The following is a 72,089-nucleotide window of genomic DNA, read 5'->3' on the forward strand; positions in this document are numbered from 1 at the left end:
TGTCACGCACTTAACACAACCACTTAGTGTAGCGCATCTAACGCAACCACTTAGTGTAACACACCTAACACAACCACTTACTGTGACACAACTAACACAACCACCTAGAGTAACACACCTAACACAACCACTTAGTGTAACACACCTAACACAACCACTTAGTGTAACACACCTAACACAACCACTTAGTGTAACACACCTAACACAACCACTTAGTGTAACACACCTAACACAACCACTTACTGTGACACAACTAACACAACCACCTAGAGTAACACACCTAACACAACCACTTAGTGTAACACACCTAACACAACCACTTAGTGTAACACACCTAACACAACCACTTAGTGTAACACACCTAACACAACCACTTAGTGTCGCGCATCTAGCACAACTACCTAGTGTAACACACCTAACGCAACCACTTACTCTAACGCACCTATGTTATGCATCTAACACAACCACTTAGCGTCACGCATTTAATACAACTACTTAGTGTTACGCATATAACACAACCACTTAGGTATATAGGACAAAGGTCAAGGACAAAGTGGGGCCTTTAAAGTCAGAGAGAGGGAAAGTGATCGACGACAGTGAGAAAATAAGCAAAGCATTTAACAGCTACTTCTTATCAGTTTTCACAGAAGAAATTCAAGAGGAAATCCCAGAGGTGAAACTGATATTTAGGTGAAATGAAGAAGAGAAATTAAAGAATATCACTATCAGAAAAGAGGATGTTCTTTAGAAGATAAATATATTAAAGAAGAAAAAACCCAGGGCCGGATGAAATTTTCCCTCGAGTTTTGAAAGAGTGTAAGGAACAGATTAGCGGACCCCTCGTAAATTTATTTACAAAATCATTAGACACGGGAGTTGTGCCAGACTTGTGGAAACAGGCAAATGTAGTACCCATATTCAAATAGGGAGACAGAGCAAATTAATCTACGATTCTCAACATGGGTTTACAAAGGGAAAATCTTGTCTAACAAATCTGCTGACGTTTTTTAGGAAAGTCTTCGAGGTAGTAGATAATGACGAAAATTACGATGTTATTTACTTAGACTTTAGCAAAGCGTTTGACAGAGTACCGCATCAGAGGCTTCTGAGAAAAGTTAAGGTTCATGGTATCGAGGGGAAAGTTTTAGATTGGATAAAATCATGGCTCACCGATAGAACACAGAGGGTCAGCGTAGATGGAGTTAAATCTGAGTGGGGCTGTGTAACCAGTGGGGTTCCCCAGGGGTCAGTACTGGGCCCACTCTTGTCCATAATCTACATAAACGATCTAGATACTGGGATCAGCAGTGGCATAAGCAAGTTTGCGGATGGCACCAAAATAGGGCGGCAGATTAATTCAGGGCAGGATGCAAATGCACTACAGGAGGATTTAAATAAACTGCAGGAGTGGTCAGAAAAATGGCACATTAAATTCAACACCAACAAGTGCAGCGTACTCAATATTGGAAGAACAAATATTGTCATTGTATACAGCCATAACAACATCAACCTAGAGAAGTCGACTTGTGAAAGAGACTTAGGGGTACTTGTAAGCCCAGACCTACGGCCTAGAAAACAGTGCGTTAATGTTCGAAATAAGGCAAACAGAGTATTAGGTTTTATATCTAGAAGTGTAAGTAATAAGAGGGCAGAGGTCTTATTGTAACTATACCTAGTGCTAGTCAGGCCGCACCTCGATTATGCGGTTCAGTTCTGGTGCCCTTATTATAATAAGGGCACCAGAACTGAACATTCTATAATTATAGAATGGATATCAATTCACAGGAGTCGGTGCAGCGAAGAATTACGAAAATGATTCCTTGGACTTAGAAACCTTCCATATCAAGATAGGTTAAAGAAACTAAACTTGCATTCCCTAGAAAGACGAAGAGTGCGGGGAGATGAGATAGAAGTATTTAAGTGGGTGAAAGGAATCAATAAAGGAGATACAGATAAAGTTCTTATAATATCCGAGCAGGATAGGACTCGCAGCAACGGATTTAAGTTGGATAAGTTTAGGTTTAGGAGGGAGATAGGAAGGAACTGGTTCATAAATAGGGTGGTGTACGAGTGGAACAAGCTTAGCAACTTTGTAGTAAGTGCTGGACCGCTGGAAAGTTTAAAAAGAGGCTAGATAGATTCATGGATGATAGAGAGTGGTAGTAACTCTCGAGAGGAGCTACCGTACAAAGGCCATCCGGCCGATTGCCGACTCATTATTTTCTTATGTTCTTATGCATCTAACACACCCACTTAGTGTAACACACCTAACACAACCACTTAGTGTCATACATCTAGCACGACCACTTAGTGTCACGCATCTAACACACCCACTTAGTGTCACGCATCTAACGCAACCACTTAGTGTCACGCACCTAACACAACCACCTACTGTCACGCACCTAACACTACCATTTAGTGTCTTGCTCCTATTACAACCATTTAGTGTAAGGGACCAAACACAACCAATAAGTGTCACGCACCTATCACAACCACTTAGTGTCAGGCACCTTACACAACCACTTAGTGTCACGCACGTAACAGAACCACTTAGTGTCACACACCTTACACAACCATTAATGTCACGCACTTTACTCAACCACTAATTCTCACGCACCTTACACAACCACTTAGCGTCACATACTTTACAAAACCACTTAGTGTCACACACCTAACGCCACAACACGACCAGTTAGTGTCACGTACTTTACTCAACCACTTATTCTCACGCACCTTACACAACTAGTTAGCGTTACATACTTTACACAACCACTCAGTGTCACGATCCTTACGCAGCCATTAGTGTCATGCACCTTACACAGCCACTTAGTGTCATGCACCTTACACAGCCACTTAGTGTCATGCACCTTACACAGCCACTTAGTGTCATGCACCTTACACAGCCACTTAGTGTCATGCACCTTACACAGCCACTTAGTGGTTCATACTTTACACATCCACCTTGTGTCAAGCACCTTACACACCCAACTTAGCGTCACGCACGTAACACAACTACTTACTGTAACACACCTAACACAACCACTTATTGCACGCATCCAACACAACCACTTAGTGTAACACACCTAGCACAACCTCTTAGCGTCGCACATCAAACACAACCACTTATTGTCATGGATCTAACACAACCATTTAGTGTAACACACTCTCCACTTTCCACCAGAACACATAATCGACACATCTTTAAAGCAAGCATATTCTGCACGTTACTATGAGCTAAATAGGTTAGGTAACGAGGATCACCTGAAGATTTGGCATCCTAAGTTATTTCACCTGATGATTGAACACCTTAAAATTAACCTTATTGCTAACCTTTCCTGACGCGACTTATTTCACTTGATCACTGCACATCTAAGCACTAACCCAATTTATTTTACTCGGATGGTTCAACATAACACTAACTAAACCTAAACTGACCTAACCCCAACTAATCAACAAAATATAATCTAACCTAACCCAATATATCTTAACCTAACCTAATCTAACTTAAATAACTGAATATACATACTGTAAGCGAACCCAATATATCTTAACTTAACCTAACCTAATTCCCCCATTCAGCGTCAGAGTGTTTAATCATCAGGTGAAATATGTCGGGGGGCCTAATCTAGTCTTGAAGTGATCTTAGTAAATCAATGCAAATAAGTGAACGGGATACTCAAGGTAGTATAGGTAGTAGGCAGATATCAAACAGGGAGGTACTACCGCCTGGGAAGATATTGGAAGCATAATGTGTTGTCTAATGGCAGACCCTGCTGCCATATGGCATCACAAAAATTGTGACCAATTCCTAGGTTGCTGATCTGATTTTCCCCCTCATTTACACACACATGCAGGGTCATAATTGTTTCTCTTATTATTGAAAACACAACATACGTATGTGCATATTTATTTTTATTAATTTTTATTATTATTATTATTATTATTATTATTATTATTATTATTATTATTATTATTATTATTATTATTATTATTATTATTATTATTATTATTATTATTATTATTATTATTATTATTATTATTATTATTATTATTATTATTATTATTATTATTATCATTATTATTATTATTATTATTATTATTATTATTATTATTATTATTATTATTATTATAATTATTATTATTATTATTATACTTTCGCCCCCTAACCTCTGAAGTGGGTCAGCGACCTGTGCCCAGGTGGGCTAATCCCCGTAAAAAAAAAAAATAAAAAGATGGCATATGATCCATCACAGGTGTATTAATATATAACCCAGCATGGCAGCTGATCCCTGGGATATGTGACTGCTGTAATTAGGGGCAAATATCGTTCACTGTCACTGAAATATTTACAAACCTGCTGTCCCCTAGGGACTTGATCTCACTCTCCTCTACTGTATATATTAGCCTTGTCAAGTATTACTCCTTAGTCTGTACTCACCCATGAAGGTGTGAATTACAGGAAAGCGCTTGGGAACTTCGTGTTTTCTTGTTTCCTTGTGGTTATCAGCCTACAGTATACTTGGATCACTCGCAGCTACAGTGATTTACTTGCATATATCTATATATATAAATATATATATATATATATATATATATATATATATATATATATATATATATATATATATATATATATATATATATATATATATATATATATATATATATATATATATATATATATATATATATATATATATATATATATATATATATATATATATATATATATATATATAGTTTTTCAAATACATTTGAAGGAATAACTAAAGGAGAATTTCATATCCTTACAAAAGTCAAAGGTCATCAACCAATTTGCAGCCTGGCAAGGTGACCGTGACTCAGCCTGGCACACCACAAGAGCCTCATATCTCCTTAAATCATCCTGAGTGAGTATACATCAATATTTCAGCACCTGTGACGGCTACGAGATCCTAGAAGGAATGCACTGTCACATTTATCTTCCTTAATGTTGAGGGAGGATGACTGCTTTGTAAACCGCAGTGAAAATTTAGTTCTTGTAAAATTCCTTCATTTCTCTCCATAAGTCAGTGAAACACCTGCCCAGCCTCTCCAGAGCAAGGTAAAAAGAAAAGATACTCGTAAGTATCTATCTATCTATCTATCTATCTATCTATCTATCTACCTATCTGTCTGTCTATCTATCTATCTGAAATGAGAATATCTTTTGTTTATTTTAATCACCAGATAATGGATAAAATATTTTAAATTTTTCAAAAAGAATTATGTGTCTGCCAGTGTGGACTTATACACAACTGATTCTTCTTGTCGACTAGAATAAGTTATGAATAACATTTAAGAAAAACTATGTATATGATAATTAGAAAACAACAAATATTAACTGTAGATTAATCACCTTTAACTCTACCTGGGAGTTTGGGTTACATTAGTTTGGCGTTAGGTAAAGTTAGCATAGCTTAGCTCAGCATTAGGTTAGGTTAGGTTAGGTCTCTTTCTATCTCTCTCTCTCTTTATGGTGTAATTTTTTTTATGTTCTATATTGATATGTTTATAAAAGTCGTTTATTTTGTAGATAAGGCGGATAGTGTGTGGTAGCTCGTGAAGGTTGTCAAGTAAGTTCGGTGTAGTGTTGATAAAATTACGATAACGAAACGATGGCCGAGAGAGAGAGAGAGAGAGAGAGAGAGAGATATGGAGAGAGTGAGTGAGGTAAAGAGAGAGCGAGAGATAACATATAAGAGAACAAGAAACAAAGAGAGAGAAAGAGAGAGAGAGAGAGAGAGAGAGAGAGTTGAATTAAATGCGACGTTTCCATCTGTTCACCAAAATTAATCCTTACAATATCCACTGGAAGCATAATGTAGTTGATCCAATATAACCCTACACACAAAAGCAATTATTTTTATGGCTTGATATGTAATTTTGATCATATACATATATTTTTTTTCTGGTACTCCACGGCAACTACATACAGTACATCATTGTGTAAAGTATTTAGTGTGAAAGTCGTGGTTTGGTAGTATAAGTGTTTGGGAAGGCGTGAGTATATTTTTTTTAAAGTGTCGTGGTTGTGGGGAGTATTGGAGGGAATGGTTGGCTATGATTTCATCCCCCCCTCCTCTCTCTCTCTCTCTCTCTCTCTCTCTCTCTCTCTCTCTCTCTCTCTCTCTCTTTCTCTCTCTCTCACACACACACACACTCTCTGGATTGGCTCCCATAAATGAATAAAAGGACCAGAAAAAGACTAAAATAGCTCGTTTATAGGTGTTTGATGGAGAAGAGAAAACAAACAGAAAGACATACGGACAGATACACAAAAGGAGAGTAAGACAGACAGACATTCAGACACAGAGAAATATAAACAGACAGGAACACAGACAAACGCATAGAAAAAATATAAACAGACAAAAAGACAGTTTGACATATAGACAGAGAGACAGGCAGATAGAAAGGAGACAGACACATAGACTGAAATACAAACTGATAGAAACACAGACAGACACATAGACAAAATTATAAACAGACGAAGAAACAGACAAAAAAACAACAACAATATAAACAGACAAACACCTAGACAGAACGACAAACAGACGGAGACATAAAATTACAGACAGAGATAAACAGACAAGACAGTCCGACACATAGACAGCAAGACAAACAAACAGGCACAAAGACAGACAGACATATAAACAAGAATATAGACAAAAAGACAGATAACTAGACAGAAGGACAGAGAGAAAGAAAAACAGACACATAGACTGAAATACAAACCTACAGAAAGACACATAGACGAGATTGTAAAGTGACAGAGAGACAGACACACACACACACACACACATACACACACACACACACACACACACACACACACACACACACAGACACACAGCACTGCTGCAGAAGTTTACTAACGCGCACCAAACTGAGGTAAAACGATCAATAATTCGGCTTTTTTACTCCTTTGGCATTTATATAATAGGAATTATACGCATGCAGTTGTAATCCAATCTAGGTAAGCCAAAAAGCAATAGTGAGTACGATTAGCTAAGCTTACCTCACATGATATATATTTATACTAATCATTTTTCTTATATGAGAACAAAAAATATAGTGTGGATATCTGATGTTTACTGGATGTTTAGTGTAGTGTTCAAGGTGAAGTGTTAGTGTGTTTTTTAGAAAGGGGAGGAGGATTTTATAGGGTGATAAATATAAGTACGGTAGGAACTCTCTCTCTCTCCTGTCTTTCTCTCTTTCTATCTCTCTCTTTCTCTCACTCTCACGCTCTACTGTCTTGTAGCAAATTCTCTCTCTCTCTCTCTCTCTCTCTCGTTCACACAATATTACCTTAATAGTTAAAGCCATCTCCTCGCTCTTATAATATTCATATCTTTTCTTCAGCCTGGGTTTAATGGCTACGTTTTCCTCTTCAATACCTTATCAGGGTCTTGTGTCCGTGTGATATGGGGTTTAAACTGCCACAGACCTCATTTGCAAATGTTCAATAACATCACTTAGCTGAATAGCACCTTGGCTGGAATTCCTCTGCCTTTTCTATTATCTAAAATGGTGGATAAATGTTGGATGAATGTTGGGTGAATGTTGGTAGTGGGCGAATTTTGGGTAAATATTGGGTGAATTATGGGTGAATGATGGTGAATGTTGGGTGAATGGTGGGTGAATGCTCGGCGAGTGTTGGGTGAATGCTGCGTGAATGTTGGTGAATTTGGGTGAATTGTGGCTGAATGTTGGGTGAGTGATGGGTGAATGGTGGGTGAATGGTGGGTGACTGGTGGGTCAATGATAAGTGAATTTGGGTCATTGGTGGGTGAATGTTGGGTGAATATTGGGTGAATGGTGGATGGATGTTGGGGAGTGATGAATTTTGGTGGGCAGCCAAAACGGCTGAGAATCAACCAGAAGGCTTCCCTATTGACCGAGTCGAAAGCCTTGCTTAGGTCGATGAAAGCCATGTACAGATCACAATGCTGTTCTCTGCACTTTTCCTGCATCTGACAGGCAGCAAAGATCATGTCAGTGGTGCCACGTGATAGTCTAAAGCCATATTGAGATTCTGGGAGGAAGTTTTCTGACTCAAGGAAGAAATTTGTTTAGGAGGACGCAGGCGATAATCTTGCCAACTATGGACAGCAGTGACATCCCGCGGTAGTTGCCACAGTCTGACCAGTCTCAAATGTTCTTATAAATATTGACGATGGAGGAGTCTTTAAGAGTTTTGAGGATTTCTTCTTTTTCCCATACATTCTCCAAGAGAGGGTGGACACGGTTGGTAAGCAGAGGTCTTCCTCCTTTACACACTTCGGCTGGGATTCCATCAGGCTCTGAGGCTTTGTTATTTTTCATCTGTTTGATGGCAGTTGCTACTTCATCCAGGGATGAAGGATAGTTGAGGTGGGTCAGCTCTGGATGCTGAGGGACCTACTAGATAGACAGGACATCCACATCGGTCTTTCAATTGAGCAGTAAATGATAGTGCTCTTTCCAGCACTGAAGGAGGCCTTCATCGTCTTTAATTATGGAGTTACCGTTGGATGAGCAGAGGGGGGCTGTGTCACGAGTAATTGCCCCATAAAATGTTTTAGTGGAATTTAAAAATTCGCACATCTCGTGCTGATCTGCATATTTTTATTTCACATGCTTTATTTTTAAAGCAGTCGTTCTTTACTTTTTGGCGTTCCCGCTTGGCTGCAGCTTTCTTTGTGCGGAAGGTAGCAGTTTTGGTCAGAGACTGAGGGTTGTTCTGCCAGTCAGTTAATGCAGCATGTTTAACATTGACGAGTACATTGATTGCCGGGTCATTTTCATCAAACCATTCCTGGTGTATTCTTTCGATCCGGCCGAGGGTCTCTCTGCAGGTTTTTGTCATGATACAGACGAGAATATCCCATTCGGCACTGAGATTTGGGTTGTTTGTTGTCGGGTTGCTTATCAGCCCATGTTCGAGCTGTTCTCTGAAAGCATGTGTCACCGCTGGATCCTCCAGACCTTTTGTGTTCAAATCCTCTTCTGAAGGCTTGCTGCCTTCGCTGTTTTGGGGCAACGTCAAGTGAGAGCTTGGCTCTGACGAGCTGATGATCATTGTTGCAGTGCTCTGAGCCACGCATGGTGCGGTTGATGATGACACCCCGGCGATCTCTTTCTCTGACAATGATGTAGTCAATGAGATGCCAGTGTTTGGATCGTGGGTGTTGCCACGATCCCTTGAACTTATTGGTCTGCCAAAACAAGGTATTGGTGATAGTGAGGCTGTGTACAGCTCACTTGTTGAAGAGGAGTAGGCCGTTGGGATTACACTTGTCTAGTCCATTTCTCCTTATGGTTCCCTGCCAAATGTCAGCATTTATGCGAACTGAAGTCACCAAGGAGCACAACCTTATCTTCTCTGGTTAGCACTTTGTCCAGGTCGGCGTAAAAGGCCTCCTTGATATCATCCTCTGCATCCAGCTTTGGGGCACATGCACTGATGAAGAAGTCATGACGTGAGTTATTCAGTGGGACTCGGAGTGATCCCATTCAGCATTTCAGCTAGCATGTGTAGGTTGCGTTGGCGGATGGCAAAGCAAACTCCACAAATGCGGTTTCTCTCCGCAGCAGGCATACCCTTCCAGAAGAACGTATAGCGAGACCCCTGCTCTGTGAGTTGACGCTCGTCTGGGAGCCGGGACTCACGATGGCTGCTTTGTCCATGTTATACTTAGCCAGCTCTTTTGCCACATGGGAGGTTCTTCCTTCAGGACGCTTATTTGTGGCAGTATCCAGAGGGTCCTGACATTCCATGCTGCGACTATAAGAGGTTGAATAGTTTGTTTTAGTTTGGATCTGTGTGTTTGATTGTGTTTTCGACCGCATAAGGATGACCTTACTGAGTGCGGTTGCCCAGTCATACACATGCGTTTGTGTGTGTGTGTGAGACGGTATCACGAATTTGACCTGTGACAATCATGTATGAACTTGTAGATGACGTGGAAAAAGAAATTTATAGTATTGCTTAAGCGCTTTAGGGTATTTAACATAAGTATCTTCAAGAGCGAATTACACAAAGATACAGAGTCAGAGATACATTTTCTTGGATATATGAGACAACATATAGCTCTCTCTGACAGCAGATTGGGGATAGGTAATGTGAATATTTGTCAACATTGCCGTTGAATAAGGACATGGAAACTTTGTTGTTGTCCGTATTCGTATGAACAGTCGCGGTCAAAAGTAATCATCCACCCCTCCTACTACCATACCCGCAAGCTCAAGACTTTTCTATAGGACAGGTCACAAAAGGGTGGTGGAGGTGATGATGGAGGGAGAGCTAGGGTAAGGTAGGAGAGTCAAGTCAGGGACCAAATACTAAACTGTACGTTAATGGTGGCAAAGAGCTGTTGGCTTAAAAGTAATGCCAAAAAAAGTAATCAATGATAAAAACTTCCATAACGACAAATGTTGTAAAACCAAAAACAATATTGAAGAACGATACCAGAATATGAATAATAACACGAAGAGAATAAAGCAGAAAATAATGAAAATGTACAATTGAACTTTAATGAGGGGGGGGGGAGACAGAAAGGGAAGGAAAGAGGGGGAGAATATTATTATCGGATGGAATAAAGATTCAATAGACATAGGGGAAAGAGATGTTTTGTGATGAAGAGGGAGACTGAGAAGAAGGAACATAAAATGATCTGTGTGAAAGGGGAGAGAGAGACCGTGTTTATATATGCTGTGGGACTCCTATAACCCACTGTATATATGGATGGAAATATGAGTTTGGGATAAATGGAATGGTAAACAAAATAGCCGACGGTGTAGAAGTTATGACATGAGCTGATGGAATGGTCAACAGAATGCAATATGAGAGATATCTTGAGTATGGAAGAGAGAGAATTCTGGTCATGAAAAAGTGAAGAAAATATATGAAAAGTGTAAACACAAAACTTAATAAATTGGTGAGAACCATAAATACACAGAACGACGAAATAATTATTTTATGTGAGAATATTCAATGGATGATTATACAGAGTGCAAATTGCATATGAATAAGGAAAAATAAGGAAGAAAGTAATAACCCAAAAAGCGAGAATAATTTAGATCTTGGAAATATTTATATTTGAATAAGTATAGATATTCCATTTTCTGTGTTCATAGTATCTTTTTTCTCTATCCATATGATTTATTTTCTTTGTCCATTTCATCCACTTTCCATGTCATTAGCCAACTAATTCTTATATAATAACCATCAATTTGCAAATTCCATCTCCTCCATTTTCTGTGGTCTGACCATTAATTCTCTATGTCCACTTATGAAATGTAAACTAGGCATACTATTCCAAAATAATACAAAAGAAACAAAAATATAGATAAAAACGAATTACACTAAGAAGATAAAGGCCTATATTTTTAAAACAAACGACGATGAATAGAAAAGATAAAAAATAATAAACGAAAAGAAGACTAACACGCTACAGAAAATAAACTGATAAACCTGTTATATAAACAAATAAACAGGGAAGTGCTAAGAAAAGCGACAAGATTTTAATGTATATAGGAAGAGAGAAAATAGGAAATACAGACAAGGTAAATGTTGACGCTTCGCCAGCCGTTGACTTTATCGCCAGCGCCCGCCATTACTTGAGGCTGTTTATGAGACTTCAAACATTTAATACTGAAGGTGTCTCAAAGGTCTTCCTAGTTGTATATTTATGTTTCTTGGTAGATTAATAGATAGGTTTACATGTATCTCACGTTAAAGATGGTTTAGACTTTAGAAGTAAATAATGGGTTGCCAATATATGAATTTAATGAAAGAAGAGAAGTGTTAGTCTTTTAAGTGGATAAACCAGGACGAAAATAACGTTTTCGTTATTACATACATACATACATACATACATCCATACATACATACATACATACATACATACATACATACATGCATACAGACACACAGACATATATACATACATACATACATACATACATACATACATACATACATACATGAAATTAAACAAAAATATGGCAAGTCTAATTATATTCTCGTAAGGTGTAATGTTCCCCACCTAAAGAAACTTAATAATCCCCACCTGATAAAGCTTAGTAATCGCTACCTGATGAAGCTTAATAATTCTTATTTGCTGAAGCTTAATAATTCTTATTTGCTGAAGCTTAATAATTCTTATTTGCTGAAGCTTAATAATTCTTATTTGCTGAAGCTTAATAATCCCTACCTCGATAAACCTAAATAATCCCTATTTGATGAAGCTTAATAATCCCTACCCGATAAAGCTTAATAATCCCTACCCGATAAACCTTAACAATCCCTACCCGATAAACCTTAATAATGCCAACTTGATAAAGCTTAATAATCCCCACCTTATGAAATTGGTCAACCATACTTGATAACGCAACTCATAACTATGAGTCTCTTGACCGTGTCCCTCATGGTACGACTCTGACACGTACTTAGGTAAAGTCGTCCTTGTCCTGCTCATAATAAAACTCAACTTTAACTTTCACCTGCATACGACTGACTCTTCATTATTCACAACAATAAAATCATCGGGACCTAAAGCTTTAAGCTGAGTTAAGCTAAATTGAACTGAATTTCAGTTGAATTGTTCTTGATTTCTTAAATGTTCGTGTTTTTTTTTCTCGGAAAGACGAGTACTTAATGGTAAATCTTGTCCTTTGTAGTTTGATTTGGCTGGCACTCTTTACTGGAAATGGGTTGTCTGTTCCTGTTGTCTAACACCGTTGAAAGACACTGTTAATATCTGGTATTTTTGGCTAGCACTGTTATCTGGTACTGTTGGTTAGCACTGTTGTCTGTTGCTGTTGATTGTCACTGCTGTCTGTTGAATGGCACTCTAGTCTGGTGCTGTAAATTGGCACTGTTGTGTTGTCTGGTACTGTTGATTGGTACGGCTGTCTGATACTATTGAGAGGCTCTGTTGCCTGGTACTGTTGATTGGCACTATTGACTGGTACTATTGAGAGGCTCTGTTGCCTGGTACTGTTGATTGGCACGGTTGTCTGATACTATTGAGAGGCTCTGTTGCCCGGTACTGTTGATTGGCACTATTGACTGGTACTATTGAGAGGCTCTGTTGCCTGGTACTGTTGATTGGCACGGTTGTCTGTTACTGTTGAGTGGCTCTGTTGACTGGTACTGTTGAGAGGCTCTGTTGCCTGGTACTGTTGAGAGGCTCTGTTGTCTAGTACTGTTGATTGTCACTGTTGTCTAGTACTGTTGGTTAGCTCTGTTGATTTGTTCTGTTGTCTGGTACTGTTGGTTGGCACTGGTGGCTCGCATTGTTATTTGTGTGTGTGTGTGTGTGTGTGTGTGTTGACTTTCAATTCCTGGCTTGAAACTCACACTGAAAGGCTGATAGAATGGAGAAAAATACAAAATATTCCTCTTACGTGTAGCTAGGATTGTCATTCATTAAACTTACTGACGTAACTGAAAAATATCTTCACGTATTTCTCCAGACCGTCAGTCAGTAAGTTAGTCAAGGTTGGAATTCATAGAACTGTCTGACGTATCTGAGAAATCCCTTTACGTGTGTCCCTGGAGAATCAAGACCTCAACCTCCTCCTCCACCCCATCTTCAGTAGTCCTCAAAGGAGTCTCTTTCATCCCTTAGTGTTGGAGGAGGACTGTCGATATCCAGCCTCTACCGGTATATTTTATCTCATGTCTCAAGAGGCCAGGTACCTGTCCCGTCCTCGCATCTCCTACCTTCCATAACTCGGGACATAATCGTCTCTGCTGTCCTTCTTGACGTTTAATAGACCCGAGAGAAGCTCATGTTATCTCTTTCCAATATCATTCCGGAACATCACGTGACAAAATGCTTCATGCTCGTGTGTGTTGCGGTAATCCTGTACATTATGTTGTGTGTGTGTGTGTTGAGGTTCCTTGGCAGCACTGTAAGGCACTTCCCATTGTTGTGTTACTTACCGACTTTGTTAAGGATTCATCGTATATTTCCCTGCTCTCTCTCTCTCTCTCTCTCTCTCTCTCTCTCTCAGCTGTGTCTTCTTTATCTCCTCTCCTTTCATCTCACTTCTCTCGCCTTTCATCTTTCTTCTCTCTTAACTTTTCTATTCTCACTTATGCTCTCCTAATATTTGCTCTCCTCACTCTCATCCTTTGTTTTCCTAACTCTGGCTTCTCCTCTCTTCTCTTCTCTTTCATCTCATATATTTCCCTCCACCTGTGTTCCGCCTCGTACCTCCAGTACTGTACCGCACTTCCTTGGGTGTTAGTACCGAGGTAACAGTAAATCCCCAGGCATCTGCAATGTATTATTTGTTTTCGGGATCTCTTTCTGTTTGTTTCTCTCTTTCTGTACATTCTATTTTATTGATCTTAACTATAAAAGTTAAACCTGAATTTCTTAATATGTTTCCATGTTATGGCTCAGACTATGCACACACGGGGCCCAGACAAAAGCCCCCTAGGACAAAAGCCCCTAGGACAAAAGCCCCTAGGGAAAAGCCCCTCAGTAAAAGTGCAAAATAGGACAAAAGCCCCCTGTTTTTATGTTAAAGAGAGGGTCATTAGAAATATTAAAAATAGATAGATTTAAATATGAAATTATTACAACTTAAATAATTAGAATATTATAACTCTTTCAATTTTTATATATAACATTATTAAATAAATATAAAAAAGGCGACATATTTTACCTTCATGTTCATTCTGCATTTACTGAGGTGACCCTAGGGCCCAGTGAAGTCACTGAATGTCAGGGGAGTAATTACCCCAGTAGACAAAACATACGTCATTACAGATTTAATAAGCATTCCTTGTATACTTCTCTATAACTATAACAGAATTCCCGAAGGTTAGGTTAGGTTAAGTTAGGTTAAGTTAGGTTAGGTTAAGTTAGGTTAAGTTAAGCTAGGTTAGGCTAGGTTAGGTTAGGTTAGGGAGAACAGCTTAGAAGTGTAAAAATCATCATGTGTCACAGAAAGACTTCTGGTTGAAGCTAGTTTGATTAGGGAATTGAATTCTATAAACCTTAGTGATTGTCAGTGCAAAACTGATAATATGTTACACAAATTTATTTGTCAGTGGCCCAAGGTTAAAAATGCTTTTAAAGCACTGGAGTAAGATGTAGGATAGATGATTAGTGGGTCTCATATTTTTGACCTGACTTAACTTGACTAGTCAAGTTGTCCTTTCTCTTAAGCTCCTTTGCGTGTGTGGTGGTGTTGGTGTGCGGATTAGTGGATGTCATGGTTATGACCTGACCTCATATTTAGTAAGGTCACCCTGAGTACTTAAGCCTCTCTCTGTCCATGTAGCTCAGTCGAGGTCTAACCACGTAAGAGGACAGACGTGTGCCCATAGGTGCTCCTGTTCTCCAGCTCGTCACACAAAGGCCACCTCAGTCTCTACCTACCCCTTCATCAGCAAGTGGTCGACGTAAGCGCCCTCGAAGAGGCATCCCCTCTCTCATGGATAGAGACATTTCTGAGATGGATAGTCATAGTGCATCCCACACCCTGCAAGAGTCAGACCTCAGTGATAGTGACCATAACAGTAATGTTTCTGTGGGAAACACTTGCCGGAATGGCAACACCAATGCCTAGGGCAGCGAGCCTCCCCTCGCCACCCACCCCTCTGCCAGCCAACCAAATAAATTGCATCTGCACTTCCCCAAGGACTCATTGAAAATCGCAGAGGAACAGTTTAATTGGACAATAAAGTATTGGAGACAACACGGTCCCACCATTCAATTCCGAAAAGGTAAGAATAGTAACTTTATCAAGTGTCAGACAACCAAGGTCTATGATACACTTAGTACTGTTGGATTTGACGGGGTTGTCCTCTTGCTGACGCAGTGGACTGTTGCCACATCCTAGTTAAACAGTTCCCCTTATAAGTCGAAGATGCTCATAACTTTAATCCACATATACTCCGTATAAGTCGACACTACCGAGGGAAGACCCCACAAGCAGCTGTCATAGTTAAATGGAAGGGGAGGGAGTTCCCAACCACTGTTGATACCCACCCAGTCCTCCATACACTGTCCGCAGAAATCTATCACCCAGGGCCTGCTTTTTGTGTCATCTGCTCCCATTGGGGTCATACCTTCACTGCCTGCTGCTGACGTGATCGTCCCGGATGTCGCTTCTGCTCACATAACCATCAGTCCTCCATCTGTGCCCATAAAATCAAAGACCACCTCAATAGGGATAGTGTGGGCTATGTTGTTAACCCCAAGTGTTGTAATTGTGGTGGCTGGCATGATGCTGACTCACGACAATGCCCCAAACGGCCGTCTGTCCCAAGAGAAAAGCCTCCCCATAGGCTGCGTCAACCTCAATCTCTCTCCCAGTCTACCTAGCCACATCCCTCTGCGTCCCCTCTGTCTCCAGCAATGCTTTCTTCAACAACACCTGCCCCTGCCTGGCCTCACCTGGCTGCAACACAGCAGTCCCATCCGTCTCCTAACTCAACTACTATTGGGCCTCCTCTCCGTCTCTCCTCTGACACTGTCAGGCCTTGTGCTCCCACCGGTGCCCCTCCCCCCACAACCCCCCTCCAGTCACAGGGCACAGATCATATCCCTTTTACACGAATTTACCAACCGTATTGAAAGACTCTTTGATACACTCTGTCCTGCCATCTCTAACCTACACAGACTACCCTTGCCTCCAGCTGCTCCCCAGTCATCCCCTTCTTCTGGTTTGACACAACCTGGTAGCCCCCCTGACTGCCCCTCATGCTCACGGCCTACTCCACCACCGCCTGGCACCACCGCTGGCGTCCACACCGAGCCTGCCCCATGCCCGACTTCCCCTGTCCACCTACCAAGCTCTCATGGACCCGAGGACATCACTGCCAGCTCCCTGTCCCCCACCAGCATGCTGGCACCTGGGGCCCATCCTCTCAAGTTCTCCACATCAATTGACCACCATGCGGACATGCTAGTGGACTATGTATCTATGCCAAGAAGGACGTCCCCTACCAACCTCTCGAAATCCCCCTTGAAGCCGACACTACCGACGTACACGCCATCACAATCACACCAAATGGTATGTCCCTCAATATTGTCAATGCCTATGTGCCTCCCTCTATCCGTACTGTACCTGTCCCACCACACCATATCACCTCCACCCCCACTGTACTTCGCCACGCCTAGTACATTGGCAACCCTGAGCCTGGCCACACTGTTTGTAAACTTTGTGGTCAACCGACTCTCACACCCTCTCTCACTACATCCTCACCTGCCCTATGACCTCCTCCTAAGGGTCCCCAGCCGTTACCAGATATCCCTCCTCCTAGTGAGAGGCCTGGCACTTGACATTGTTAGGGACCTGCCACACTTTGCCATAAACAGATAAATTGTACCGGAAATTTTCCCCCCACACACACTAAAAATGAAGTACATATGGTACCTCGTGTTTCATACCAGCTGGATTCGGTAAAATGCTACTAACATCCACATAAGAAGCACGGGCAGTTCCCAAATGGGAGGTTCGTGGCGCCATCAGCTCGATGAACAGGCTTTGTGTGAAATATATCATAGTCTAGAACTGCTTTTAGTGCTCTTGTGGTATGGATGGTAACGTTCCCTAGTCCCACACAACAGATCGAGGGTTCGAGTCTTGGTTGGTGAGGTAGTTGATTATATGTTCAAAGTCTGTGTTTTATATGGACTAAAAATGAAGTATATATATATATATATATATATATATATATATATATATATATATATATATATATATATATATATATATATATATATATATATATATATATATATATATATATATATATATATATATAATGTTATATGGCACCGAATATATATTAAATTTAGAGGTAATTACCTTACCAGTTCAAAATAATTACCATGTTTGTTCAATAGGTAGGGCTATATTATTTATTACTTTGTTCCTGTATGTAATAATTGTTTTAAATATTGATTTACATTATGCATGTATTAAGTAAATCAGCCTATGTCGTGTATCAGTTAGGTAAAAATCTAAGGCTTATTAAGAACCTGGCAGATATAATATTAGAGTAATTAACGTGTTTACCATTCTTGTTGTTGAGACCACTAGTGACCAGGAGTTTGTTTCTTTAGACTAGTGGCAAATTCTAGGTAAAGAGGAGTGATGGCATAACCTGCTTAGAAGATTTTATGATGTTGAAGCGCAGTACTGCGTTATAACATGAAAGCATTATCATTATATCTCAGTATTTTTCATTGTTAATAAATGATGTATGGACTAACCTATAGCACGACCGGAGAGCTTAGTTGTTTAGGAGGAATAGATTAATTTATTAAAACTCCTTCAACCTGCTCTCGATATTCTTTCTTAAGAATCATGACTACAAGAGGACAACACCAGGGGGAGCCACTACAAGAGGCCATACACTCTCAAAAAGTGGAGAGAATCAATCAAAGTTTCCCAATAATCCGTGGAGGCCCCGCCAAAACTTCTCTGAGTGCCAATAACTCCTTTTTATTACTCTTATCTCTTGTTTTTGGTTCCCGGCGTCCACCAGCGTCCCTCACTCATCTATTACTACACACACGATCCGCGGCCACCACCTGGTAAACACGGCCCTGCTGCTAGGATTCACGACATTAATAATAATAACATTAATAATAATAACAATAATAATAATAATAATAATAATAGTAACAATAATGATAATTAATAATAATAATAATTATAGGAAAACAAAACTGACTGCGACAACGTTGACTCTAATCTTACATTCATTTCACTATAGATCTAACCTTTACGGTGATATATTGTCCCTTAAGAAATCCTTTAAGATTAATTTATAAGATTAACTGTGTTCAATAGTGTATGTAAATCTAGTGTATTTCATTGGAATTTATAACTTCAAAATCAGTAATAGCATTTATACATTACAAAGCTAAAGCTAAAAATATAGGCCTATGAAGCTACGGTAAAAGAAAAGTATGATTCTTTTGTATTTGTAACCACAGACCATTTCCATCAACCTGTAATTCTTGTTACATTCAGCCACAAATTTTCATGTTTGTTATTGTAGATTTATTACAACTGATTAGTCCCCCAGCCTAAACAAAGGACCATTCTGGAAATAAGCTTATGGTGGCTTTGTAGGCTATCCTTGGTCAAATGAATATATCTGTTTACCATTGTTTGTATACAAACAGTGTCTAGATGTTTTTTTTTTATTCCTGGATTGTTTAAATATATTCTATACCTGCACTGTCCACATAAATGCTACAATGTTTGCCCACATTGTCTATACACATACTGAATCAATGTATACTTTTATGGTAATTTAACTGAATAAAATTGAACTGAAATTAAATCAAATTGTATCCAATACAGTATAGACTATAAATATACAGTATATCCCTTTAGTAAGACGTTAAAGAATAAACCATAACATAATATGGTTGATCTTAAATAACATCAGCACGCATCTACACCCCTGTTCACGCATAAACAAAAGCGCAACACACCAAAGGAAGATCTTGGCTTCTTACCAATACGTGGAAGTTCGCCAACATTAGTGTATCCATTATCAACATACAGAGACCAGGGAACACACCTAATCACGTCCGATATCAGTGGAAAAAATATTAATACTATAAATTAGCCTCACAGAAGATTATAATTTATTTTTCTGTGATAGAGAGAATATAATAGGGACCTTCTAAGCTAGTCTTTGAGTGGTGAGTATTTTGTTGGACGTATCTCGAGGTGAATCACTGTTACGAGTGTCGGAATAAGAACCAATGAATAGATTACTGGTCGGCATATGAACTTCGACTGATTTGTTGTGTACACACTGAAGCAGATAAAATTTAGATAATATATGTTATACTTAAAATGTAGTAACATTAGTTTCAATGTTTTAGAGAAAACAAAGTATTGTTTATTGTATTAGCCTCGAATACTAATGAGTGAGTGAGCGTTTGATAGCTATTTGTGGATTCGCAAGTTGAACGTCTTTTGTTTATGACGTCATTTCTGCCACCTTTACCCGTTTAGTTTTACCTCTCAGAGCCGGGTGGTTTCAGTATTGGGCTGGCAGTTGTTAGATAAGTATCTCCTCTCCTATTGTATATTTCTAGTGGTATACTGTGTTAACCTTGCTCGACTTTTAAGAACACCAAGTATTATATAGTGATTTATATGTGAGACTGTGGGTAGTCACATTTTAGAATTCAAAGATAAATAACTTACTTGTTTATGAGTTACGTGTGTTGGATAACCACTAGGGTGTGTCATAGGAGGGAAGATCAGCTAAAACTAATGGCCCATCACATTTTTGGTAGATTTTAGTGTATATAAACAGAAAATAATTTCAGTTTCAATATTTTGCAACCTTTTGCTAGGTAAATTTTAGCGTGAAATTTATCGAAAATCTAACGTACAGCTGCATTAGTGCATTACAATTAAATAGTGAACATTGCTTTCTGACTTCATTCTTTAACAACCCAACTAACAATATTTTTTCTGTTTCAGATTCTGATGCATTTATAAGTTGATAATATTTGCGATGGCTGCTTGTGTCAGGACGAGGAACCAAAAATCCAGCCATCTCAGTCACTATCTTGGGTCTGGGAGAGAGCTCCTGAAGTTGGAGTTGCCTACATTGAGAGATGCTTTGAGATACGGTGTTTTAATCAGGCAAATCAGTGAAAAGAACCAAAGAACTTACACAAACAAAGACATTGCCAGTGATATGACCAAAGCTGTCTTGGCACAGTACACTCTGGCTAACGCTCAGTTCAAGCCTCCAGTCATAACAAGTCAGAAGAAGATTAGTGAGAGACTGCTAGCCAGTTGGGAAAAGGCAAGAGATATCTCTCTTGGGAGAGGAAACTTGCAGTTAAGGACAGCTTTGCCAAGCAACTGGACCAGTTATTTGACATAATTACTTGCAAGTGCCCAATTGTTCTCTGTCCTGAGTTTGGATGCGATCGTGACTGTAAATCCGAGGCCCACATCTCCTGTATTTGCAAGCGTGAACTGAAGATTCCTGTGATCGAACTGGCATTTGTCAAAGCACAGAGAGAGAAGACTGGCAGTATAGGGGCTCTCATGATTTCTAGCCAAGATATTCCGGAGTCCAAGAGACAGGAGGCTGCCACAGAGAGACAGAAGAGGAGAAGAGTTGCCGAGGAAAAGAGACTTGAGAAGGCCCAGGGTGAGGTAAAAAAGGCCGATGATTGGAGTCAATCTGATTCAGAGTTTAATGACTTCCCCATGGCTGATCCGAGTGCTGACCAGGGGAATGGTGACTTTGTCCCTAACCCAGAAAATAATGATCCCAAACCTTCCAGGCATAAGATTCGAAATAGGAAAGATATCCCGAGCATAGCTCTGGCCAGCATGCGACACCACACTGGTCTCAGAGAAACTGCAGAGATAGCAACAGCTGCCTGGGTTGACGGTGGTTTGATAACACCTGATGATGTTCACCTGGTGATAGATCATAACAAAGTAAGGAGAGCTCAGGAGAAACTTGTCAGTAACCTAGAAGAGGAGTTTGATAAGGGGACAAGAGAAAATGGAATCAATTGTTTGTTCTTTGATGGGAGAAGGGATGACACTAAAGTGTTCATGAGAGTTGGAGATTCTGACAAGTTGTTCCCTGCCATGGTGAAGGAGGAACACTACTCCTGTTGCAGTGAACCAGGAGGGAAGTATTTGTGGCATTTCACTCCAGAGAAAGATGACATCAGGAAACCAGCTGAGATAGTGGCAGATAACATTGTGAACTGGCTCAGAGAGAGAACGTAGACCAGACCCTGCAGGCCATTGGAGGGGACAGCACCAACACGAACACAGGGTGGCAAGGGGGGGTCATACAGTGGATAGAGCGGAAGATTGGGAGGAAGCTGGTCTGGATTGTTTGTGACCTCCACACCAACGAGTTGCCACTCAGACATCTGATCCAGGAGCTGGATGGCAAGACTCTTTCAAACAACAGATGGTCTGGTCCTCTTGGCAAGATGCTGGACTCTGCCACTGAGTTAGAAATAAATACCGAGCTTTGAAAAAATCACAGTTGGCCCTCCACTCGTTGAGCTTGCACATACTGTCATTGACGACCTGAGTACTGACCAGTACTATGGTTACATGATTTGCAGTGCCATCAAAACTGGGGTCATGCCTGATAGACTTGCTTACCTGCAGATAGGTCAAGTCTCACATTCTAGGTGGCTCACAACGGCTCTCAGGTTCTGCAGAATTTGGGTTGCTCATCATAAACTGAAAGGGAACCAGCTTCACAACCTGAGACTTATTGTCCAATTCATCGTGAGTGTCTACTTGCCAAATTGGTTCAACACCAAGGTCAAGTCATCGTTCTCCGAAGGTCCGAGGCATGTTCTCTTCCAGCTTGAGCTCCTGAGGAGTCAGCCAAGGAAGGTTGTTCAGATTGTGGAGCAGACTGTGAGATCTTCCTGGTATGCTCATCCCGAGGCAGTTCTGCAGACAATGCTCTGCAGTAAGGATGAGGAGGAGAGAAGAGTGGCAGTCAAAAAGATCTTGGATATGAGACTTATGAGAGGATCTGGGCATGACGAATCAGTTGGTGACGATTCCTTCAGGGTCAGGAAGACTCCTGGAAGTCAATCCCAGGTGCCAAGACCCTCACTGATCTCATAGATCTGGATAACATCAGGCTGGCAGTGAGCCCCCTCTTACTTGCAGCCTCACCAATGTTCAAGTCAGAGCTTTCTGGACAACCCCATGCATGTCCCTGCCTGGCCCTCGCACACCCAGAGTATAGAGCGTTGTGTACAGCAAGTGAGCGAGGCCAGCAGTCACATGTACAGCCAGGAGAGGAGGGAAGGCTACATCGAGCTCAGGTGGTCAGCAGGGAGGTGATGAGTAGAAACAGAAGCAAGAAAGACATGTTCTCTATGGTGTGCAGCAACACCGGGTCGTAGTAGTAAAACCGGTTTTTTGTATTTGATGATTTTGTTTTCTAAAGGAATATTAAATTTAATAAATGTGTCAAGATCATTCGTTTCACTATTCTGGATCATTTTCATCCTAATAAATTAACCTGATACATTTACTTTACTTTAAATAAGCTATTTAGTGGTGTTGGTAAAAGGGTGGGAATACTGAATTTTCATAAGATTTCAAGTTAAAATTTACCTAGCAAAAAATAAAAACTTTTCAAATCTGAAGATATCACATGATTCTGCACATAGAACTACATCATTAATACCATGGGCCGATTTTTCAAACTCAAAAAAAAAAAAATTCGCCTCCGTATGACACACCCTAATAACCACGTTGTTCAGGGTAGTGTCTAGACTAAATAAGTGTTTAATCAGTACGTTGATGTTCGTTATTTTGTCACTCGGTTGAGTAGTTTATTTGTTCAGATTTAATTTGTATTTATTTATTTTTGTACATACAGATATACTTGTTTTATTGTTTGTTTGTTTGTTAATATATTTTGTAATTAAAGCCACTGCATGAATTTCAATATACCCCAAAGTAATGAGGTGATAATTTGGTGGGATCTATTCCTGGACCTATAATACATTGTTGAATTTGTGATATTGTTACACCCTATAAGACCAAGGGTCGTAACAATCACTGTTAAGACTAATAACATCTCATTGTGGAAATTTCTTAGTCTTTCTGTCTATCTGTGCCCCCCACCCCCTCTCTCCCTTTGTCTCTTAAGCCCAGGGCTCAATGATATAAATGAGTGTGAGTAACAGAGTGAGGGAGATAAGGGGGACCCCGGGTGGGTACGATCATTGATACCTCTGGCTGGCCATTGTGGCTACATTCAGAGAAGGAGCCTGGGCTTTTGAAGGGATCCTTGAGGCGAGCCTAGAGATGTTGGAAGAACCCAGCGGTATTAGAGGAAGCCCTGGAGAAAGCCCCGGGGTGTCAGAGACAACATGGGCTGTTGGAGGAGACCAGGGGTATTGGAGGAAACCGTGGCTTGTTGGAGGAGCACAAGGGAATTGGTGAGAGCCTTGATTTGTTACAAGAGCCCAGAGGTGTTGGTGGGAGACTAACTTATTGGAGGACCTCGGGGGATTTGGTGGTATCCCTTGCTTGTTGGAGGAGCTCAGGGGAGTGGGTGGGAGCCTTTGCTTGTTGGAGGAGTCTAAGAGTATTGGTGAGTGCCTTGGTTTGTTAAAGGAGCCTAGTAGTGTTGTAGGAAACTTAGGCTTGCCTAATGGATATTCCCGCCCTGTTTGAGCGAGCACAACGAGGGTTGAAGTATTATCAAGAGTGTTGGAGCATTAGAAAGAATATTATCTAGAGCATTATCAAGGGTGTTGGAGATTTATTGAGAATACTGAAGTATTTTGAGATAGTTGGAACATTATAGAGAGTGTTTGATTACCAAATAGAAGAATAAGTTATTATAAATAGTGTTGAAGCCTTATACAGAGTTTTAAAGTGTTTTGCGAGTATTAGAACGTAAAAATGGTATTGTAGCATTATTAAGAATCTTGTTATATCATTGATGCAGAAAAAACTATTTTAATATCTCATAATAATACTCAAATATCTTTCATTATATTCTAATACCCATAATAATACACAAATACTCGTTATAAGGCTCCAACATTATTTTTAATAATAATCTAGTACAATGATATTACAACAGCAAGGAACTACCGCCAATTCCTCCTCATGATTAAAGATAGTGATTTATTTTTATTATAAAATGTCGATATTTGTTTTGAAATGTGATTAGAGAAACCATATCAGTGTGCAACACTACCCCCCTCCCCAGACTCGGGGATTGCGAATGTGATTAGAGAAGAAAAAATAATTTGACTCTTAATGATAAATGTGGAGAGTGATTAGGGGTAAACCTCCTCGACTCACACCTAAAACAGAGGATTGGAAAATAGATTGGAAAACTAAAATTATCTTGATTCGTAAAGGTGATGTCATGAAGAGAGGCTCGTACTTCGGATTGAAATTAATTGAAGTGTAGTGAGGCGTTGTTCATGATATCACAAACTCGGTCTTCCTCGACAAGGGAGTCATCTATAATACCTCCACTTTATCTACTTGACTGTAAAGTGTAAATTACGGGTCATTATACACGTAGGGTAAAAATGATTTCACTAAAACAACTTTGTGTGTTTGTCTGTGTGTGTGTGTAATATACATTGGACATAAATGACTTATTACATACATTGGTGGTTTAACAAAAGTCCTCATTAGAGAAAAGTAAAGGAACATAGAGTGACCATACAGATTAATGTATACAGTGGAAGTCATGTATATCTTGTGTTGAACAACAAACACGTAGTATAGTAACTCCCTCACAGATGGTGTTATCAGGGGCATCACGTGGTGTAGTAGTTCCCTCACAGGTGGTGTTATGAGGGCCTTGACATGGTGAAGTAATTTCCTCACAGATGGTGTTATGAGGGACCTGACGTGGTGTAGTAATTCCCTCACAGATGGTGTTATGAGGGGCCTGATGTGGTGTAATAATTTCCCCACAGGTGGTGTTATGAGGGGCATCACGTGGTGTAGTAATTCCCTCACAGATGGTGTCATGACGGGCCTGATGTGGTTTAATAATTTCCCCACAGGTGGTGTTATGAGGGGCATCACGTGGTGTAGTAATTCCCTCACAGATGGTGTTATGAGGGGCTTGACGTGGTGTAGTAATTTCCTCACGGACGGTGATGAGCGACCTGACGTGGCGTAGTAATTCCCTCACAGATGGTGTTATGAGGAGCCTGACGTGTTGTAGTAATTCCCTCACAGATGGTGTTATGAGGGGCCTGATGTGGTTTAATAATTTCCCCACAGGTGGTGTTATGAGGGGCATCAAGTGATGTAGTAATTACCTCACAGATGGTGTTATGAGGGGTTTGACGTGGTGTAGTAATTCCCTTACAGATGGTGTTATGAGGGGCTTGACGTGGTGTAGTAATTCCCTCACAGACGGTGTTATGAGGGGCATCACGTGGTGTATTAATTCCTTCACAGATGGTGTTATGAGGGTTATGACGTGGTGTAGTAATTTCTTCACAGGTGGTGATGCGTCCTGCTGTGCCATCTCGTAGCAAGGCACGGTAACTGGGTGCCTCGTGGGCCCACGCTAGACCAACAGGGGATCTCGGAGTAGCAGTGGGCTCCAGATGGACGGCCCATAGGCCCACTGGCATGTGGACACGCCCTGGCGCCCACAAAACATTTCCCCACTGACTGCCTTGCGGATTAACCTTGGCAGTTATAAGGCTATGGGAGTAAACCCTGAACGAAAAATCAGTGGCGGAGCCCCGCTTTAGGCAGACATGCTTACAGAGCTCCAACAAGACCCAACAGCAGTATAGGCGGAAGAAGTGACCACCATCGGAACCCAACGACTACACCGGCGGACGAAGGCAATGCCTGATGGGCAGGCTACTCAGGCAAAACCCATCAAACTGTGCTATCAGCAGTCCATTGCAACTCCCCCTCTCCCCAGTCGTTGCAAGACTTGCACCACTAGATCAGGAAAAGGGGGAGCCAAGATGCGCGGTTACAGCCTGCGTTCCTGCCTCACCACATAAATCAACGCATGCGCAGTCATCATCCAGCTCATAATATCTCTTATCATCATCAAAACCCCAATACTCTAAAAAGTAATAAGGCGACGGACGAGTGGCGATGAGGACAGGCACAGATGACTGCTGGGAGTCTCTAGTCTCAACTCTGCTCAAGGGCGGCACAGATAATATGGTCGTTTATGCATTGGAATCAAACAGATGGAAAATAACAAAGCCTAATCCCAGCCGAGGTGTATAAGGCAGGAGGGCCTCTGCTTACCAGCCGACTCCACTCTCTCCCAGAAAATATATGGGAAAAGAAGGAAATCACCCAAGCTCTTAATGACGCCTCCATCGTCAATATTTATAAGAACAATTGAGACAGATTAGACTGTGGTAACTACCGTGGGATCTCGCTGGTGTCCGTAGATGGCAAGATTATCGCCAGAGTTCTCCTAAACAGACATCGACCTGAGGAGGAAAACTTCCTCCCAGAGTCTCAATGTGGCTTTAGACCATCACGTGGCACCATTGACATGGTTTTTCCTATCCGCCAGATACATGAAAAGTGCAGAGAAGAGCGTCGTGAGCTGTACATGGCTTTCATCGATGTAATCAAGGCCTTCGACTCGGTCAAAAGGGAAACCCTCTGGTGGAACCTCAGCCGTTTCGGTTGCCCACCAAAATTTATCGCCATTGTGAGGCAACTCCACGATGGCATGAACGGCAGTGTCCTGCACATTGGCACCCAGTCTGAGTTCTTCCCCATCCAAACGGGGGTTAAACAAGGGTGTGTACTGGCACCAACTCTCTTTTCCATTTTCTCGTGCTTTTGTCAATTTATCTGGGGGGGTGGGTGGGCATCGAGTACAGGATGAAGGGTCTTTTCAACATAAGACAACCACAGGCAAGAACAAAGTGTCGGTAACATCCATTAATGGATTTTAGTATGCAGACGACCTCACCCTTGTTGCTCACACTGAACACGACCTAACGGAGATCCTGAACACCTACGTATATGCGTATGCTAACTTCGGCCCTGACGTGAATGTACGTAAGAATCAGATTCTATTTCAACCTGCTGCTGGTGCAAACACACCTCCACCATCCATCCAGCTTAACGGTACTATACTCTCTAATGTTACCCACTTTCGTTATCTCGGCTTCCATTTGTCCACCCCCGCCGATATCGGTGAAGAGATTCAGCATCGGATCAGATGTGCATTTCAAGCCTTTGGCAGACTCCAAAACTGTGTCTTCAGCTGAAGGGAGCTATATAGGAGTGAGACATGGGTCACATACAGGAGCCACCTCAAAGCACTTGAAAACTTTCACCTACGTATTCTACGTTCCACCCTCCGTGTTCGCTGGGAAGACAAGAGATCAATGCCAGTATTCTCGCTGACACTAAATGTAGGAGCATAGAGGCTAACATTATCCAAAAACAACTAAACTGGTCTGCCAGAGCAGCTATTTTACAATCATCTAACGAATAATAAACGTAACCCCGGCGAACAGCTGATAAGGTATAAGGATAGTCTTAAGACAAACCTGAAAAAGTGCCAAATCGACCCCCCTCACCTTGGAGTCGATTATTCCACATCGTAACGTTTGGAGGAACACCTCACGAGAGGTTGTCAATAATTTCGAGTTAATCCGACTGCAAACCGAGGCAGACAAGTGCCAATGCCGGAAAGACGCTGCCAACGGCCCTCCCGCACTCGATGTAGCCCTCCACTTGTGCAACTCATCTGAACGACTCTGCCGGTCCCGGATCGGCCTCTTTAGTCACCTCAATACTGACCAATGAAGGTGATATCCCTAGTAATTCATATTATTGTATCATAGCTGGATGATCGTCATACTCGATTCCGAGTGACAGCAAAATAGGAGTAGTAATAGTGTGTGTGTGTGTTGCCATACTAGACGCATTACACCACTCTGTGCACACACACACACACACACACACACACACACACACACACACACACATAAACACAGTGTTAAGGGGCAAGCACTGCTTGCTTCCTCTCGCTTTCAGCTACCGCCGCTGACTAGCCCTCGTGGCGAACAAGGAAGCAACTTACAAAAGTCTCCCCCTGCCAGTACACAGCCTCTTCACCATCAAGACTCTTGTTGTGCCATGTCGTGGCAACACACGGTAACTGGGTGTCGCTTTGGCCCCGGCTAGACCAGTAGGGGATCTCGGATCAGTAGTGGACCCCAGAGGGATGGTGCTTAGGTTTACTACCATGGGGACAAAACTTGGCGCTTACCAACCACTGCCCCACTGCCTGCGGATTAACCTTGGTAGGTATAAGGCTACGGGAGTAAACCCCAAACGAAAAATCTGTGGTGAAGCCCGGCATCAGGCAGACATGCTTACAGAGCTCCAACAAGACCCCAACGGCGGTATAGGCGGAAGAGGTGACCACCACGGGAACCCAACAACTAAACCGATGGACGAAGGCAATGCATGATGGACAGGCTACTAAGGCTAGAACCCAACAAACTGGGCTATCGTCAGTCCATTGCAACTCTACCTCTCCCCAGTCTGCACTCCTGCCTCACCACTTCAATCAACTGCTGCTCAGCCATCATCCAGCTCATCATACCTCTCATCATCATCAAAACCCTTATACTCCCAAAAGTCCTTTGGCGACGGACGAGTGGTGACGGGGATAGGTAGAGATGACTGCTGGGAGTCTCTAGTCACAACTATGCACATGGGTGGCACAGATAAGATGGTCGTTTATGCTCTGGGATCTAGGCAGCAGAACAATGAAGTCTCGTCTGTGAAACTGAGCAGCCCTTTTGAGGAGCTACTCTGCTCACCCCACATAGGGAGGGGGCTAGAAAAGGTGCCCTAAACACAGCCTTCCGTTAAAACCAAACTGACTGGGCAACCACCCAGTAAGGTCATCCTTATGCGGTCGAAAACACAATCATAATCACACATCCAAACAAAACAACTTCTTATCGTCGCTGCGTGGAATGTCAGGACCCTTCTTGATACTGGCACAAATGAGCGACCTAAAAGAAGAACCGTCCTTGTGGCAAAAGGACTATGTAGGTATAACATCGACATCTCAGAAATTAGTGAATTCCGTCTCCCAGACAAGGGTCAACTCACAGAACGGGGATGTGGGCGTATTTTTTTCTGGAAGGGTAACACTGCTGCGGAGAGAAACCTGATTTATGTGCTTGGATTCGCCAACCGACAACGCATCCTACAGAGGCTAACTGAAATGCCTATTGGGATCAACGAGCGCCTTATGACGCTCCGAGTCCCAGTGAATCACTCACGTTATGCCTTTTTCATCAGAGCATACGCCCCAACACTGGATGCAGAGGATGACATTAAGGAGGCCTTTTATGCCGACCTCGACAGAGTGCTAATCTCTATCCCCAGAGAAGACAACGTGGTGCTCCTTGGTATCGTCAATGCCAGATTTGACAGAGATGCTAACATTTGGCAGGGAATCATAGGGACAAATGGACTAGGCAAGTGTAATCCCAACGGCCTTCTCCTCTTCAGCAAGTTCAAGGGTTAGTGGCAAACCCACGATCGAAACACCGGCATTTCATTGACTACATCATTGTCAGGGAAAAAGAGATTGCCGAGATGTCTTCATCACCTGAACCATGCGTGGCTCAGACCAAGCTATCACTTCACGTCGTCAGAAAACGGCAAAGGCAACAAGCCTCCAGAAGAGGTTTTAACACTAAGCGTCTGGAGGATCCATGATTTCAGAGAGGAGCTCGAACATGGGCTGATAAGCAATGCGACAACAAACAACGCAAATCCCAGTGCCGAATGGGATATTCTTGACACTGCCATGACAAAAACCTGCAGAGATACCCTCGGCCAGATCAAAAGAATACACCAGGACTGGTTTGATAAAAAAGACCCGTCAATCAATATACTCGTTGATGATAAACGTGCTGCTATAACTGACTAGCAGAACAACCCTCAGTCTCGGACCAAAGCAGATACCGTCCACAAGAAGAAAGGGGCGGCTCAGCGCGAACTTTGCAATGTGAAGAATGACTGGTTTAGCAATAAAACATGTGGAACGCAAAAATTGGTGATCTGCACAAGATGCGCAAATTTTTCAATTTCACTAAAACATTTTTTGGGTCAATCACTCGTGGAACAGCCCCTCTCCGCTCGTACGATGGTAACTCCCTCATTAAAGATGATGAAGGCATCCTTCAGTGATGGAAAGAGCACTATTCACTGCTTAAAAAAACACTGATGTGGATGGCGTGACTATCTTGCAGGTTCCTCAGCATCCAGAACCGATCCACCTCAGCTACCCTCCAGCCCTGGATGAGGTATCTACTGCCATCAAACAGATGAAAAACAATAAAGCCTCAGGGCCTGATGGAATCCTTGCCGAGGTGTATAAAGCAGGAGTATCTCTGTTTACCAGCCATCTCCACTCTCTCCTGGAGAATATATGGGAACAGGAGGACATCCCCCAATCTCTTAAAGATGCCTTCATTAGCAATATTTATGAGAACAAGGGAGACAGGTCAGACTGTGGCAACAACCGCGGGGTCTCACTGCTGTCCGTAGCTGGCAAGATTATCCTGCAAGTCCTCCTAAACAGACTTCTTCCTGAGGTGGAAAACTTTCTTCCAAAATCTCAATGTGGCTTTAGACCATCACGTAACTCCACTGACATGCTCTTTGCTGCCCGCCAGGTACAGGAAAAGTGCAGAGAACAGTGACGTGGCCTGTACATGGCTTTCATCGACATAGCCAAGGCCTTCTACTCGGTCAACAGAGAAGCCCTCTGGTGAACCTTCAGCCATTTTGGCTGCCCATCAAAATTCATCATTATTGTGAGACAACTACACGATGGCATTAATGGCAGTGTCCTGCACAATGGCACCCAGGCTGAGTTCTTCCTCATTAAAACGGGGAATAAACAATGGTGTACTGGCACCAACTCTCTCTTCCATTTTCTTGGCTGCTTTTCTTACTAGTGCCAGTGCCAATTTAGCTGGTGGGGTGGACATCGACATAAGACGACTCCAGGCAGGAACAAAGGTGTCTGCAGCTTCCATTACTGAACTTCAGTATGCAGACGACCTCATCCTTGTCGCTCACACTGAATGCGACCTACAAGAGATCCTGAACACCTATGCATATGTGTATGCACACTTCGGCTTTCAGGTGAATGTATGTAAGAGTCAGATTCTCTCTCAGCCTGCCCCTGGGTAGGACACACCTCCACCATCCAACCAGCTTAACGGTACTACCCTCTTTAATGTTACTCACTTTTGGTATCTTGGCTTCCACCTGTCTACCAAAGCAGAAATCGATGAAGAGATTCAAAAATTGGATCAGATGTGAATCTCAAGCCTTTGGCAGACTTCAGAACCGTGTCTTCAGCTGTAGGGAGCTGAAACTATCTACAAAATTACACGAATATCGAGCAGTCGTCTTCCCCACCTTCCTATATGGCAGCGAGAAATGGGTCACATACAGGAGGCACCTAAAGCCACTTGAAAACTTTCACCAACGTAGTCTACGTTTCATCTTCAAAGTTCGTTGGGAAGACAGAGAGCACATGCCAATATTCTTGCTGACACCAACTGTAGGAGCATCGAGGCTACCAGTATCCATGAACAACTACGCCGGACTGGCCATGTTACCCGCATGGACGACAGTACACTGTCAAAGCAGCTACTTTACAGTCACCTAACGAATAGGAAACGTATTGCTAGCGGGAAACTGAAAAGGTATAAGGATAGTTACAAATGAACCCCCCCTCACCTGGGAGACGATTATTCTCCACCGTAAAGCTTGGAGGAGCACCATAGAAGAAGGTGTCAACACTTTTGAGTTACCCATACTGGAAAACAGGGCAGACAAGCACCAGAGCTGGAAAGACGCTGCCGCCGCCTCTCCCGCACTAGATGTAGCCCACCACATGTGCAACATTTGTGAACGACCCTGCCGGTCCCGTATCGGCCTCTTTAGTCACCTCAGAACACACCAACTTACTGTAGGTGACATCCTTAATAACTCACACCATTTCATCATAGCTGGATGACTGTCATACTGGATTCCGAGTTCTAGAAAAGTAGTACGAGCAGTGGTAGTAGTAGTGTGTTTGTATTTGTTATGGTACAGGAAGGGCGTTTTATCGGTTTATCTGTCTTTATGTATGTATTTTCACTTGCCTGTTTGCATGTATAACCATATATGCATATATGCATATCTCTATGAATACCATCCTCATACTCCACGGACCATCCTCTTACTCCACGTACCGTCCTCATACTCCACAGACCATCCTCATACTCCACGGTTCTTCCTCAATTTAATAATGACGCCCGAGTGGCCACACCCCATCATAAATCTTGTCGGCTTTCCCTAGATTATGTTACGTTTCTCCTCGTCCCTCTTTTATAAACGACTATGTTTGTTTTACCTAGATTAAGAGGTAGGTGTAGGCGTGTTTTCTATCATTGGTTGTAGGTACGCTAATACACACACACAGACACAGACAGACAGACATGCATACAAACACACAAACATATAAATGAATACACACACACACACATATATATATTACTTCTTAAGGTGAAGAAAGTCTAAACTCTTAGATGTCTCAACAATGATAAAATTGGCTTGAGGATTCAATTCGGTAGAAGAAATGCAATTCCTTCTCCCTTACATTTTTCGCTTATTAATCTTCGTCCATCGAGTATGGGAAAAATATTAAAGCAGTTTTTTATCTTTGAATAAGATAAAAGACGTGATAAACTCGATAAACATAAAAGCCGTATTAGATCCTTGAAAAAACCATAAAAGCCGTATTCATTCCTGAAAAACTTAAAAGCCGTGATATATACGGGTAAAACATAAAAGCCGCATCAGATACTTGAAAAATCATAAAAGCCGCGGTTATCCCTGAAAAACATAAAAGCCGTGATATATCCCTGTGCAACATAAAAGCCGCAATTGATCCTGGCAAAATCATAAAAGCCGTATTTATACCTGAAAAATATAAAATCCGTGATATATCCTCGAAAAACATGAAAGCCCTATTTTATCACTGAAAAAACATAGAAGTCGTGTTATATTCCCGAGAAATATAAAAGCTGTGTTTTTAATTCTGAAGCGGCCGTGAAGATAAGCGCGTAAATCAAAATCGATAATAAATATAAAAGAAGCGACCAAGAAGAACACTTCCCTCAACAACACACTCAAGTTAAAACGTACGACGAAAATTTTAATCTTACCGCCAACTGGAGCAACAACGTGGCCGTTCAGAAACACTAGCATTAACTGGGCAGGTAAGGCTTACCACACCACACAAAATACCCCAGTAAGCCGACCATCCCAACCCCACACAACCACCAGCATCTAAATTTCTAACACTATCGGCAGCTGTAAATTCAATCTGGCATCATGTTCCCTTGAAGAGGCCTAGAGCATGAAGAGACTACCACGACCCTCAGCCTATAAAAAAAAAAAAAAAAAAAAAATATATTATATATTATATATATATATATATATATATATATATATATATATATATATATATATATATATATATATATATATATATATATATATATATATATATATATATATATATATATATATATATCTCCGCTTAAGACGACGATGGTGTCTTTGTTTAAAAAAATCTCTCTACTATCTTGCGATAACGACGTAGTTTCTCCCATGTTGGCTCAGTTTCTCCCTATGCATAAGATAATAGAAAGAGAAATATATTCCTCGAGGAGAGAGAATATTAAAGTATATCTGTCGTTCTATAATTAATATAATAGAATAGCTCCTTCCTGTGATAAAATAATGAGGATAGCTTAGTTCCTCCCGGGATAAGATAATGAACCAGTATTCTTGGTAATATTGTCATAAAAGAGGCGACCCAGACCTTGTCATTATAAACTGTGGCAGCCCCACCAGCCTCCTCCTGTGGTTGATGGAGCTCCACTTCTTCGTCTTCTTCGTCTTCTTCTTCTTCTTCTTCTTCTTCTTCTTCTTCTGCTTCTTCTTCTTCTTCTTCTTCTTCTTCTTCTTCTTCTCTTTTGTTGTTGTTGTTGTTGTTGCTATTATTCGACTTCTTCATTTTTAGCAACTTCTACTTCAGTACAAAGGTTGTAGATTTCAGAGTGGATGGAGGAGGGAGTTCCAGAGTGAACTGTTCCGGGAACTGGACAGTCATTACGAAGCACTAAATGCAGTGTGTGCCATATCTCTCTCTCTCTCTCTCTCTCTAGCTGAATCACCAACTTTGCTTCCCACTCGTATTCTCAATCCCTATATATTCTTTACTACTTCCTCTCGTCTTTTTTTTTCTCTTTCTCCTCCCTTTCCCTATGTTTTATCCTTTCTTTAGAGTTATTATATTGCCGTTTCCTTTAATCTGTATTCCATGTCTTACAGTTGTCGGTAATTATCTCCCCCGCCCCTACATTGACCTCCTTATCCTTCTTACTCCTCCTTCCCTTCTTCTTTGGCGTCTTTTCTTTCCTTAGTATCTTCTTTATTTTCTTATCCTTTCAACTCTTCATCATCATCATCATCATCATCATCATCACACTCCATCCGGCTCATCCCTCTCATGCTACAAGAAACTTCTTCCATCGACGCAAAAAGACTCAAGCACTAGACAAGTATTTCTCAACACATCACATAAATCAGTTACGAAATTAAAGTTACAGGAGAAAGAGAGAAGGTATATTATTGCTACTAGAAGGTATTCAAACCCCCCAGTGTAACTCAACTCACGAAAAAACTTGCGTAATATCTTCGAATAAGTCCCTCAAATTCATACAGAATCCCATGATATTTCTACTTTTAACTGAGAATAAGAATTGGTATCCAGTTTAAGTAGAGTTTCGTAAAAATAAATCTGAATTAATTTTAGCTGCTTTATAAAAGTTGTGGTGAACTTATTTCACTTAAGTGCTTTTTTCTTAACTCTGGTTTGAAGGAAGATTATAGCGTACGATGCTTTGAGAGCCTGGGTGTAGAGAAGATCAATAACTCCTATTGATTGAGTTGGTGAAGGAGGAGGGAGGGAGGCGGTAGATGTCAAGTGTAAATGAGGGTGGAAAGGCTAGGTGAGAGGGGATTGATAACGTCGGTCACTCACACCAGGAGTATCCTTTGTATAATGGTTGTTATGCTAGTCTCAAACAAGAGATCATGATTTCGATTTGCGCCAGATTCCTTCGTCTATTTGGACTGTGTTTCTTGGTTAGGATTAACCAGTGATTTTGACAGTTGTCCGGTCATCCCGGGCTCGCCCTTGACAACAGGTAACATGGGTCGTTGTGTCCGTGGCAATTTATACACCACCTTAAACAGATACCTGGCAGGTAGCGTGACAACCTGTCTCGCCACACAATACGAGGAAGAACTATTACTTAATTGAGGAGGAGGAGGAGATGAGAGTCTGAGCTCGAGGGAGAGCATTTGAGAACAAGGAGGACAAGCAGGTGAGAACAATGGCTGGGCAAGAAGAAAATAGCTACAAAGCCACTAAAGACAAGGAAACAATGACTAAAACACATTTATAAAATGAGGAATAAGACAAACGCATGACGTGGTGGCAAAAAGAAGCATTGTGACAGAGTGAAAAAAGACGAAGGAAGAAACATACAAACACTGAGCCTCCACCTTTAGTCTCGCTCAAGAAATATCTAGAAGTTCCGGCGCGACAGAGAGGCGCCAGTAAACTCCGCCCACAGTATCCCTCATCTCATTTCTATCCAGAACACTAGCGGATGCAATCGAAGTAACCAATCATAATTTTAGAAGATATATGACGTCTTACCGAAGTTTTTTAATGAGCTGCCACGCCCTTCTCGAGACACTTTCTCACTTGACTCCACACTTCGCTGTCCACACTTTCAGCTCACTCCTCAATTTGTCAACCTGTGGTGGTTCCTCTCCAGCTCATCTTCAGTCTCATCACGGCCCAGCTAACTTACGCTAAGTCACTTATATGTATTTCTCTTAGGCCGAGGGACGTGCCAGCCTTAAATAATAATAATAATAATAATAATTAACGGTTTATTGAAAGAGCTTGGCAGCCAGAAGGCTGAAAATACAGTTACATATTTGGGGAATGGGTTACGAATTACAAATAATATACAAGTGACATAAGTGACACAAATAAGACATATAATTACTTAGATGGGGATCAGCTCAAACTACAGTTCATTTCAACATAGTGACAGTGTAGGGAGCAATGTTTGCTGGGAGTGAATACACTGATTTATTACATGTTATTGATAATTTTACAATGGTTGGGACTGGGCTGTTCTTATAGCGACAGTTCGTGCACGTATGGGCTGGATGCGGTTGTGGTGTCGAACAGCAATTCTCGGACAGGGATCTCAGGTGGTAGTAGGGGCCGGTGTCGGGGATGGTGTAGAAGCTTTACCAAATTTGCAGATGAGGCCGTGGTGATGGTCAGTGAGAGTCGAAAGGGTCAGTGTGTTGAGCGCTTCTTGATATGTGGAGTAGGAAGGGGAGAGAATAATCTTGCATGCCCTTACTTTTTCTAGGTGTTTACGTTGTGTGGCATTTAGGGAGGAAGACGAGTATGTAACAAGTATGTGTCCTAACTGTGTATTTTCCCAGTGATTCCTTATACTACGGTAGGAGACGACACCATCCAGGTTACGTGCGGAATTCCGATAGCAGGACATCAGAGGGTTCTTATTAATTTTGCCATCCGTACAGTGTTTTCTTGAACCTTTGGATAACCTTTATTATTGGTGTGTATTTTTTTTCAATATTAATATTAATATTAAGTATATTTAAAAGAAAATTGCTCTACCTGTTTAACTGCCCCCCATAAGCGATTTCTGAGCCTAGTGACATTATTACATTTGTAATTTTCTCGGGAACACAACTAATTTTTACGAGTGGAACTTATGGTTAACTTTCTTGCCTAATCTTGGTCTTTGAGTTTCTTAAGAGTTCTCTATTCACACACACACACACACACACATACACACACACGTAATTTATATATATATATAAATATATATATATATATATATATATATATATATATATATATATATATATATATATATATATATATATATATATATATGCAAATAAATCACTGTAGGTGCGCGTGATCCAGGTATATGCTGACAACCACAAAGAAAAAGAAAACACGAAGTTCCCAAGCGCTTTCGTGTAATTTACATCTTCAGGGGTGAGTACAAACTAAGTAGAAGTGCCGAACAAGTTATATATATATATATATATATATATATATATATATATATATATATATATATATATATATATATATATATATATATATATATATATATATATATATATATATATACAGAGGAGGGTGAGATCAAGTCCACAGAGGTCAAGTATAGGTAATGACCCTACTAATCTTCACAAAATAGAGTCAAACATTCAGTATTTTCAACAATGTTTTTACGTGCTTTCAGAATTTGCAGCCCGGAATTCATTGATGAGGAATATAAATATATCTATAATATTGGCTCAAACCTTAAATACCCTAGATCTTTCATAGACAAATGCCTGAACATTACTAAGAAATCTTTTTATAGAACTGATCCTAAACCCGCCCATGACCATAAGAATCTCTTAGTATTACCATTTCACAAAAATTTCTCTCAAATTCCTTTACAACTAAAAACCTGGAACGTCAATGTGGCATTTAAAAACTCATGCACTGTTAAACAACATAAATATAGTGTTAGGACAGGTCAGGAATCCAATGCTCTGTGTGTTCATTTGAGGGATAATAAACATTGCATTGACTGGGATAATGCCTCCTCAATATTACCTTGTAATTCAATTGACATTAGGAACATTATAGAATCTAGTCTCATTAAACATACCGAATCCGTTAACATGAATTTGAGTAATGGTATGTACAAATTGGACAATTTTGTAATTAAGAAGATTTCTAACCAGGTGAGAAGGTTGGGTCAGTCTTTCCCTCTGACCTGACTACCGACCGCTGCGGTGCTTTTGTGAAGATTAGTAGGGTCATTACCTATACTTGACCTGTGTGGATTTGATCTCACCCTCACCCAGGATTCGAACCCACGGCCCACGAGCTCATAACTGTGACCGGGGAACGTTACCTCTAGACCGCCATAAGCTCGTTGAACAGGCTTTGTGTGTGTAATATAACAGAGTCTAGGACTGCTTTTAGTATCCTGGTGGTCCAGTAGTTAGCGTTCCCCGGTCACAGTCATGGGCTCGTGGGCCGTGGGTTCGAATCCTGGCGGGTTGAGGTGTTGGTTGTATATATATATATATATATTGTGTGTGTGTGTGTCTTGTATGTGAGTACAGTATATGTATGTGTCAGTTTGTGTGTGCATGTGTGTACGTACGAGTTTGGGTGCGTTTAAGAAATAACCCTTCACTCTGGTGGTCATAAAAGCAGGGAGGTGGATGTCGCTATTGAAAATTGTATTAATAGCACACTTGGGCTCAAACAAGATTGGGATGATAGATCGACGTTCACTGGATTATTGATTATGAAGGAGGCAGAGGGAGGGAAGAGAGCAATCGATGAGACGTACAGACAGACAGAGAGACAGACACAGAATGGGAAGAAAGAGAGAGAGGGAGAGAAGAGAGAGAGAGAGGGAGGTGCACAGACTGACAGACAGACAGAGAGCCTTAACCCACATTAGCTCTACAACACTAGCCAGTCCATCCTAAGTAAAGGGTATGGTGGCCGAGTGGAAACAGGACTCGCCTTCTTCCCTAAGAGCTGCAGCTTCGAGTATGAGTCATCCACAATTACCCCACCTGTAAATGAGTTCCTAACATTACAGTTGTGGAAGTGATGGTAGTCGAGCGCAGTGTCTATAAAACACTACCTACTTACTTTATCGAAAAAAAGGCTCGGCATGGAATGTGCTATATCCAAATCGTCTCTAACTTTTACTGTCTATAATTGTTTTTTAACTAGTGTGCACTTATGGGTGGAAGACTTTATAAGTGAAAACAAAAACATGACAGCAAGCAACTTATCGAAGCACAATGAAAAATATTTGAAGGACAAAACAAATGAATAAGAAGAGATAGGAATGTTTGATGTCCCATACTAAAACACAGGACATAACTGTAACTGTTCAATGTTCATACATTAACAAGGTAGTTGTAGACAACACTTAGGGAAATGCAAAATGATAGTGTAATTGGCTTTTCACGTCTTAGAAAGTTTATAATAATAATAAACTACTACTACTACTACTACTACTACTACTACTACTACTAATAATAATAATAATAATGAAAATAATAATAATAATAATAATAATAATAATAATAATAATTATAATAATAATAATAGTAATAATAATAATAATAATAATAATAATAATAATAATAATACAAATAGTTCGAAATTTAATAATAATAAACGATTTGTTAACAAATACAGGAGCCATAAGCAGAAAATATACAATTGACATAGGTAGTATACAATACATGTGGGGGAGGCTCATTTAACAAGGAATTTAACTACAGCTATAGTATAAAAGTGAGATTAGTAACTCGTGAACACACAAGATATCTACGAGTTGATGATTTCTAAAATGGTTGGAATGGGGATGTTCTTATGGTAATCAACACGTGGCCATATGGGCTGGATGTGGTTGTGGTATCGAACAGTAATTCACAGGAGACCGTGGCGAAGATGGTAAAGGGTCAGTGATGTGATGTAGCAGAAGGAGAAAATAGTCTTCACCCCTTCTCATGTCTCCTGCACTTCATCTTGGAGTCCTCGTTGTATAGCATTTAAGTAAGAAAACAAGTGAAATCAGGAAGTATGAATAGTGTGTGTGTTTGTGTGTGTGTAATAATAATAATAAAAATAATAATAATAATAATTAACGGTTTATTGAAAAAGTTCTACAGCACGAAGGCTGAAAATATACATTGGACATAAATGAATTATTACATACATCGGTGGTTTAACAAAAGTCTTCATTAGAGAAAGGTAAAGGAACATGCAGATTAATGTTTACAGTGGAGGTCATGTAGATCATGTACGCTGAGGTGTTGAACAGCAGACACGTAGTGTAGTAACTCCTCACAGATGGTGTAATGAGGGGCCTGACGTGGTGTACTAATTCCCTCACAGATAGTATTATGAGGGGCATCACGTGGTGCAGTAATTCCCTCACAGATGGTGTTATGAGAGATTGACGTGGTGTAGTAATTCCCTCACAGATGGTGTTATGAGGGGGCTTGACGTGGTGTAGTAATTCCCTCACAGATGGTGTTATGCGGGTCTTGACGTGGTGTAGTAATTCCTCACAGATGGTGTTATGAAGGGCATCACGTGGTGTAGTAATTCCCTCACAGATAGTGTTATGAGGGTCCTGACGTGGTGTAGTAATTCCCTCACAGATGGTGTTATGAGGGGCTTGACGTGGTGAAGTAATTCCCTCACAGATGGTGTTATGAGGGGCATCACGTGGTGTAGTAATTCCCTCACAGATGGTGTTATGAGGGGCGTCACGTGGTGTAGTAATTCCCTCACAGATGGTGTTATGAGGGACCTGATGCGGTGTACTAATTCCCTCAAAGATGGTGTTATGAGGGCCCTGGTGTGGTGGGGTAATTCTCTTACAGATGGTGTTATGAGGGACCTCACGTGGTGTAGTAATTCCCTCACAGATGGTGTTATGAGGAACCTCACATGATGCTGTAGCAACTCATTCGCTACGTGGTATCGTAGCATCATGGGGACACCACGTGGTCTGGTGTCACAGGACCTCACTCACTCAAGTGAATGAGGAGTGGTTCCAGGCCTATCGTGGACGGATTAACACATATCTAGTGTTGTTGAGTCTCACGGGCAGTTATCACTGGGAACCTGGGACCTCACTATGTGAAGGTTAGCTTGGGTACTACTCAGCTGTTACTGTTGAGTTGTTTTTCACTGACTTGAGCACTGTTCACCACTATTCAACACTGGTTCCATTCCTTTCCTAAATGAAATAGTAACTTCTGGCGAGAACTTGTTGATATTCTGGTGGGCAGGAGGGGTTCAGGGGAGGGAGATGGTATGGGCCAACATAACAGTTTACCTGGCTGCTGCCAGAGGAGCGCCAAGTACGTCTTGACCCTTCGGTGGTCAAGGATGTGTTTGTGTGTGTGTGTGTGTGTGTGTGTGTGTAAATTCATATAACAAGTTATTTTTTCATGCATGTTAGCACTCGTAAAACACATGTGATATTTTTTTCATATTTATTTAAATTAATCAACACCCTCATCAAATACGAGAATTCACGAATATATAACTTTTCACTTCTCAGTCTAAGACTCATTTAACCCTTTAAAAAAAAGTTCCTTGTCTTAAAAAAAAAAAAAAACTCAAGTCCCGAGGCGATAAAAGGCGATGACGGCATCAGGAGCGTCGCCAGCACAGTGTATCGGAGGCACTGTTACTCAGACGCTGTGGTCGTCCTGAGCTGGCCAAAGAACCAGATTTTGTTGTGGTAGAGGCGCCGCCTCCCTGATGATGATGAAGCTGGCGGAATATCGCAAATTTACTGAAAAAGGAAACACATAAGAAGATTTGATGTTGAGGGACGACGAGACTAAACTTGGGATGTGAGATATTTATGATGTTTTCCTGAGGGAGGAAATATGCAAGCTGGGAGAATTTGGTAATGACAGTCTGTGTGTATATTAGCTTAACATTTTTGTGTGAAGTTGATGATATAACTTATGAGGTTACCTCTTATTAGAAAGCTAAGGTACTATATTTTATATATCTTATATATATATATATATATATATATATATATATATATATATATATATGTATATATATATGTATATATATATACAGTATATATATACCTCACTAGTCGGGAATCGAACCCTGGACCTCTGAGTGTGAATAGGGATCGCTACCACTGCGCCACAAGGATAACAAAAGCCATCCTAGGCTTTGTTTTATTTCATACAAAGCCTGTTCATCGTCTTTGTTAAGCAACGTGAACTTCCATTGGGGACTGCCAGTGCCAACTGTGTGGTCGGAGTATCATTTTACCCAGAGGTCCAGTATTCGATTCCCGACTTGTGAGGGATTGTTTGTATATCGAAGTCCGCGTGCTATATGGACTGACGAGATATATATGTAGTCTCGTGTTTCCTAGCTGGATTCGGTAAAATGTTATTCCGACCACATAGTTGGCACGGGCAATCCCTAATGGAGGTTCACGTTGCTTAACAAATACTAATGAACCGGCTTTGTATGAAATAACACAAAGCCTAGGATTGCTTTTGTTATCCTTGTGGCGCAGTGGTAGAGATCTCTATTCACATGCATAGGTCCAGGGTTCGACTCTCTCTCTCTCTGTATATATATATATATATATATATATATATATATATATATATATATTTTTTTTAATAGATCATATGGTCTTGAACAAACAGAAGATCTCTACAAGCGTCTCTGCGGGTCATCATCAGTATGAGGGGGAGCCACGGTAATGTAATTTGTTAATTAGTTTAGACTTAATGACCTGCGGACACGACTTACTACCGGTGTTACTTCACCTTACGGTAGTTAAGTAGCACATCCAGTTCACTAATTTATCTTGAAAGGAGTTTTATTACCGGGAACCGTAAGTGGCTGGAAGATATGTTCCGGCTTTTAAAAAAGAAAAGAAATGTATTATTAAATTAAAGTTGAATAAGAAAACTCACTCCAACTTTTAGATTAAAAGAGCGTTCAGCCAAGTATATTGCTAACTCGAGTTGCCTATAAAAATTCTCAAGTTACAAGGTGGTGTATTTCTCCTCCACTACTCTCAAACTATCCAAACTTTACCCATGACGGTACAGAAATTATTACAGGAAGTGATGTCTGCTGTACCCATCCTTCCCAACATACTAGGCAGAGAGCTCAAGGATGTGTGTTTCTTTAAACACTTCCAGAAGACATTTCACGGAATAAAAAAGCTTTAACAAAATAATGCTATGACTGTAGCTTGTAAGGTATTCAGAACTATGAGGAAACCAGTTTAACAGACAAATTATGGATGTGGTCTCAATGGTATTTGGAAGCAATGGTAAAAACAGTACTTTAAATCAAGTCTTAAAACTTGAAGAAAAATAAGAATTTGATAGAGCGAATCTCATTTTTAATCTCTTTCTCATTTTCCCTATTTCTCTGTTTCTGCCCCCCCACTCTCTCTCTGTGGTTTGTAAAATAATCGTAAGATCTCGTATATTGCCATGAGGTAATTTCCAACTCCAAATTTAACTATATTCTCCAGCTATGAACACGACAGTATAAAAGTTTGATCGTAGTTTGCCCATCAGAAGCACATCTAAGGAGCCTTTACTAGTTACCTACATTTTCTTCGAGTTAAAAGTTCTCTATTGGACTATTTGGCGAAACTTTTTTAACGCATGAATTTACCAAAAATAAAAAGAAAAAACCGTGCTGCTCTCTAAACCTTAATAACCTGTATTAAGTCGTGCAGCTAAACCTTACCTCTAATATTCATATACCTGCCCACATTTTACTCTTTCGTTTATTTTTTATTCTTTATCACTGTTATTTTATCATTTTTTTCGTAATATGCACTTTTCTTATCTGGGTAACAGCTATTAACCTATCATATACGTGCTTGATAAGATTATCTGACAAAAATTACCTTAAAATGAAGCGTCTTTGTGAGTTCATTAAAAACAATGATACGACAAAAGTACGAAGTAAAAGTTTATTTTTTGTAAATAAAACTTAAACTTTTATTTTGTAAATTTTAATTAATCACCAGGAACGTCGTTTAACAATTACCCAATCATAAACTTAGTACATAATTAAAAAAAATCCATATTTTAACACAAACTTTTATGATAATTTTAATTTCTATACTTTTGTGGGAATAGGATTTTAAAGCAATGGTAAAATGCATGGTAGTGTAGAATGCATCCTTCACGAGGCAGCAGGTCCACACCTTTTATTCTTTTTACATCACTATTTTAATATTTTATAAAAACAATCCTGTCTTTTAAATGTGTCGCGTCAAAAGGATTTCTGTTGAATTTCATCACAGAAAAACACAGCTGCTGTTAATGAGGAAAATTGATCCCTTTTGTATTACCAATTTTGTTTCGTTTTTTTCGGAGTCTGTCCACGTTTTAATAACTCAGGAACCGACCTTTTTTGTCGATATCAAGAGGAAAATAAATATCAAGTACTCTTTTGTTATAAGATTCTTATTTTTTTTATATCATGATTAGAAAGACAGACAGACATAGATATTTAGATCTTTAGAGAGATAGATAGATATAAACAGGGGAGAGAGGGGTGGTACTCAACACAGGACAACTGGTCATTGCAGAAAGCCTGGATAAATACATTTATTTATATTAATACATTCAAGCATTTATACAGCCAAGGTACTATTCTTAAGGGAAGAAATCTCGACGACACGCAATCAACTTCCTGGCGACTGTTTCCCCACCGAGAGCTGTGTAGTGAAGGGGAACAGCTTCCACTTAACCTCCAAGCTGTAGCCGTGCTGTTTGATGCCTTCCTTTGATGACTCGGAAACAAGAATTACGTAAAGTTCACTATTTGATCTGGTTTATGTTTTCAGGGGTAAAGTCGGAGTGTTAAGATCTTTGTTTTTGAAGTGTTGTAATGAATTATAACTTTAATAGCGATAAGTTTTATTTTCTTAATTGTTGAAATGTTGTAATAGATTATAAAAAAATGTGTGTAAAAGAGCTCTGTTGTTGAATTGTGGTAAAATATTATAATACCAACAAATATCAGATTTTAGAGGTTACTTACAAAACATATGGATTAAGAATATAATTAGATAATATACAGGGTGTCCATAAATGATTACCCTGATTAAAACATGAAAGCATACTGTTTTTAGGGTAATCATTTATGGACACCCTGTAGATCAGAGAGAGAGAGAGGAGAGAGTTATGCATGATCGTGGTCACCCTCAGACAGAAGATATATTAGACCTGACGTTCCTGTACAAGAAGCAAGTCAGGCACGCCGGGGCTTGTAATATGTTTTTATAGCTTAGGGAAGACCGTGTCCTGACATATTAACTAAACAGGCATGTTCCGTGCCACTAGTATGAAGAGAGAAAACGAATGAAAGATAGAAAAATAGAGAGGGAGAGAGAGAGAGAGATGCACAGAGGCATTAAGGTAGTACTCTACTCGGGCGGCTGTTCATTGCAATAAGCGCCATCCTTACACTGGTGGTCTCGATCCTCTAAATGAAAAGCAGCTCGAATCATACTAAATTTATTTAATTTTTAACCCGCCAATCTATTTTAAGAGTGTAGTATCGTTCATTAATACCTTCTATACGCGCCAACCGTGCATCCATTCGTCCATCCATCAGTTCACCTATCAAAACCTCTGGACATATAATCAGAACATATCAAAAAGGAATTCACGAAGACTCACAATAAAGAAGCTTCATCTGAACGCCATCTTAAACCAGTATCAATATTAAGTGACCATAAACCATTTTTCCTTTAAAGGTCACACACTTCTTTCTCCTAACTAAGATATGTAAAGGAGAATCTGATGAAGGTTCACCACTCTTGCTGTTCCACACCTTCATGTAGTCATCATGCAGTGTGTGTGTGTCTGTGTGTAGTTCCGTGATTGTGTGTCTGTATGTTTGTGTGTGTGTGTAATAAAAATAATAATAATAATAACGCTTCATATAAAAAGGTACGTACTGAACAACAGCCAAAAGTCTAGAAATATATAATGGACAGGAAATAACTTATTTCATTCAGTGACACAGGTGAGTGATTTGTTTAACAAAGCCTTTCATTACAAGAAAGGGAAAATGGAAAAAACATGAAATGAACATGCAAGTTAATTTTTAGAGTGGATAACAGGGGCTAGTCTTGTGCCCATCTGTGTGAGGTAGTGTAAGCCAGGTGTAGTGAGGTGTCGAACACCAAACACGTGGTACAGTGACTCGGTCACAGACGGTGTGATGTAGTAACTCGTTCATTAGTGGTGTGTGTGTGGGGGAAGGGGGAGACAAGAGAACAAATGCCAGTATTCTCGCTGACACCAACTGTTGGAGCATCGAGGCTACCATTATCCATGAACAACTACGTTGGACTGGCCCTGTTACTCGCATGGAGACTGCCAAAGCAACTAGTAAACGCTGGTGGGCAACTGAAAAGGTATAAGGATAATCTTAAGACAAATCTGAAAACGTGTCAAATCGACCCCCTCACCTGGGAGACTATTACTCCACACTGTAATGCTCGGAGGAGCACCAAACGAGGTGTCAATACTTTCGACTTAGCCCTGAATGTATACCAAGATGGACAAATGCCAACGCCGCCGCCGCCCCTCCCGCACTAGATGTAGCCCTCCACACGTGCAACATCTGTGGACGACACTGCCCGTCTCGTATCGGCCTCTCTAGTCACGTCTGAGCTCTCCAACGAAGGCGATATCCCTAAAAACTCATATCATTGTCTCATAGCTGGATGTTCGTCATACTCGATTCCGAGTGACAGCAAATTAGTAGTCGTAGTAGTAGTAGTGTGTTTGATAAGGCAAAACACAATAAACTTATATAGGTCGTGGAAAAAATAGGTATAAATGAAAAAAATAATATATATATATATATATATATATATATATATATATATATATATATATATATATATATATATATATATATATATATATATATATATATATATATATATATATATATATATATATATATATTTACAGGCAACAAGAGACCACATTGTTAGTAAATATAAAAGCTACAAATTGGTTAGACAGGGATATACAGTAAGTTATAAGGGACGATGAAGGAATAAAAGTTAATGGTAAAGTCATACGAAATATTTATTATGCAGATGATAATGCTCTTATCACAGATAGAGAAGAGGCATTACAAAAACTGGTTAACAGATTAGTGAAAAAGATGAAGAATATTGTTAAGTTAATGCTGTAAATACCAAAGTAACGGTTGTTTCTATATTGGAAATAAATCCTAAAATAAAAACAGGGAACATAAACAAGTGGGAAATTTATTTTGGGGGGAAATACCATTAGCTGTGATGCTAGATGTGCTAAAAGAAATTATAACAAGGATAGGTCTAGGAAAAACAGCATTTAATAATCTAAAATACTTAATGAAAAGGGGCATTAACTTCAATTTGAGAAAAAAAGGCTGCTGAAAGGTTTTATATGGTAATGCAAGTTTCTTTACGCCATTTGCCTCTGTGTACCCGGCAGTAATTAGAGACCTGGATGTTAATCGATCTGCGGATCGTATTCAGGGAATAATGGTTAGCCAGTGCAGTTGGTGAGTTGTCCGGTCTTCTCGGACTATTCCTTGACACTGGGTCATGCAACTCGTTAACTTTGGGTGTGGTTGTTGCGTTGGCGACAGCTTATACACCTTAAACAAATTCACGCCTAGGTAGCCCTTGGGCCGGCCATTATATGGTAATGACTGATGTATGGGTCAGATGCGTGGACACTTTCAGCAGACACCAGAAAGAGGTTGGAAGCAATTGAAATATGGTGTTATAGGCAAATGATAAGAATAAGTTACACTGACTGCAAAACAAATGAAGAAGAACTAAACAATAACTTCAAGATCAATACTTGAAATGTACAGAAAAAGAAAATGAGATTCTTTGGTCATATAATTATGGATGCAGGAAATATTATTGGTAAAGTTGCGGGTAGGAAGGGCCAGGGGGAGGCAGAGACTTGGATGAATGAATTAAATAAAAAAAAAACTGGGTCTCCAGAGAAAACGCTTCGAGTTGGAGGACTGTGGTCGACAGCCCTCAGATATGAGGGCGGTACTCCGATTGATTGATGTGTTTGGAGGAGCATCACGCGAGAAGGTGTGAATCTTTTTTAATTAGCTCGACTGCATACTGAGGCGGACAGGTGCTGCTGCCCCCTCTTCAGCACTAAATGTATCCTTCCATAGTCAAACGAGTGAATTATTTAAAATGTGAATAAAACACCAAAATTGGTGGGTTTACAGATAATTGTATGGGAAATCATTTAACATCACTCATCAGGACGCCAACTGTATGTGACCTGTGAAAGCAGCCATCATGGATTTAAACATGGCCGCCATTCAAATATGTTGTTATCAACATTTTGGCTTCCAATTAACTTAAGTATGTATGTTTGACTCTCAATTCTTACCTTCATAAACTTAATATACACTGACATAATTTACATTATTTCAGAGTGTTGGCAGCCATCTTGAAAATCAAAATGACCACCTGCAAAACACACTTTTGCTCAATTTTGCGCTGCAGACCAATCATATCTTCATTCCATACTCACATTCCTGGTACTACATTCATTTGTCTACACAAGTACTCAGAAGCAGTCAATTGAGGATAATGTCAGCTGCTTACTGGTAGCGAAAATTTAAATTACAGTGTCAATTGATATCATTATCTAATTTTAATCAAATCATAATAAAATTGTATTCACATACTTGTATACAAGTAATTTGATACAGGCACATGTATAATACTACATGCTGTTTTCTTTGACATGATTTGTTGACTGAGAGGCAGGTAGAATTAGTTGGCAAGTACATGAATAACCATACAACATCATTCTAACTCAAAAAACTCCACAAGATAACATCTGTTATCACCATGTCAGGTCGTATCATCCCCTGTGATATACTTCTGCGCATGCACAAAGTGTGGTGTATGGAAGGCTGGCCTTTCCATATTTGCATAGAGCTCTACAAGCTCTCGTGCAGCCACAACAAGTCAGTTCCTGGCATCATTTGGACAACCCTACAATCGGTTGTTGCCATCCTCAATAAGCTGGGTTTGGTAGAGTCTACTTTGCCTCAAGGGTCTACCCACCGGTGTGTCCAGCTTGTTACGAAGCTCCATTTACTGTTTATGTTACACAATGACATCCGAGGTTGGTGAAATGTTCTCAATGAATCTGTTTCCTTGAGAGAACATAGTTTAGCGGACTTTGTTTACTGAGATGAAAGGGGGGATGTGATTGTAAGGGAAATGAATCTCTCAATGGATGCAACATCATCATCACCAATGTTTTCTGGCCGTGCAGATATGGCAATAAATGCAAAAGTTGCAGGAGGAAATACATCCGTATTTCTAAGCTCTTTATTTTCTCAATTCCAGAAAAAGTTGACACATTGTCTCATCCTGCAATATCAATCAAGAGTGATAACACCCCGGAGGTTCTTGCTTCCAATTTGCTGCCATTAGTGTGAACTGGGATGTATCGGAGATGTTTCTCAACGCCAACTGCGACCCATAGCTCTTGTATAACTGTATTCAAAATCACATAACAGTTCATTACATTACACTGTATATGTTGAATCGTTGCGTAAGGAGTGGGTAAATGAATAATTGTTGCATGTCCATGGTAATGAATCTTATTAATTTTGAGGTATATAATATTTCTGAATGCTAAGTGGTTATATGAAAATCAACCTATTATTCTGAGTACATATTATGCTTCAGCAAGGATCACCACAGCTGTGTTTACAGCTCGTATGAGTATCCTGGTACACCCATGTCTCGCTGCGTGCGCTACAGGGGGATCACTCGGGCATTAGCCTTCTCATGGTTCCGAGATGTGATACCACGTTTGTCCACCTGGAATGCACTGATCACATCGTCATAATAGGTATTGTTGAAAGTCGTGCCATCCTGGGTCTTTATGAAGTCAATAGGGTCACCAAGAATGCAAACAGTTCAGTTTTATTTTCTATGTTACTTAAGAAGGTCTGCCAGTTGGGTGGTGTTGTTGTATTGGGGGTTATTCGTCTCCTTGTTCCCTGCCCTAAGTTCTCTCTTTCACTCCACCAACACAGAGCAGCAGCTGTGGAAAGATTACAATCAAACTGAAGACATTCAAATAATAGTACCAGTTGTGGAAACTCGAGATCCACCAGGAACTAGTTTACTAGTGTCCACGCAGAGGAAAACAGTGATACTGGTAACAGTGTTACTGATGCCTCGGTGGACATGGTCAGTGAAGATGAGCAGACACAAACAGAAAATAGTGATGATGTCAAGTGTAACCAAAGTGTATTGATGTCTGCCACTCAAATAGATAAACTGGCGAGCAGTACATGCTCCAGGGATGTTTAAAAAATATTAAAAAGCCTCTTGCCTGCAGAAAGGACAGACAACATGGAAAAAATCAATATCATACAGTGCCTTTTGCTTTTTTTCCAAATATAGTGCATAATTGCCAATGTTAATACCAGACAAAGATGTAGAGAAGTGAAGGTGATGAGTTGGAACATTTCATTCCTCAGAAAACAATACCCTGACCTACACCACAAAGTTGTGACTGAAGACATCGATATTGTGTGTCTGCAGGAGTGTCCCACACCTAATGGTAAGTCCCCACCCAGTCTGCCTAATTTTCTGTATTATGATCCTAGTTCTACTCACACATGTTTGATGTATGTTAAAATGTCACTACCTCTTTTATCCAAAAAGACTACCAACTTTCAGTACCATGGGATCACTATCCACCTGGGAAACTCCACACTCATCGTGCTAAACGCCTGTACTCCCTCAGACAGCTTCAATACACAGATCTCCCAGATTTTGTACACAATGAACCCACTCTCCTAATTGATGACCTGAATACTAGGCACAAGAAATTAGGTGACCCCACCACTAACACCAATGGTAAGAGACTTATCTCACTTCTCAGCGCATATGAAGATGCTCAAATTATAGGTAATAATAAAGCAACACACATCTATGGCAGGCCTCTAGACAACTGTATTGACTTTAATTTATCATACAAAACTCATAGGCCTGATGTTGTCACTGATCTTATGTCTGACCACAACCCAATCCAAGCTAGTATACATGTAGCCAATGACACCCCCACTAGCAGTAAACTCTACAGACGTAGACTCACAGTCAAGCAAGAACATGAAAGTCAATTCATAAACTTTATCCATGACTGGTACAAGGATTACAAGCTTGACAACTACCAAAGTCTCCAAGATGATCTGATAGACAGGGCTTATACATACTTCAACAATGCCTCCCGCAAAAAAGGAGAAAACATGGTCAGCATCATGGGAACAGGCAACAGCAGTACTATGATGACCCCAAACTGAAAAAAAAACTCAGGGGTGGAGTCAGAAGGGTGGATAAGGGTTACGAAGAAATTAGAACAACTCAGATGTTACAATTGTATCAAGCCTCCCTTACTACCGCCAGAGAACGTGTAAACAAACTCAGACAAAATGCATGGAAAACATATTTCAGCAGCCTGAACTAACACACAGCCCTCAGCAAAGCCTGGAAAGATATAAACGCAATCAGAGGTAAAAAAAATTAGACGCGTCTCCCATTCAAACCCTCTGCAAAAAATGGAATATACTAATAACTAAGTGAGCTCATGTCTCTATCTGTGACATGTTACCAACTAGGATTCGAGAACTCCTTGATGCGAAGTCTGTAGAGAGAAGTAATCTTATTAATTTTATGCTGGGCAAACAGCACGATGAATGTGATGTTCCATATACTGAGTTGGAGCTTGAGGTAGGTCTACTGCCCCTGGAGAGAACGGAGTCACCTACATTCTACAACATCGTTAGACTACTAAGGCGTGTGCTGGGCTGGAATTGTACAATATGAGTCATGCAGAAGGCCAACTACCCACATCACGGACCAACAGTATTGTGGTACCAATACCGAAACCAGGATAGCCTGATGCTTTTCGTCCCATATCACTAACCAGCTGCCTGTGTAAAAGCTTTGAGAGGATAGTTCTTAGCAGACTCTTATATAGAATGAGAGAACACATGCCTCCTAACATAAAAGGCTTCACCCATGGTAAAGGTGGCCATAATTGCATCACCACATTCCGAACTGAGCATGGGGATGAAAGGCACAGATACACCACATTTTTTGACCTAAAAACTGCATTGGATATTGCCAATAGGCAACTGTTATTGTACGAACTAGCCAAAATGGATATAGGATGTAGGCTGTTACCTGGATAAGTGGTTACGAAACCAACAGAAGGGCAGCTGTTCTGTTTCACGGTTACAAAAGTGAAGTTAAAGATGTGCAACTTAGCACCCCTCAGGTTGGAGTACTTAGTCCTACTTTGTTCAATGTTCCTATGAATGCATTATTAAATTAAATACCAGAAAACCCCAGCAATATCACAATCAGCTATGCTGATTATATTATTTTTCATACTAAAAATCATCGTGAAATGCAAACCATCCTGAACCAAGTACATGCAGCCTATGAGAACCTCGGTCTTATTATCTCCGCTGAGAAAACTAAGGTGTTCAATAAAGAAGCTGGTAACCAAACACGCGTGCCCGCCAAGTTCAACATAGGTAACAACACTATTGACTATGTATCTTTTAAAATATATTGGTGTTTCTGTCCCTTGTACCTTACCTGCCATACAACAGCTAACCCGCCAATGTACTGAGGGACTGAAACCTCTTAGAAGTGTAGCAGGGTACAGCCCACATTATGGTGTTAATATTAGAATTGTTAAAACAATGTACCTAGCCAATATAAGATAGATTACCACGCACCAGCCCTGGTCCTTCGTGATGGGAAAGGCACTGACAAGCTCGAAAAAATGCAAAATGAAGCCCTCAGAATTATCCTACGATGTTCCATGGGCACTAAAGTACTTAAAATAAGGAAAGAACTAGGTACACCCAGTGACAGATAGAATAATTGAAGTCAACCTGATTATAGCCCTGACGCCTTTGCGTGGTGATCCTGAAAACATTGTTTCCTTAAAATTGCTAGAATGTACGAACCATGGGACTGGTGAATCTAAATGGATCCAAACTACAACTACACATATGAAGATGTTTGGACGAGACCATCTGTACAAACAACCGTTAGAGATTGACATTTCTTTTCTACGAAAAAAAATGACACCACTTGTATGTATATTATGTATGCTGGATTATGTATTATGTATGTATATTATGTATGTGCTCCATTTATATTTATTCAGCCTAGCTAGCAGCGTGTGGCAATGTTATTACCATATCCCACACGCTTAATTAATGTGCCTGGCGACGTATGGAAGCTGCTAATGTATCACTTGCCATACGTCGTCTATGGTAGTTGACCAGGACCTTAGCTAGGGAGCAGCGCTATCCACCTCTGTGTACATACTCTTATCCAGTAAACCGAACCTACAAAACTATACAGGTGTTTGTGTTCTCTCCTGTATATAGAACTTATTACCCAGAACATCTAACATGGCGCAGTGCGTAGTTTTACTGGATTATTACGAGTGATTAGTGCAAGTTTGTGGAAAGCCGGCTGATGGATCCCCGCCTTGGGTCAACCCCGCGTCATCCCTCGAAGAATTTCGCAACTTTGAGCAGTGTCAGTGACAGTGATTTTCTGTGAAGTGTTTAGTGCATTGTGTGTTTCGTGCCATTCATGTGTGACCTTGTTCGAACGGATTTCCAAGGTATACGGCATGTTCTGGGCATTTGTGGGGTGTAGAGCTCAGCGCACCCTCCTCTGACCGTTTACAGAGAGCGACTGAGCTACTCCTATCTCCACCCCCCTCCCTCACAGCGCCGCCTCCACCCCCCCTCACAGCTGGGGCGAGACGCTCTGCCTGCCTGGGACACACACACATACATGTACTAACACTTGCTGACCGCGCGGCTTCATTATATATATTTTATATATATAACCTACTTATCTGTGTATTTAATTAAATTTTTTGTCTGAAATCTTGTTGATACGACGGGCTGACCGGTCAACACTGATTTAAGACACAGTACACAGATAAAGTAGTTATGTCTCATGCCTTACGTAGCCGTGGACCCAGCGCCTGGATGAGTCAAGCGGATGATAGTCCCCCAGAGATGGATGACCAGGCTGACCATGACACCCCAGCTCCCACAACATCGCGCAGCCCTTCACCTCAACATTCAGCGTTATCTCCAGAGATAATTGCCTTAATGAAGTTTATGAGAGATGAGAGACGCGAGGATGAAGCTCACAGACGTTTGGCGGATGAGCACAGAAGGCAAGCAGAGGCAGAACGAGACCACCAACGGAGAATGGAAGACAGTGCACGGTTTGAAGCCTTGATATCTCGCCTCACTGTTAACCAAGCCCCTGGCTCTAACACTGCCTCGGTACTGAATGGTTCAGATACCTCATCCATGCTTCCTTCACGCCCCCCAGCCCCACCTAAAGCAGCAGCTCAAACACCGCCCATCTTGGAGCCTGATGTAAATTTCCAGACTTTTCGCGAATGGCGGCGGCGGTGGGCTGATTATGCTACAATGGTGGATCTCCAGAGTTTGTCACAGCCTAAACAACTCATCCAGCTGCGTATGTGCCTGTCCTTGGAAGTTCAGCGTGTCTTAGAACATACGTTGCAGGTACCCCCAACCTCTTCGCTGTCTGTAGAGGAGGTACTGGACGTTCTACAACGGCACATCAAAGGACAGCAGAATGAAGCTCTGCGCAGGAGGGAATTGTTTAGCTGCAGACAGATGGAGGGTGAGTCTTTTGACGCTTTTTATGTACGTCTTAAGAGAGCCTCGGAAGAGGTAGATATATGTTTAGGCCACCACCAGCAGTGCGAGGAGACCCAGTTGAAGCAGGTGATCCTGATGGGTGTTAAGGACGAGGAACTTGTCCAACGCCTCACCTCCCTCGACTCTTCCTCTTCTCTTCAGGATGTGTTGACGATATGTCGCTCCTATGAGGCTGCCAGGTGTGCCACCTCTGCCATCCGAGCTCCCCCTACAGCTGTACGCGCTGTGTCCCGGTACAAGAAGGACAAGAAGTCTGCTCCTACGCCTTCGCCCACCACGTCCACGCCCGGTTCATTTTGTAACAACTGTGGTAAGCAGCACGGAACACAGGTGTGTCCAGCTGCTCAGTCTACCTGCAACAGTTGTGACCGTATGGGCCACTGGTCGCTCACAGTGCGGTGCCCAGCTAAGTACGTACAGTGCAATGTGTGCGGTCGTCTGGGCCACTATGACAAGTGTTGCCCTACCCACGAACCCAAGGGACAGCGTCGGCGGAAGCTTCGGCGCCCTTCTACCAGTGAGGGCCGCCCACAGTCGCCAAATCAGAGGCACGACGACCCTGGACAAAGCCCGACCCATTTTAGGAGGGTGTACTCCTCGCATCCCAGGACCAAAGTCCCCCAGTACATCAGCGTCATCGTGACCTACGGCGGTGTGTCATCCCGTCTTCAGATGTTGCCCGACACCGGCGCTGATGCTACAGTCATCGGTCCCCAGCATTTGCGATGCTTGGGGCTCTCTCCAAGCGATCTAGGACCGCCTCCCGAGGACCTCTGCGTCACGGCAGATGGTTCACAGATGGCCCCAGCCCTGGGTTCACTCTATGCACATGTCACCTTTGGCAACAGGTCGTGTCAGGCCTGGATTGACGTGCATAATGGTGTCCCGACTCCCTTGCTGTCCTACAGACATTGTCAAGAGTTGGCCATCATCTCCCAGGACTTCCCAACACCGATTCTCGAGGTAAATTACGCCAACAGGGTGCACGAAGGGAGCAGCAACTACCCTGCTGCCGCCCTACCCCTACCTCTGGCCAGTGACACCTCTCCTTCGGTAGTTGTCCCTGCTGCATCACGTCCCCACGCCTTGGCTCGCCTTCACGACAGTCACCGTGGAGCTGAGGCCACCAAACGACGTGCACGACAGACTGTGTTCCGGCCTGGCATCGACCCCGACATCTCCAATGCTGTCCAGGTGTGTAAGCCCCGCCACGTATTACAACCCAGCCAGCAGCAGGTACCCTTCATGAGTGACGACAACCCCACCCGCCCCTTTGAGTCTGTGTCGGCCGACTTTTTCTGTGTGTCAGGAAAGTCCTTCCTTGTTATCGTCGACCGTCTCTCTGGTTGGCCGGTTGTCATCAAGTGCGGTAATGACACGACGTCTGCCGCCACCATCAGCAAGTTCCGCCACTACTTCCGTGACGTGGGCGTTCCTGTACGCCTGCGAACCGACGGAGGGCCTCAGTTCACAAGCCGGGACTTTGCCGTGTTCCTCGACCGATGGGGAGTCCGGCATGTGTTGTCATCGCCCCATTACCCGCAGTCCAACGGCCACGCTGAGGCTGCTGTCAAATCCTTGAAGCACCTCATCCTTAAGGTGGCCCCTTCTGGGAATATTGACTGCGAGGCCTTCGACCGGGGTCTTCTTGAACTCCGCAACACACCCAACTACACCGGACGCTCCCCTGCCCAGGTTTTGTATGGACGCCCCCCTTCGTTCTTGTGTCCCTGCTCACCCTCAATCCTTCTCCAAGGAGTGGCAGGCCAAGACAGAGGATTGTGATCGCCGAGCCGCCGAACGTGTTCAGGACGTCGTCGCCCGCTACAACGACCACGCCCGTTCCCTCCCCAGGTTGAGTGTCGGCACCCAAGTCCGTGTTCAGGACCCGACCTCCCTACGTTGGGACAAAGTAGGCGTAGTCATGGGTCTCGGCAGGTCACGGGACTACCAGGTGCGGTTACCCAGTGGTCGTGTGTGGTGGAGGAACCGCCGTTTTCTCCGCCCCGTAACACTGCCTTCTGCTGGCCCCGCCACCAGTGTTGAGTCCCATACCCTTCCCAGTGATGAAGTCCCTCGACGCTCAGAACGGATCCAGAAGAAAGGTCCGCTCAAGACTTTGCTATGAGCGTATAGGGGGAGGGAGGTGTATGTATATTATGTATGCTGGATTATGTATTATGTATGTATATTATGTATGTGCTCCATTTATATTTATTCAGCCTAGCTAGCAGCGTGTGGCAATGTTATTACCATATCCCACACGCTTAATTAATGTGCCTGGCGACGTATGGAAGCTGCTAATGTATCACTTGCCATACGTCGTCTATGGTAGTTGACCAGGACCTTAGCTAGGGAGCAGCGCTATCCACCTCTGTGTACATACTCTTATCCAGTAAACCGAACCTACAAAACTATACAGGTGTTTGTGTTCTCTCCTGTATATAGAACTTATTACCCAGAACATCTAACACCACTCACACAAATAGAAAAAAAAAACAATTACGGGAGTCAATCAATTGATGGATATTTCCTACGGCGGCAGCTCGGTGGAATGTTCTGGTAAAGCGGTGATCAGCATTCAGGGGCGGAGGTCCAGGGCAGCTTCCTCACTTGGCGCCGGCGTGGGTGAGCGATGTCTTGCCACACAGGAGAGACGCCAGGGCACGGACGGTGGATAGGGAGTGGAGGAAGTGGCGATGACGTGGCAGCCGCGGTAGTAGCTGGAGCAGGTGTCCGGGGGTTGACAGCCGAATAGTGAAGGTCTGGGGAATCAGCCCATGAGCCCAGGCGCTTCAGATGAGCACACAGCCAGAATTTGAATGAACAGCGGGGTGCAAGTACAGCTCTGTTGACGGCTGGGTAGTGTCTAATGTGTGACGAAGCAGCAGGGACCTCCGGCTACCCCACTAGTGGGGGGCCGCGAACAAGTAAACGAGCGGCGGATAACCATCCTGCTCGTTACCGCCCTTACAACCGACATATCCACCTAAAAGATTAATTATACAAAGTATTTATCTCCAACACACTGCCAAACACCTACACATACACACTCTACAGACTGAGGATGATATTACACAGACCATCCACACTTATGTATCTCTTAACACCACCTGTGGGAGGGACTGAAAGTGCTATCGGTGTGACTCAACCTAACGGTAATACAATTGAAAAAGGAGTTAGAATTAACAACTGGGCATCCACTCTACAAAATGAATTAGTTGCCATACTCATAGCTATTAAATTTATTGAAACCATTATCACTGACAGTGTTATCATCACTGATTCTCTATCCTTACTTCTTGCCCGTGACACCCTCAACACAAGTTGTTACTCGCTTGTCTCTGAAGTCAGACACAAATCTGGGTCTGTCCAAAAAGAACCTTTAAAACTGTAATTAGGAAAGAACTTATTGATGAATTTGATGCAAGCAGACAGGTGGAAGCAGGTACTAGTCGATCCATTGTTTACCATGATGAGATAAGTACCTCTGGCAGTATGTTCCCCAAACAGATGTGTACAGGACTAAGTGTGGGGGGACATAAGGCCACACACTCGAACACTATACGTTCTAGACTGTGTGAAGATATAACCTTTTAGGGACAGGTTCAAGCACACTGTGTGTTAAATGGCATTACATATCATCTCTAATGGCAAGATAGCCCACATATTAAGATTGTATCCACTTTTTTGCACTGAGTAGCTATGTCAGCTCCCCTGTATAGAACCAAAAACACAATGTGCGTGAATACCTCTCACGCAAATATGAATAACAAAGTGTGCGGGCAGACATACTTCCTCACACTCCTGTAGTCACTCAGTTGCGAATAAGTTACCCTCTATGTATGCAACTAAAAAATAATTTATTTGAAATATTCTGTAACATTCAATGCCCTAATATCCTGACCACCGGGGTTAGTTATACTGATCCTTTGTAAACACTACTCTGTAACCCTTTTTCGCTATGACTCACGTATCTGCCCAACATGGTATCGAGATGTATTACATGATAAGAACCTTTAAGCATGACACTGCAAAACTTATTACTGAATCAAGAGCTTCTGACTCATGTGTGAATATTAAATTTACTGTTGTGTAAGTGCCAATGAATGTTATCATTTATAAACTTCTTATCGTATCCACTGATGTAGTGTCATATTCGGTGCTGGTGTTGTTATCCTTTATTAACTTGCTATTACATTGAGTTCATCAGCATCCATTTTGAAACCACAATGTATCCTCCGTTAAACATAGGAGGATACTATGAATTTTAAATCAAGTAAAAATGTTATTGCGTTTATTTATATTGATATTCATGATGGCAGACTACACTATGATTAATTGTAAATTGTGTCGGTGTACATTATCGTCAGGAAAACATGTAATTTTAGACTCAAATATCGACGAGAGTTGTCATTTGAAACCCAAGATATGGTTAATAACAGACTTTGGAGGCAGCCATTGTGATATCCAAGATGGCTGCCATCACCCCTGTATCAGTGTATATTATTGTCATAAACACTTGAATGTAAACCTATAGAGTGATGAAATGTTAATAATAACAGATTTGGGTGACGGTAATTTTCAAATCCGAGATGGCCGCTCTCACACTCCAGATACAGCTGGGATCCTAACCATATATGATTCCCTTACAAAAGTTTATAAACCCACCAGTTTCGGTGTTTTTTTTCTTCAAAATCTTAACAATTATTTGACTTATCCGCTGGACTGCTACACCTGTAACATCCTGTGTCGGCTTCTCGAGCCACCATAGAGCTCACGAACTAATGTGATATTATTATAAAAAGTTCATCTTCACTGGATGATCTGTATACTCAATACCGATTGACAGCATAGTGGTATACAGTATGTATGTGTGTATGTGTATGTGTAGTGTGGAGGTATGGGTGCCCGTGCCACATAGTTGGCACGGGCAATCCCTAGTGGAGGTTCACGGCGATGAAGGTAGCACGATGAACAGACTTTCGCCCGTATTATTAAACAACATCTTTCCTTGAAGAGGGTCGTCGTGTTTCAACCCGAATTTTAAACTAAATGAGTCCTGAGGGACACCGCAGTACTGTACTAAACGGGGTGGTGTGGCGGTAAAATTAACTAATTCCAATAAAATTAATTTATAATATTGGAATTAGTTAACTTTACTGCCACACCACCCCGTTAAGTTTAATAATACGGGCGTCTGTGTGCAATATAACAAAGCCCAGGATTGCTTTTATCGCCCTTGTGGCACGGTGGTAGCGATCCCTGTTCGCACTCAGAGGTCCAAGGTTGGAATCCCGACTGTATATTTATATACTGTATATATGCACCCATACCTTCACATACACATAGATACTGCATACCACTTTGCTGTCAATCGGTATTGAGTATACTGATCATCCAGTGAAGACGAACTTTTTAATAATATCACCTTATATAATGTCAAGGAAAATAAGCAATAGACAAGGCGGATGTCAAAGTTACTTTACTTTTATTCTCAATTTACTTTAATCGTAAAGTTTTAAAAAACTTTTCTTCACCAATTTGTGTCTAGGGATTTTTTGAGGGAAATGATTTAATTATAATATCTTGTAATACTTATCCCCAATTACGTAACAAAAGCCAATCTGTTTGTATTTTCATCTCAGGCAGTTATTAAATTTCACCGTAAGTTGAGTCACAATTTTCTTAGGTGGCGTAATTAAATATTTAACAACACTAACATAGTTGACATGACAACACTCAACACAGTATAAATAGTAGGAAGGAAAAATATGCAAGCGTTTAAAAAAAAAAAAATAAAAAAAAAATAAATATATATTGTCACGTGCCTGTGGCGCTCGGGAACTCGCATAGCGTGAGGCATATGTTCACGCCTACATTTCATACAAGCTATTAATAAATTGTTAATTGTACTTATTATATTATTATTGTTCTTAGTTACTTAGGTTAATTGTATATTTATGTATGTTATTTATATGCATCATTGTCTTACTCTGTTAAGTCAACTCAAGAGTAATATTAATTAATTATATAAAATATCCAGCAAATGTCCTTAATCACGTGAGATGAGACGAGCTCCTCGGCGGCGTGCCCACGCCTCCCCAGTAGCGAAAAACCGTGGCATAGGGTAGACGTGTCCATTCGTTCTCTAGCCTTGACCCTTGTCTAGTGCCTTGTCTAGTCTCTGCAATGCCCTAGGGGTATCAGGTATTAGTGACACGTTTAGTTAGGCCTAGGAAGGGATCCTGGTGGTAAGGAATCTCCTGTTTGGTAGGAAATAATCATTTTGTAGTGATTGTTGTATATATATATTTCGTATGTCTGTGTAATATAGTAATGTTAAGTAATATTCGTTTGGTCTAACTCCTTAAGGTATATTTTCGCCCTTCCGGCATCACTCTCATTTTATTATACAATTACTTATTCCCTTAAATTCATGTTTGCTAGTCATTACTCCCTTTAGAACATAAATTGAATTAATTAATTATCTTCCCTTTTGTGATTCACTTATTTCAACTGTTCTTACTTATTCAAGTACATTTAGTTGAGTAGGTTTTTGGTGAGGATAATTATTGCCGTGTTCCCTATTTGTACCTTTATTTGTTAATAACTGGGGTAGGATTCACTCCCCAAGTATAAAGGGTAGTGGGATCGCGACAATATATATATATATATATATATATATATATATATATATATATATATATATATATATATATATATATATATATATATATATATATATATGCAAGTAAATCACTGTAGGTGCGGGTGATCTAGGTATATGCTGATAACTGCATGGAAAGAAGAAAACAAGAAGTTCCCAAGCGCTTTCATGTAATTCACATCTTCAGGGGTGAGTACAGACTAAAGAGAAGTACAAAACAAGGTGTATATATACAGAGGAGGGTGAGACCAGGTCCACAACGGTCAGGTATTAGGTAATGACCCTACTAATCTTTAAATAGCAAGGCAACTGTCGGTAGTCAGGTCAGAGGGTAAGGTGACCCAACCTTCTCACCTGGTTACAAATCTTCTTAATTCCAAAATTGTCCAGTTTGTACATGCCATTACTCAAATTCATGTTGAATGCTTCGGTATGTTTAATGAGACTAGATTCTATGATGTTCCTACTATCAATTGAATTACAAGGTAATATTGAGGAGGCGTTATCCCAGTCAATGCAATGCTTGTTATCCCTCAAATGAACAAACAGAGTAACGGCCCCTTTTCTCATCGGTATAAGAAAAGAGAAAATACGAAGTTCCCAAGTGCTTTCGTGTGATTCACATCTTCAGGGGTGAGTACATACACACTCATACCAATAAAGTACACATACATAAGCACATATACGTACTGTATATCAAGGACTAAAAAGAGTAAGGAAAACAGCTTTAACGTCATAAACTTTAGCTCCGTCCCGTTGAATACGTCAAATGGCAAAGCGTGTCATCTGGTGAGTTGGGGGCAGTCACAGATGGTGACAGCCTTGCCTTGCTTAACGTTTGATTCTTTAATTTTTTGACAATACTCGTAAGGTTGTGGCTTTTCTGTGTCCAGATGTAATAATATGAATGACTTATGTTCTCATAGTCCTTCAGAAAATAAGTGGCGTGCAGGGCATTTCGCTGATGACATGGACGAAGCAACTCAATTTTTGAGCTTATTAGGAATGCAAAGATTTTCCTTTTGCCAGACACGGCAAGGTGAATGTATGAGGGTACCCTGGACAACTGAATACTTCCTTACAATATACACTTAAGAAAATATAGCAAGTTTCTCTAGGTATTAAGCATCACGAACGTCGCCGGTGAATTAAGTGATGTAACTCTGGTTTTTCTTGTGGTCAGTGTTATTGTTTTCTTTTGTCTGACTTGCAGAATTAAAAAAACTGCAAGAAATCTTCCCTCGTGTCTTGAAATAAGCGCAATGTTGGCACTTGAAACCCACGTATCAATGTACTAAACTTTCATTTTCTCAAGGTTATTAAAGTTTGTCCAGAGCTATTTTTGGCCACATATAGCGACATGAATGTTTCACCTTCCTGTAGTTGCTTGGATATCGACAGAAATTCCAGAATTAAGGAGATAAAAAAGAAATTTGAAATTTCTTCAAACAAGTTCTCGACTAGCCTAATGTGGTGTTTATTTTATCAGAGCGCTTGCAGGCATTTATCCATTTATCACAAATTTTCTTATCTCTGAGAAATCTGTAATACTTGATGTGCTCTCTGCTTAAGATTAGACCATTGCTGGTACACCCGTATATTGCAGAAATAACCATAATTGTTGATACACTGGTCCCGGGAGCAGACGAGGGCACGCATGGAGGTCACCAGATGATGTGCTTTTAGATCGGTGATACCACCGAGTTGTGTATTGTGGGTAAAACAAGTGCTTGGTGAACTATCCTTACTAGGTTTAAATCCTTGCTGTATACTACTTTGCTGTCAATCGGTATTAAGTATACCGATCATTCAGCGAAGACGAACTTTTTAATAATATCACCTTAATCCGTGAGCTCAAAGGTGACTCGAGAAGCCGATAAAGGATGTTGCAGATGTAGCAATCCAGCGGATAAATCAAATAATTGCTAAGATTTTGAAAAAAAAAAATGGTGGGTCAGTCTGTAACACCCTTGAAGAGGTGAATTACACAGAAACGCTTGGTAACTTCGTGTTTTCTTATTTCCAATGTAGTTATCAGCATATACGAGTACATTGATCACGCTCAATACAGACAGGAGAGAATCAACGCACAATATAACAAGAAATATATATAAAATAGAGCGTTTATTTTTAAATATACCAAATAAGCATGAAACACAGGAGAGAAAAAATTATAACATAGTATGTGTAACCATGGAAACTCATAACAGCAATTTGATTTATTATAAACTCTCTCATTTTACCTCAACAGCGATAAGAGATTTACATGTTATTGAATACAGGGTGGCCGTGGGGAGCGTGAAGTCCAGCCTACTATAACACAATAGAGGAATTTCACATCTGTACAGTTAAGAACCGGCCCAACCTCTGGTGGGGAGGGTCATGACATCCAACAAACAGCACTTAGTACAGTAATTCCAAAATTGTAAATTTCAATTTTTTTACCTGAATTAATATAATATAAGAGAGTAAATGACACAGACAAGAGAGAAACATTGAGATAGATCAACAATACCACGAACAATGTATATAGAAGAAATTATGAGAAAAGGAAAATATAACAAAATAATATAGGATGGAGATTTAGAAGAATCATAAGAGGGGGGAGAAATAAACTCCTTATGACCTTTATTAATAAAGACCATCAATCAGCCTACAGTGGCCGACCACAGCAATGCACCTCAACACCACCTGACCTACACCTGCAGAACACCTCAGCGCCACCTGACCTACACCTGCAGAACACCTCAGCGCCACCTGACCTACACCTATAGCACACCTCAACACCACCTGAACTACACTTGCAGAACACCTCAACACCATCTGGACTACACCTACAGAACTCCTCAACACCACCTGAACTACACTTGCAGAACACCTCAACACCATCTGGACTACACCTACAGAACTCCTCAACACCACCTGACCTACACCTACAGAACACCTCAACACCACCTGACCTACACCTGCAGAACACCTCAGCGCCACCTGACCTACACCTGTGCACACCTCAACACCACCTGAACTACACTTGCAGAACACCTCAACACCATCTGGACTACACCTACAGAACTCCTCAACACCACCTGACCTACACCTACAGAACACCTCAACACCACCTGACCTACACCTACAGAACACTTCAACACCACCTGACCGTCACTTGCAGAACACCTCAACACCACCTGACAAACACCTACAGAACACTTCTACACCACCTGACCTATACCTGCAGAACACTTCAACACCACCTGACCTATGCCTACAGAACACCTAAACACTACCTGACCTACCTTGCAGAACACTTCAACACCACCTGACCTTCACTTGCAGAACACCTCAACACCACCTGACCTACAGCTTCAAAACACCTCAACACCACCTGACCTACACCTACAAAACACCTCAACTTCACCTGACCTACACCTGCAGAACACTTCAACACCACCGAACCTACGCCTACAGAACACCTTAACACCACCTGACCTACACCTGCAGAACACCTCAACACCACCTGACCTACACCTGAAGAAAACCTCAACACCACCTGATCTACACCTGCAGAACACTTCAACACCACCGAACCTACGCCTACAGAACACATTAACACCATCTGGCCTACACCTACAGAACTCCTCAACACCACCTGCTCTACACCCACAGAACACTTCAACACCACCTGACCTACACCAACAGAACACCTCAACACCACATGACCTACACCTACAGAACACCTCAACACCACCTGACCAACACCTACCAGAACACTTCAACACCACCCTGACCTATACCTGCAAAAACACTTCAACACCACCTGACCTACGCCTACAGGGCACTTCAGCACCACCTGACCTACCTTGCAGAACACTTCCTTGCCACCTGACCTTCACTTGCAGAACACACTCAACACCACCTGACTGCACCGAAGAACACCTCAACACCCACCTGACCTGCACCTACAGAACACTAAAAACCACCTGACCTTCACTTACCCATTTACCTCGACTACACAGCAAAGCACCACCACCAGAGAACACTTCAACACCACTGACCTATACCTGCAGAACACTTCAACACCACCTACGCCTACAGAACACCTCAACACCACCCTGACCTGCAACACAGGAACACTTCAACACCCCACCACAGGCCTTCACTTACAGAACACCTCAGCACCACCTGACCTACACCTTTAGAACACCTCAAAACCACCTGACCTACACATACAAAACACCTCAACTTCACCTGACCTACATATGCAGAACACCTCAACACCGCCTGACCTACACCTGCAGAACACTTCAACACCACCGAACCTACGCCTACAGAACACCTTAACACCACCGAACCTACGCCTGCAGAACACCTCAACACCACCTGACCTACACCTGCAGGACACCTCAACACCACCTGATCTACACCTGCAGAACACTTCAACACCACCGGACCTACACTTGCAGAACACCTCAACACCACCTGACCTACATTTGCAAAACACTACAACACCACCTGACCTTCACTTGCAGAACACCTCAACACCACCTGACCTACACTTGCAAAACACTACAACACCACCTGACCTTCACTTGCAGAACACCTCAAGACCACCTGACAAACACCTACAGAACACCACCTGACCTACACCTACAGAACACCTCAAACACCACCTGACCTACACCTGCAGAAAACCTCAACACCACCTGACCTATGCCTACAGAACACCTAAACACCACCTGACCTACACCTGCAGAACACTTCAACACCACCTGACCTTCACTTGCAGAACACCTCAACACCACCTGACCTACACATTATAGCACACCTCAACACCACCTGACCTACACGTGCATAACACCTCAGCGACACCTGAAATACACCTGTAGCACACCTCAACACTACCTGACCTACAACCTACAGAACACCTCAACACCACCTGACCGACACCTGCAGAACACCTCAACACCACCTGACCTACACCTGTAGAACACCTCAACACCACCTGAACTACACTTGCAGAACACCTCAACACCATCTGGACTACACCTACAGAACTCCTCAACACCACCTGACCTACACCTACAGAACACCTCAACACCACTTGACCTACACCTACAGAACACTTCAACACCACCTGACCTTCACTTGCAGAACACCTCAATACCACCTGACAAACACCTACAGAACACTTCTACACCACCTGACCTATACCTGCAGAACACTTCAACACCACCTGACCTATGCCTACAGAACACCTCAACACTACCTGACCTACCTTGCAGAACACTTCAACACCACCTGACCTTCACTTGCAGAACACCTCAACACCACCTGACTTACACCTGTAGCACACCTCAACACCACCTGATCTACACCTGCAGAACACCTCAGCGACACCTGAAATACACCTGTAGCACACCTCAACACTACCTGACCTACACCTACAGAACACCTCAACACCACCTGACCGACACCTGCAGAACACCTCAACACCACCTGACCTACACCTGTAGAACACCTCACCACCACCTGAACTATACTTGCAGAACACCTCAAACACCATCTTGACTACACTTACAGAACCTCAACACACCTGACCTACACCTACAGAACACCAACACCACTTGACCTACACCTACAGAACACTTCAACACCACCTGATCTTCACTTGCAGAACACCTCAACACCACCTGACAAACACCTACAGAACACTTCTACATCACCTGACCTATACCTGCAGAACACTTCAACACCACCTGACCTATGCCTACAGAACACCTCAACACTACCTGACCTACCTTGCAGAACACTTTAACACCACCTGACCTTCACTTGCAGAACACCTCAACACCACCTGACCTACAGCTTCAAAACACCTCAACACCACCTGACCTACACCTACAAAACACCTCAACTTCACCTGACCTACACCTGCAGAACACTTCAACACCACCGAACCTACGCCAACAGAACACCTTAACACCATCTGGCCTACACCTACAGAACTCCTCAACACCACCTGCTCTACGCCCACAGACCACTTCAACACCACCTGACCTACACCTACAGAACACCTCAACACCACCTGACCTTCACTTGCAGAACACCCTCAACACCACCTGACAAACACCTACAGAACACTTTAACACCACTCCTGACCTACACCTGCAGGACACCTCAACACCACCTGACCTACGCCTACAGAACATCTAAACACCACCTGACCCACACCTTTAGAACACTTCCAACACCACCTGACCCACACCTGCAGAACACCTCAACACCACCTGACCTACACCTGAAGAAATGAATCTCAACACCACCGGACCTACACTTGCAGAACACCTCAACAACACCACCGGACCTACACTTGCAGAACACCTCAACACCACCTGACCTACACCTGTAGAACACCTCAACACCACCTGACCTACACCTGCAGAACACCTCAACACCACCTGACCTACACCTACAGAACACCTCAACACCACCTGACCTACGCCTACAAAACACCTCAACACACCTCTAACATACATCAATTGATCGCTGGATGGAGGGATGAAGGAAGACCATCACTTACTGAAGCGACCTATAAAATATGTTTATCATGGCTACTTTAGTGTTTAAAAGGTCTCTCTCTGACGGGTGGTGAACTTTCAGAAAGGTCAGTTTTATGAGATGTGATCACTGGAAAAATGTTAACGTGTGGTAAAGGTCAGTTCTATAGGCGGGATGTTACCACTTAATGTCAGTCAGTCTTCTTCCTATGCGTTTGTTTTTTACGTGATGTAGGGTTGCGTTTGATTGGGTTAGGTTAGGTTAGGTTATATTGGGGAAAATTCAGTTAGTTTAGTTTAGTTTAGTTTAAGTTTGGTTAGCTGTGTGTGTGTGTGTGTGTGTGTGTGTGTGTGATTAATGTTCTACCATGTAACAACTACGTTGGACTGGCCATGTTATCCCCATAGACGACAGTAAACTGCCAAAGCAGCTACTTTACAGTCACCTAACGAATAGTAAACGTAATGCTGGCAGGCAGCTGAAAAGGTATAAGGATAGTCCTAAGACAAATCTGAAAAAAATGCTAAACATCATTGTATCATAGCTGGATGATTGTAATACTCGATTCCGAGTGACAGCAAAGTAGTATGCGATTAATGTTCTACCATTACTTAAAACACCTATATCACCCCATTACGATCTTTACCATCATCGACCGCAATAAAACGTATCAATAAATATTCACTAACTCCGTCAATCACTATCTCTTAAGACTTCCCTCCACCACCACCACCACCACCACCACCACCACCACCACCACCACCACCACTTTCTACCTTCATCACTACTATCACCACAACTCCACAACCTGCATCCACTCTCCAAATTCAACAATTTCCTATCCACACAGTCTTGATAAATTTGTTGAAGACTGCCACTGACAGTCTTATCATCACTGACTCCTTGCTATTGATACCCTAATCTCAGATTGCCACCCACTTGTCTCTGAATCCAGACAAAAACAGTGTACCTTGTTGACGAGGGTATCAAGATCAAGCTGATGTGAACCCCTCTCATTTAGCCCTCAGAAAACATGATAGAGTTGATGCCTTCGCTAAACTTGCGTTCAACAAAGACACTGTTGAATACAGTCTAGGTTTGTTCAAACACAATCTTAAAAAAAAATGAGAGCAAACAGGCACCGATTAATCCACTGTCTACCATTATGAGATGTGCCAAGTAAAACATGTATTTGGAGCAAATAACAAGATCACTAGATTACAAGATGTTGTAACCGCTAGACTAAGGTTAGGCTATAAGTACCTTTGGCAGTATGCCCCTCAGGCAGATGTGAACAAAGGTAAATGTAAAGTGTACGACCAGACATATGGCCACACACTTCAACGTCTTAGGCAGTGAATAACTAGAACCTTTTTGGGAGAGATCCAACCACACGGTGTATACTCTGTAATCCTTTTTGCGCTACCGCTCACAGGATAAGTATGGGGTGTACACTAAACTAGCTGCTGTCCACCTTACTACCTCCATCACCACGTCAATACATCCATCATCACCTCACTACCTTCTTCACCACCATCATCACCACTTCATCACCACCTCACTATATCCATCATCACCTCACCACCAGCATCACAACCTCACTACATTCATTAGCACCATACAACCATCATCACCACCTCATCACCCTCATCACCACCTCACTACCTTCATCACCACCTCACTACCTCCATCACCACCTCACTACCTCCATCACCAAGTCACAACCTCCATCACCACTTCACTTCCTCCATCACTACCTCACTATATCATCATCACACATCTTCACCACCTTACTAACTTCATCACCACCTTACTACCTTCATCACCATCTTACAACCTTCATCACCATCCCACTACCTTCATCACCATTATCATTATCACCTCACTTCCTTCATCACCACCTTGCTACCTCCATCACCACCTTACTACCTTCATCACCACCTTACTGCCTTCATCACCATCTTACAAACTTCATCACCACCCATCATCACCACCCCACTACCTTCATCACCATTATCATTACCACCTCACTACTTTCATCACCACCTAATTACGATCAACACCACCTTACCTTCATCACCATCTTACTACCTTCATCACCACCTAATTACGTTCATCACCACCTTACTACCTTTATCACCACCCATCATCACCACTTCACTACCTCCATCACCACCATCTTCATCACCCCATTTCCTCCATCACCACCTCACTACTTCCATCATCACCTTACTACCTTCACCACCACCCATCAACACCACCTCACTATCTTCATCTTCATAATCAACATCATCATCATCATCATCATCAACTTCATCATCATCATCATCATCAACTTAAACCATAACACATCACTCCCATTATTCCCACCATCACCATCAACTAACCCCATTACCACCACTACTACCACAACCTCCATTCTCTTTCCCCAACTCCCCCCCCCCTTCACTTCCATCACACCAAACTGACAAATACACTTTACAGGCTCCCGAAACGAGGAAATAGATTGGGATTACAAGATGGTGTTACATCACTCAGTAACAAGGCTGTCTGGCGGACATAACTCTCACCAAGAGGCCAATTATGAGACGAACAAATCCATTTATTTCTAACAGTTTTCCCAGACTTTCTCCCCGAAATGAAAGTTTGGTGTCGAAAAGTGGAGAGGTTTTCTTGGGAGTTGTACACATCTCTCTCACATCTCACACAAAGATGTTGTACACATCTCTCTCACATCTCACACAGAGTTGTTGTGCACATCTCTCTCACATCTCTCACACAGTTGATGTGCACATCTCTCTCACATCTCACACAGAGTTGTTGTGCACTTCATTCTCACATCTATCAGAGTTGTTGTTCACATCACTCGCAAATCTCACACACAGATGTCGTGCACACCACTTGCACAATACAGAGAATGAAGGAATACTATTTCTCGTTCATTGTAAAGATGAGAGGAAGATGAAAGTCTCAAGACTTGCTATAATGTAATTAGTGAAATATTGCCTATCTGTTACAACCCACGTCAAGTAAACGTTGAATACATGGGTGTTACTGGCATGTTATATACCACGTCACGGAACAACTGAAACATGGCTACTACTAACTTGTGTTACATCCTGTGTAACGTGACTAGGGACAGTTGGTCACGAGGGTAATGCAGGAGATTCCTTGCATTGTGTACTGGCGGGGAATATAAGGCACGTCACTAATATTAAGTATTAGGGATGCACACATACACAAAGGGAATGACAGTGATCACACACATTATACTGTATGATACACACACACACACACACACACACATATATATATATATATATATATATATATATATATATATATATATATATATATATATATATATATATATATATATATATATATCACTCAGACAGGAAGCGAACCCTCGACCTTGTGGTTGGTCTAGCGTTCCCTAGTCCCACCCAGTAGGTCGAGGGTTCGATTCCTGGCTGGTGAGGTCGTTGATTATATGTTCAAAGTCCGCGTGTTATATGGACTAAAAATGAAGTATATATATATATATATATATATATATATATATATTTCATTAGCCCAATAAAGCACGCGGACTTCTACATACAATCAACACCTCAACCCGCCAGGATTCGAACCCACGGCCCACAAGCCTATGACTGTGACCGGGGAACGCTAACCGCTGGACCACCAGGATACTAAAAG

Source organism: Homarus americanus, unplaced genomic scaffold, assembly GCF_018991925.1.
Source record: "Homarus americanus isolate GMGI-L3 unplaced genomic scaffold, GMGI_Hamer_2.0 scaffold18703, whole genome shotgun sequence".
Taxonomy (NCBI): domain Eukaryota; kingdom Metazoa; phylum Arthropoda; class Malacostraca; order Decapoda; family Nephropidae; genus Homarus; species Homarus americanus.